General features: G+C 37.4%; 1 protein-coding gene across 1 annotated transcript; it reads left to right on the forward strand.

The window, feature by feature from the left end:
- Positions 1-12,652: 12,652 nt before the first annotated feature.
- Positions 12,653-38,518, forward strand: CSRNP3 (cysteine and serine rich nuclear protein 3). The gene is made up of 4 exons (XM_010169251.2): positions 12,653-12,815; positions 28,493-28,752; positions 35,661-35,957; positions 37,430-38,518. The coding sequence occupies exons 1-4, from the start codon at positions 12,668-12,670 to the stop codon at positions 38,471-38,473; spliced, it is 1,749 nt and encodes a 582-aa protein (XP_010167553.1). The 5' UTR covers positions 12,653-12,667; the 3' UTR covers positions 38,474-38,518.
- Positions 38,519-58,094: the final 19,576 nt, after the last annotated feature.

Raw genomic sequence — 58,094 nt, forward strand, 5'->3', positions numbered from 1 at the left:
GGGGGGGGGGAGGTGCCCCACGCTCGTTTAGATTCAGAGGTTTCGTGCGTCGTTAAATGCAAAATTTTCCAGTTCTACGTACTCCTGAAACCCAAGTGAAGGTGCTCTGCAATCACTGTATTAAAACATTTCTCCTATAAAAAGTAATTCTGTATAAAAAAACAGGCGTCTCTGGAAACAGACTTGTTTGTGGCTTAGACAACAGATTTGAAAGGATACGGTGAAGTATTTGCTTCATCATACTTCTCATAGGCAACTAGCAATTTGTTTAACAGAGAGCACTGGTAAAATTGTAGTAACACCTGCAGTAGTTACCATCAGCTTGGATGAGAAATACACTGAACGTGTCACTCCACGCTAATGTAAATGGAGAAAATAAAGCAGCATATAGTCGTGTAATTATCAAATAATTGCCCTGTTTGTCTAAAATGAGTACAGGGGATTTTAAGTTTAGATTTACAAGGCAGTTAGGTCCTTACAATAAATATGTACATAGGTAAAATTTGCATTATGCGCTAAAATAACAATAGAATCATCCCTATAGAACAGCATTCCCACTGTTGTAATGAAATCACAACATTGAAATACACCTGCCTGTCCCATATATGCACACAGGAAACCAGAACACAAATGTTTTTGTTGAGGATCAGGCACTTCATGTTCTAAAGTGCTCCCAGTATAAAATGAATTAAAGAACTTTAAAGAAAAAATATCAAATAATTCCTCAGGCAAACAGGTGTTTGGTGCTGCTGGCAAGTTATGGTAATTCTGAAATACACTTTTTTTCCCCATCTAAACTCAATTGAAACTATGGTTTATATAAATATTTTGTGCTGCATTTTGAATGCTGGATGTTAAGCTTCTTTAAGCATAATAAATGGAACTAAGTCTTTCTGCGTGCCTCAGACGTTTTGGAGACAGAGACATGATTCTGATCTGTATTTCTGAAGTTCAGTGTTCATCCTACTAGTCTTTAATTTACTTCTAGGTCTGAGAAGCCTGAGTGTAGCATGTAACGTTTTGGTTTGAGCATGCACAATGTTTATTGTGTATCTTAGATTTTTGATCTAATTTGTTTAATGGAAAGAGGAATTTACTTTTGCTGAAAAACACATTGATTTGGACAGATGCAGTAGTTGAATAATTAAGTTAATAATTAAGTTATGGTTTAGGGTGCATAACGGCAAATGTTTGGAAATTCATTCCAAAGCTTAAATATTTTACCCTAAGTATCAACAGATTATTCTGCCATCTAAAACTCTTACTTGCTCTTAAAAGATACTTCTAATAACTGAACCTTGAAGTTTAGGGTTTGTTTTTTTTTTTCCCTGAACAAGCAGATGGAAGGTCATGCTGAAGCGTGGCAGGTATAATCTATTACAAGAGAGGTAAAACTGTCTGACAGATAAATTTAAATAGTCTTTCAGTATGTGTTTTTGTCCTTCGTCTGAACCGGTTATGATGCTGAGAAAAACTGGATTATAAACATGCCATTTCCTCAGTAAAACATCACCAAACACCATCACATCTTTAAAACATTGATGCTATTTGAAGTTCTACCAGCGAGTTTTGATAACTGTTGCTTCATTGCTCTTTTGTAGGTTTTTTGACCCTGAAGAAGGGATTGAATTGTAGATAAAAGACAGATATGACTCATCTACAAATGCACACAAGCCAAAAATATTTACTAGGTTAAAACGGCTCTGGGCTAAATAGCATGGCTTTAATTTTTCCATCTGTCCGCAAATATGGATACAGTATTCTAATGAAACCTGTGATAAATGTGAGTTGTGAATAATTGTTAAAAAAAAAGAATCTGGAAAATTGTGGGCTTTTTCCTTTTTCAGATTTACTCCAAGAATTCCTTTTCCTCTAGTCTTATCCCCCACCCTCCAAAAAAATTTGCATTTCTAGGACTTCTGCTTCAGTTCTCCATCACTTCATATCTTTTTTTTTTCCCCCACAATGAAATAGAGAAAATAGGAAGAGGAACATAAATGTGTAGTGTCATAAAAATTCTGTGGAAAGTTCACTTAGTATGTAAATTGTCTAAAAGTGAAATTAGGGATAAAAGGAAGAGGAGCTACTTGAGTTTTTCAGTTTTTTGTATGTTTAGATGCAAAAATATAAGCAAGTATAATTCTTAAAACTTAACATCAAAATGTGTTGGACTACTTAGGCTGTCTGATGAAAAGGTAGATGGCTTTTGGTTACTATTTCATAAATAATTTAATGAAATATTTAACTTGATGTCCTGATTCAGTTTGGGGCTGGTTAGAATCCTGCTCTTTTATAAGCAATAGGAATTTGCATATTTACCTGTCTAGTGGGAAGTAGGAAATATGGGCTACATGGTATGGGGCCTGACCCTCATCAGTCTTTCTGAGGGATGTGGGCAGGAACTAGAACATCATTTACCAGCTGTAGCTTCACCATTCCCTGTAGTCCTTGGATTTTGATGGGGAACTGCGATCAAGTGATACAGTTATGCAGGGTAAGGCTGTAGAGTAAATAAGCCTCCGTGGTAATTGTAGCTTTCATTAGCCTGCTGCCGCTTCGAGGGTAGCGAGAGGACTTTGGGGCCGTGTTACGTTTATTTATTTCATACTGGTAAATAATTTCTGTGCGTGCCTATAAATAAGTCATATTTTCCATCTGTGCTGCAAATCAGGATAAATTGGTCTGTGCTGAGCTCTGTGCTGCTGCAGCTATTCTGGTGTCAGTACCTCAGCTCCCTGCTCCAGAACTGGCCCGGGGATCTGCAGCACCCTGCCATGGACGGGCTGTCTGCTGAAAGCAGCGGGAAGTGCTGTGGTGTCTCTGCAGCTGCTGTTGCACGACCAGGCGAGCTGTGGAAGGAAAGGCTGACAGACCAGCATCCGGGCTTACGATTCCCTCCTGGGGGTGGCAGCTGGGGGAAGGGGACTGCTTTTTGAAACCCATCTCCCTGGGCTGCCCGTGAGCAGGAGCCGGGGCTGCTCCAGTGCCTGTGGGCATCTCCCACCTGAGCAGCAGCTGCTGGCCCTCTTGGGAGGCTGAAGTAGGCTGGCGTTGCAGTCACTGCAGGAGCAGGCTAGGGTTTTTTGAATAGGGATCTGAATTTGATAATGAACTTCTTAGTGACGTAAAATCTGTTCTTTATTATAATTGAACAAGGTCTCATTTTAATGTAGCATGAATATGTTAAAAAAGGAAGCTGAGTTGCAGATGTTTTCAGTTGTGCTTCCTAAGCGATAGCAATCTGTAGTAAATGCCATTCCTGTGGGGATGAAAAAGTAAACAAAGAAAATGTTGAGAGCCACAAAACGTACTTACTCACTGTTTTCAGTGTGGACAAGAAATGATAGCACTGCTTGCTTCCAACATGAACTGTGACAGCTGAGCAGGCTATTCGCAAGCAAACATTTTTGTCTTCAAGTATTTTATTACAGTGGGGGAGGGAAACCCCATGACTCTGGGGGGACTTGGAGTGCTTGCAGAGCTGCCATTGTTTTGCTCTCTTGTAGTACCAGAGTCTTTATTGAACCATTCACTGTTAGAGTAGCTCAAGGTTCAACTTTGTAGCTTTCAGTTAGGTTGCTCAGTTGTTTACTATTATGCCTTCCTCATCCACTCGATTTCTAAACAAACATCTCTTAGCAAACGTAAAAGTGAAAGTTGCAGAGTATTAACCTTCTCATCTTGGCTCGCCTGGAAAAGACAGAATAATCAGAGATTTGATAAAGCAAAATATATAAAATTCAAAAAATACCTTGGATTGGAAATGGAAGCCACATACCTTCACAGCAGAGCTTTTCAGGAGAGCATAGAGCAGATAATTAATTTTGTCCCAGCAGAGTCTTTTGGCTGAGGTGTTGTTGAATGGTCATAAGGTGCTTACAAGTCAGGCGATGCTATGGGAATGGGCTAGCTGCTTAGTTTCTATTCATCGCTGTCTCGGTGACAAGAGTGCCTTGGGAATTGGATGGGTACATGCTTATTACTAGACCTGCAACTCTTCTGTCAGCCCTTCTGGAAGAGTTTACAGCTTTAAAATATGAAGTGAACTAAAAGGGAATTTTAGGCATGTTTATTGTGATGCCAAATCACTACAGCCATAAACTCTAGATTTTCTTTAGTATTACAAAAAAGAGAAGAGAGTCAATGTTCAATTTTAACACAGTCAGGTTCTGATTTTAGGTCAGTCTTATTGTGGTCTGTAGCTTTACGTATTTGTGTTGTGATAACACCATATACCTTTCCTTTGTGTGCCTTTGTGTCGAGTATACAGAGGTGCACATGCACAGGTTAGCAAGGTCCTATGTGTAATTTTTGCTGGCCAAAAGTATGAAATTGCTTTTAGAAAGATTGGCTGTAATTGAATATGCACTTTAAAAATCCTACCTTTTTGAGGTTGTCAGTTATTGAAATTATTGAGAAGGCTATTGGCTTACAGAGAAATATTTTCGTTTCCTGATTACATGTTTTGTCTCTCTTCATAAAAATCAACCATCTCATTCAGTGATGCTGTGGTCACTAAATTTGAGAATTAGAAATTTCAGTGTAGATGATCTTTTTGACTGGTTTCTTAAGAAAATTAGGTTTCTGCACTTACTCTTTTTCTATGCCTATCATTTTGGCTGGTATGTCTATCATATTTTCCTTACTAGTTTTTTTTTAGTCTGTTACCTCATTTCAGTTGAGCTTGAAAGAAAACTAGTAGATCTTCAACTATTGTGAACATGGGTGGTGAGATGGAAAAGAGAGAGACTGTTAGTTCACACTAGTGAAAAAAAAATTGCCTTATGGCTAGATCCCTGATTATCCGAGTAACCACATAGAGGAATGCTTAAACACCACAACCCTGGGGAGGAGCATCAGTGAACCAAATCCCCTACTGTGTCTCAAGTAATCCAGCCAGAAGAGGCGAATCCATAAAAAAAACAAGTTCTGTTGGTTTCTCAGATTTTTTTTTTTTTCGTAAACTTGAAATTAAATTCTATCTGTATTTTTTAGCTGATAACTGAGTAGCTTATTTTTACCTTGTGCTGTTCTTAGACAAGATGGTGAGTCATCAGTACTACATATGTGTCAGTGGTGGGAGGAATCTTATCAGTTGTCATATTTTATAAATTTAACTATTTCCTGCCTTCGGTAATTTGTTGTGCATATTACGGGATTTTTTTGGTGAATTTCCTACATCAATATTTATTGTTGAAGTAGTAGTATTGCTAAAATTTTCCAGGGTTTTTACAATAAACATATTGGCTTTCCTGGTTGAATAGACATACCAAGTATGGAAACAAATATTAATTTTACGTCTTCTACTTTTAAGCATAATTTTTTTTGCGGGTCTGGATGCCTACTTAGAACTATCTTGGGTGTGCATTAAACCTGCAGATTGTAACATTATATGTTGGTTATGCATTGTCCTTGATTTAGATAGAAAGCTTGAAGTATTATAGCCATAAAACTATTTTTGAAGACACTAATTTCAAAACATCACAGCCTTCCAGTAGATATTAATAATTTATATTTTCCAGTGTGAATAGTTTTATTGACTCTGTTCTCCAGGGAGAAAGATGCACTTAAATGTCTTTTTACTAATTTTGGCTTCACTTCAGGCCAAGCCTTGAATGAAGTCATGATTTTACTCTCACGCCATGGAGCTTTATTCATTTCATCGGTGGCGATTGAACGTTGGCTATTGCTGACCAAAATTGTTTTTGTTTACAGGAGCGTGTTTTCATACACTCTTCCTCAAATATTTCTGCTAAAGAAAATAATAGGTTTCATGGCATTTTTGAGCTGCTGTTTAGTTTCTAACATTTTCTTTCAGCTTCCCATTAGAAAAAAAGCCACAGAGTAACCTCTTCAAGAAGTATTTTGGGCTACCAGAGATGCCAGTTTATCACCAAGTTGCTGCTAATAGCTGTGCCAAATATTTATTTGGTGTCTTAAAAATGCACACAGCCCTGTGAAGATAGTAGAGAGTTAGGTTAATTATGTTCTTTCTAATTTTAACATTTATTATGAAGATAAAACAAGATGGGAGATTTTTACCATTTTGGTATTTAAGAAAAAAGAAAAAGGAAAAAATAAAAAGCCTGTCACACCAAATTGTTTTGATTGGTTGCTTGTAAGGTATCGGATGGAAAAAAAACCCTCATAGCATAGGTTTTAAATTACTTGTTACTGAATTTGGAAGAACATGATTTGACCATTGTAGTATCAGGGGCTCCACACCAATTTCCGTGTTCTCCCTCATGGAAAACCTGGAGGCTCCTGGAGCTCCTGGATCTGTGTCAGTGCTTGTATAGGCATAGGAGAAAGTATTCCTGCAGCTGTGCCTTTTCTTGGGTGGATGTGACAAGACAAAGGCATCGGGTTGGACAAAATCATCTGCGAAGCTGGAATTTGAATGCTGAATTAAGGAGAGGAAAGTTGAAACAGTCTCCATCAGGGGACGTGCCGAGCATGCCTATTGTATAACACTGCAACAGTCCTCAAATGCAAATGGCTGCTGGCTGTGCACAGGCAGTTCTTTAATATCTCAAGATTTGGTGCATATTAAGCTAAGACCATTTTTCGTGCTACCTATGCAGTGAATTCTTAATAACAGTATTTTTAAGGCATATTAAACATCTACATTGAATGCGTGTACATAATTAAATTTTACTAGTGTGTGACAAAAGAAAACCTATTTTAGAAGAACAACAAAATTTGCAGAGCTAAGCAATGAATAATTGGCAAATAGCATAACTTTTGCGATCATATGACCCTTTACTGTGTATTTATTTTGATATCCAAAGCAATGTATATTTACACTTTAGAGATGCCTGTTGAAGCTAAGAACACATTTCACAAGGGTACTGCAAATGTTCTACCTGTATTAGGGCAGCATTGTGCTTCACAAATTAGTTCTGCTGCAAAGCTGGATGTATTAGTATAACTGATCTGCTTCTGCTGATTGTGCTGGCTTGTTCAGAGTGCGCTGAGCTAATGCAAATCCTTAGCTGTATGTTCAGATACATAGTGTAGATAAATACCTTGTGCATGATAACACTCAACTTTGAGGACACCTGTATTTTTTAAATCCGCTTTGTTTACCTTCTCCTTTATAACTGGCCTTCAGTGATCATGACAATGCATAGCTTTGGTGTTTCATTTGTATTTCTCTTATACAGTGAAGGAAAGTTGAAACTCAAGTGATTTTGGATCAGAGTTCAACTTCTGTAGGAAAGAAGGTTTTTTCTAACCTTTTCCTTAAGCCTTCAGTCCCTTTTCATCTTTTTTTCTCTCCAGTTTTACCTCTTCCATTGTGCTGTTACTCAGTGAACCAGACTAATTTAGGCAAATTTTCATGTGTTTGGGCACATCTTTGACATTTGAGACATGTCTCCACTGAACATTTCAAGTCTTTTTCTTAAAGTTCTTGGGAGTGAGAGTGCTTTTCAACTGCTGCAGGTGCATGATGTTTTTAAATTGTTATTAACAGAAATGAAACAGTTTTTCTTTTTTCACTTTTAAAATATTTTTTGCCAAGTTTAAATGTATGTGAAGGTATGTATGAAACTTGAAAAGGAGGTGAGAGAAAATGGGCAAAAAGTGAGAGAATAAGAGCAAGCTCTTCATGTTCCCCTTTCCAGAAGAACATATTTAGAGGTCAGAATAGCCAGCATAATTGATTCCTGCCAGAGGCAGTATGAATTTATATCTTTACCCTTGACTTGACTTTTAGCCTGTATTTATTTAGCCATTTAAACTGTTGTAGCCGTTTCTTTTGACCGTCCCCTTGGCAGTCTCATTGTTGACACTTACACTTCACTTCCTCCGCATTTGAAGTCGCAATGGCTAGAAATATTTTTGAAAGAAAGCGTGTAGGCTACAACTAAATACTGTGTCACTCTAATTCCAACTGTTAATGCTTTCTCAGTTAAAGCAAGCATTGTATATATTTCCTCACAGGGAAGTTCTGAGTAAATATTTAAATTGTAATCTTGATATTACGTTAGCTGTGATATGCAAACTTAATGTTTTAAAGATGTAGTTAAGGGTGTTAAGAGAGCCGAGTTGATCTTAAGGTGGCCAGAAGATAAATTAAAGGAATCCAGTTGCCTTTTATTGAAGGGGAGGGGGATTAATGTTCAGAAAAAGAATTTTGAAAACAAGCGGGTCAAGCTATCATTCCCCCAGCGATCCTATTGTTTAATACATCTGCTTTTTTTTTTCCAAATATTTTCTTTTAAAGTGTTAGAATTGATCAGAATCCCATTGTGTTTGAAGACAAGGCAAAATTACAGTACCAGAAGAGCTTGTTTACTGATGCACAGGTCCAGTAACATACTGTAGGGAGGAGTGTGTGTTCCCTAGCAGTGTCAAGATGGCTGCAAAATATCCTGTCCTTCCAACAACTCTCTTAGAATGGAAATACTTTTTTTTTCTTTATCTAGTAAGGATAGGCTGTGGTCATTGAGGACCGCAGGTCTTTTACTTCTGAGTGAAGTTTCAGGATTAGTCCTGAAGTCACTTCCCCTTTAATGAAATCAGAAGCAAAGCAATTCGAGGTTACATGCTTGGGAGTTAGATGTTTCAATCCCCAGCTTCCAGGTGGTTACCCTTTAGTATGGAACCACAGCTCAGTTGTTTGCTACCAAAGTTGCCTGTGCTCCACAGTCACAGTCCAGTGACCTCTGCTGAAGACAGGCACATAAGCCTTCTCTTTCAAGAACGGAGCATAGGTCACTCTTCCTCTTAAAACATCTTTCTTGTAAAGATCTGCTGGTGAATGGGTTTCCTGTAATTTACACGGTAGTTTTAACAGCTAAGGAACTCAGCAAAGCGCTGGAGAGCTGATCTGTTGTTCCGTAGTTGCCGCCTCTACGCTATAGCTTAGTGGAGAGCACCCTAGTCCTCTGGTTAGGTGGAGACCGTTTCACTGTATAGAAAATACTGCCAAGATTCATAGTCTAAAGAGAGCGTGCAGAAGTAGCATGCCAAATGTTGTACTGTATTAACCACCCTTTGGGTACATAAACAGTCACTCAGGGGTCTGGGCCTGGCCCAATCTTCCTTCCCTTTTCCTTCTCAAGATGCTCTGCACTCATACTCCATTTTCCTTTTGTTCTTAGACATCTTGCTTGGAAGAACACCAAAGTTTCAGGCTCCCAGGGAGATGTGGACAAGAAGTTGTTCAGGCATCTCAAATCTCTGTAACTTCTGGGTATGTGCTGAACGAGCCTTTATGCTAGGGGAATTTCAATGTGAGAAAGTGAGATCCTGAAAAAGCTCTGATGCCTTTGAAGAAGATAGTTTGGTAACAGATGGGCAGAGCCTTCTAGGAAGGGGGTTTTGATTTGAGGACTGGTTAAAGACAAGGACATTGGAATAATTTAAAAGTTACTGGTTTCTCAATTGAAAGCATCTGTTTCTCAGTCAATAGACAGTAATGGATTATTTGTACACCCCTGTGCCCTTGCAGGGGGTAGACTGAGCAGGTGTAACTGTGACCAGTGGTGGTCGTGCTGTGTTGTGTGGCAACGAGTACCTGTTGAGATTGCACATCACACCTGCTGCTTTTGTTTCCTGGCCCTAGGGAATCTGGCACCAGTTCCCAGAGCAGACTCAAGATGGCTGTATCAGGGACCAGTGCTCCCTGGATGTTACTCTCAAGATTTGGATACCTTCTGATGGGAATCTGTCTCTTGGTCTGGGTATTAACTCAGAATTGGGAAGACTCTGTTCGATGAGTAACTGAACGCACGAGTGTTTTCAGACCTGCAGTTTTTTGCTCACTTTCTCTTCCTTGTTCTGGCTGATGAACGCTTTAGCTACCACGTTAGAAGTGGAATAGTGTCAGCAAGAGGCTGTGCTGCTTTGGGGAGTTCCCTGGAGGGGGGGCTGTGAAGGGTTGCACAGCTGTGAGATTGAGGGTGGGCAGTAACACGCTGGGTGCTTTCTGGCAGCTGCGGCAGTCGGACAGGCTGCTCAGCTTTGGGATGAGTAACTCGATGCTGCAGTTTCGTTTGCGTCTCCATTGCTATTCCCTCCCTGCACACCCACCCCCCCCCAGTGTAAAGCCATTTCCTAATTCCATACAGGATCAGCAGATGCACTGCACCTCCCTTGTAATAGAATTGCTATTGGTGATGGAAATGGAAATATCACTCTAAAACAGCAAGAAGACCTCAGTGACTTCTCTTCAGCTGTGATTTTCAAGGGTCTGTGGCTATAGTTTCAGGACATGTATTTTGTTGTGGGTTTTTTCCCCCAATAAACTAATATGAATCTTGTTGCCTCAGGAGGGAAAGTAGAATTTGTAAGAGGCTGTGCACAGTTATATAGCAACATTTCAGCCTTATGCTTCGGGGAAACTGACTGCAAGGATGAGGAAGTAGACCCATGTGTCTGCAGTGGTTGTGGCTGGATTTCTCATCCCCTTGCTTTCTGCTGAAGTGTTAAATACTGACTAGTGCTGGGGACAGGATATTAAAGTTGTTGCAATCACGTATGTGTTTCTCGGAGCTTTTGCTTCCTGAGAGGTGAATGAACTCCCTTATTATAAAACTTCTGTTCTAGCCCTTGTAATTAAATAATATCATAAAAATGTTGTATAATGTATCTGTAATTTCTAGTTTGGACTTACAAAGGCAAGTTTAAACCTGCTTGTAACTCCCTCCTGCTGTGCTTAGGAGGTGGCAGACAATGTAAGATGCTTTGTCAGCAAAGCAAACCAAGTAATTAGAAGTAACTTTCTGTTGCACTGGGATGAAACCATGATATTCTCGGCACCTGAGTCCCAGCATTTCCTATAGACAGACTTCAGTGTTTGTTGAATTATGATTTTGAATTAGTCCTACAGACTCTGTAACCTGGTAAGCCCATAATTTTTTATTATTTTTAATTTTTTATTTTTTTTTTAGCTCTCGGCTTTATATACCCACCCTTATCCAGTTGATTGCAAACCTCTTCACACTCTCACTTTGTTTTTTCCAAGAAGGAAACTGGTGTTAGGGCTTGAAGGGAGCTATAGGGTGGATAGGAGACATTGAAACTACTTGGTACTAGACCAAGTGTGAGTAAAGATACCAGCGGATATATTGAAGTGCTGTGCTTACAGGGTCAGAACATAGCAGCTACATCACTGAGACTGCCTCTATATTAATTAAAAAGATAAAAAACATGCAGGCTGAGGACAGCATTCTCTGGCTTCTGCTGCCAAGTGGCGGGGTACAGTTTTTGTCCACAGTGGCTGAACTGTCAGCCCTCTGCCAAAACCTGGCTGCCCTCATCCAGCTTTCCTGCTGGGAATGGTTCTGGCACCTGCTTCATCCTGCGTTATCCAAGAGAGTGTGAGGTGGCCCAGGCCAAAACTCTGATATGTGATAATTGTTAAGCAGTGCGGCCAGTACTGGAGTCTCTGCCTTACCCTTATCTTACTTACTGGTAGTCATTTAGCCCAGCATATGTTAGCTTCCTGACAGATTTACTTTTTTAAACATATAACCACAGAAATGTTGGTTGGAAGGGGGCTCTGGAAATTATCTAGTCCCGGTTCCTGGGTGGAGCAGAATGCAGCTGCTGCAGAATTAATGAGTCCTAAAGGTAGCTGCAGGGATTTAAAAAGTTTCAGTGAGGAATGCAATTTTTTTGTTGTTTTCTTGCTTTCAGTGGGATTTGGCATAACCCTATGGTAAGTCCATAGCGTTAGGTTGTGTCCCCTACTCGGTGAGTCTAGCATGTCATCAATCCTAGACAAACTTTTTGCCTGGATATCGGCACTGCTTGCCTTTGCAGTGCTGCGGGTGGCATGGTGGCAGCTGCGTGTCCTCTGAGCAAGCTCCAGCTGTCCTTGATCTCTCCTCACTTAGTTAAGGGTACACTTTCTCCTTAATTATGTGCAATTCATGTTATATTTCTACCTGTGCTGTTAAAATTCTTATTGAATACTTTGCTTTATAATCTTCCACTCAACCTCAGGAGTATATTGGGCATCTCATTTCTTTGTGTGGGAAGGAGAGAGTTTGGGAGGCAATTTGTGTCTCTGACTGGAACGGGGAATTTCTGAATTCCAGGCATTCATTGAGTACTAAATTGGTGTATGGTCTTTGTGACTTCATTGTCTTTTATCTGTCCATAATATTGGAATTATCAGATGGATTTCCTATAGGGGTGATGTGAACACTGGTTTGATCAAATATATTTGGCAATGGAAACTGCAGCGTTCAGGATGATTTCTTATTTAATTTCATCCTGATTGTGAATGTTCCTTCCTCCTGTGCTAGCCAAGGCAGGGACCAGGTGAGGGTGTTGAAGAGCAATACTCATTTTTTCCTTGTTTGCAGTTTCACAACACAGCCTAGAAATCAGGAATGCTGTTGACATCAAAATGCGAAAAATATTCCCTGAAAGCAATGTTACACATTATTCTAGTGAAATAACTGTCTCCATACGTGTCAAGTTAGAGTGTGATTTACAGTGGGTTTTTTCTTTCCTGTGGCTTCACTGTTTCCTAACTAATTATATCTAATTTCATACTAAATGGTTATTCAAGACTAGAAGTGACGACTTTTTGGTACTTCTAAGTAAAAATGACTTTGGAGGTTATGACTGCATATTCTGCAGTTGTGTGTTTCAGTGCTTCATTGCTTCTGTTCCTGTTACAGGTGCATGTGACAGCATTGCAGCAATGAGTGGAATTTTAAAGAGGAAGTTTGAAGAAGTTGATGGCTCCTCACCTTGTTCGTCTGTGCGGGAATCAGATGATGACATTTCTAGCAGTGAAAGTGCTGACAGTGGTGATAGTGTCAATCCATCCACTTCTAATCATTTTACCCGTAAGTACTAAAGTTGTGTATCTAAAGAATTTTTCCTGTTCCTCAAAATTAAATAAATGGTATGGTTAGACAAACCTTATGATTTTAAACTGAACAGATGACAAAATAGACTCTGGTGTTCAGTTTGTGACTTACTCAAAATGACTTGCACACTTTTGCCTTCCTGTTAACTAGATAAAACTATTTGTCTTTGTAAAAATTGGAAGTCACTTGGAAACACTTGCCTGTTTGCTTTTTTGAATTATGTAGCTGTTCATAGTTAATGCTGGGAGTTGTGCTTAAGGTATTTCAAACAGGTACTGTAGGGAAGGTGCTTTAGGTAAGTTTATTTTCCTTACATAAGTGTAGTGCAGCTGTCAGCTATGTGCAGTATCATATTGGTGAGAGTTCTTCTCCAAAGAAGATAATAAGCTTTCTTTTATTTGGAACTGAGGAACATTGTGTATTGGACACGATACTGCAATAGTTTCTATTCTTCATATAGGGGAGGGCATCTCTGTACTAGGCAATGGTTTTGTGTACAGATAAGAATTTGGTTTTAAGTTTCAAAGCTATGTGTGCACATATATAGGAAGAACGAATTTACGGTTTATATTTGTAGTTTATAATATTTGTTTTAGGTGGTTATACTGTTTAGATAGCAAATTGCTGTTTTAAAAAGCAGAGGTTTGCCTCCTTCAGCTCTGTTGCATATAGACGTCTCCACTGGAGTTGGTGGCTATAAAGCTGTTTTCTTAAGACTGTGGGCAAAGGAGGAGGTGAGGCTCCTCATCACTGCACATATACAATGTTGTCCTTGTAATTACGTGGTTTAGATTGTGCCTAGAAATCACGCTTGTAGCATGTGATATGAGTGTTCTTATAACTGATTTGTCTACCAAATGCTGCTGTGTGGTTTGAGCTAGGGTTTGGATGTGAAGGTCTGAATCCTCTTTCCTCTATTGTGGAGGAACCCTTCTGTGCAAAGTGTTACACAGGCACAGCTTTCTGTATGTTTACATGTAACAATCCTGGTGTGCTATATTATATTTAAGATGCGGTATTAGTAGAGGACCTATTTTACTGAAATGCTACAAAGGATTAAGTGACCCAGTAAACCTCTTTGGTAGTATTAAGAAGTAGCTTGGTGACAAGATTATCTGCATGCTGATCTTTTAACTTCTGCATCTGTTTAAGGACTTAGATGATTATTCATCATAGACTGAAAGCAGTCCTTTTCCATCAAACAGTCTTTACCACCTGCGTAGAAGACAGCAATTTTATTGTGAATACACAGATAATACAAAGAAGACTCGTAATTCAGGGGAGAAACTTGGAAGTTGTAATACATGCGTGTAACAAAAGCTTTGATGGTAGTTGACACAAAAAGTAATTTCGTTTTTGAATAAAATCTGTAAGGGAAACTATAGCATTTCAATGTTATGGTTAATGAACCATATAACTGAGATATTTGTGGCCAGAGTAATAAATGTCTGTCTGTGCTCACACTCACACACGCATATATGTAGAAATCATACATACTGCATTTTTTAAAATACACATATATATATATATATCAGCTGGCGATACAGAAATAGAGTAAATTGCATGTGCATTTGTCTTTAATAGGGATGCAGAGCCTAAATTCCAATAAATCCATAGAGAATAATCCCACTATTATATAAGGCTGGTTTGGGAAGTAAAGAATTGAACAGGTGGCCTTGGTGCTGCGTTTGAATAGGCAAATCTCAAGGTCCTTAAGGAAGAGACTTTGGAGACTAGTTTCTATGGCACTGGAATGTGGCATCTTCCAGTGTCTGACATTCTGCTTTGCTCTTACTGTAATGCAGTGTATTTTCAGGAGCTTGGTAAAGGTAGTAATTTTTTCCTGGTAAGAAAGGTGGAGTTGTTGATGCTCAGATGAAGTATAGTATGTAAAGGGGGTTTTATCCCTACCTAGTTGCTTGCATCCTGCATCCGGACTCTTCCAATGTGCATCATTGTTTTGTAACTTTACCAAGGACACTCCATGTTGCCCTTGATGGGGAAGTCAGAGTTTGTTAATTTATTGTTAAAATGCTGCAAGTGAGACTTTGAACCTTCTTCTTCTTTCTTAGTATTAAAGCATATCAATTATGTGTTTACACGATCAACATCTACCAGTTAAGCAGTGATAGAAAAATCAGTTAGCTAGCCTTAGGCACATCTGCTCTATAAAAGAGCAACTCTGCACTAAAAAGGTGAGTATCAGTGATGATGTATGATAGCTGAAGTTAATCTGTGTTTGCAATAAGAATTAACCATGTTTTTTTTTAAAATACATGTGAAAGAGTAAAGATACTTGACAAATGCTGAAAGATGTTTTTAACTTGATAACTGTCTATCCCTAAAAAAAAAAAAGCATTTTTTTTGTTGAGATTGGATTTTTATTTTGTTTTATTTTCTTGAGTCTTCATGTGCTTTGATTCTGGAAAGAATGTTTCAATTGGGCAATTGGTGAAATTTTCATATACATGGGTTTTGTTTCATTTTGGTTTGCATCAGTTGGATGACACCAGTTGTGGGTGTGATGTTGGATGCTCTTCAGGGCAGGAGCACTTTTCTGTGTATGTATTTAGATTTTTTTTTAACTTCTAGATTTTTTTAAACAATATTATTTGAAAAAGCATATTTTGAGTTCTAGGAAGTGAGAAAAAATGAACTGATCTTGCCGAGGTACTTGGCCATGTCTTGTCAAAGCAGAGTATGTGGAAATTTTGTCAGTGTTCAGATATCATGAATACAGGTGTCTTACAGAGCTACTAAGTGATGCTCACTTGAAAACTACATGCAGATGTACAATAACAAAACTGTTAACAGTCTACATTGAAAGGTGTCTTGTTCATTTTTTAAACACATTCATCTCTCAAAATAAAAGAGCTTTCCTGTGCTAAATATTTGAATCCATACCTTTAAGGGAATGGGGGAAGGAAGAGTTCTGTGAGACTTTTTCAGTAAACAGACTGAAAAGAGCCAGTGCAGAAGAAATGCTGGCCAGATTACTTGTGTCTGTTACATGCCTGAGTACCTCCTTGCTGTAGGTTATCTTTCTAAGCCATTTCCTCACACTTTGTACCATTTGCTTTTTTCTTCTGTGAGATATTATCAGACCTGGTGTACTGCTTTCCTTCCAGTCCATTTTCATATAACTAAATCTGAAGCTCAGTATAAACTGTCTTTTACTGGCTGGAAACGTGGGGTTGTGGGTGACCTGTAGTCAATGCTGGGATCTATATGTTAATTCTCTAACTGAGCTTCTAAAAAATGCCTAAGTCTTATTTTTCCTTTCTAATTGACCTGACAAAGAGGTAATTTTTTAATCACTTGTAGCTACAAGTCTTTCAGTGCTTCAGCAAGCAGGCAGTTTGCATATTAATCTATCTAGAATAGCTGATGCATCTCAGTATTTACACAACCCTTGAAACAATATGTGTTGGGTCAGATAAACAGGAATCTTTCAGGTATCCTGCTCCATTAGCCTTAAGGTCAGTTTGGCCTGACAGCTAAATGAGGCACACAGCTGCTGTGGATCATTCAGGTGGGGCAGAACCACCAGAAGATAGCTTTGATCTCAGCAATTAACCCTGTAGTGTGATGGCAGTAAATACATGACTGAGTTGTCCTTAACTGCTGTCTGTTGTGACTACTACACAGGGATGTTACAGAGTTTCTTTAACAATATATCCATTTAAATAAATCAACAGCAACAACAACAACAACAACTGAATCCCTCCCCTAAGTTACAAGCATCTTTTTCTGAGTCACAAAATGAATTTACAGTGCATAAAGCATAGACAACTGTTAGCAGGTTCATAACAATAAATAAATAAATGTAGTATTTTCTTGGTCAGGTATGTGTGTATATGTATCTGCATATATTTAAATCTTTTATCAAATGGTGATGGAGCACCTTCATTACCATGGCAGACATAATCCCTCCCATCTTTTTTGCCTACTTTCCTCAGTCTATTGAGGTAATTTCCGTTTGATTCAGCAGGCCACTAGTCACACCACAGATGTAACTTAATGGATGCCAAAGCATATTACTAACCAGTCCACGTACCTGTCTCATTTCATGCCACCCCTCCACCCCCATAACAGAAAGAGGGGTGTTTGACTTCAAGTAGCAGTCCAAGCATGCAGGACTAAGAATATTTTTTCCCTTTTTCTGTAGAGGTAAGTGGCATACGGGGCAGGAGCACACCCAGTGCCATTTCAGCTCCTTGAATTGCCGTGTTGAGCTATGGCACCCCGCTGCTGTGTTTTATCAACTACACAGCAAGTTGTCTTTGGAATTGCCATTGAGGGTGTCAGTGCAATGCCCTGACAGTTCCTGTGATTGTGTGTGCTGGGTTCCACGCTCCAGCTCAGGTGTCGGGGATTCTTCCTGCCTTGTGGAGGCACCTGCCCCTACATGCTTGATCTATTTTTTCTGATAAAGAAAAATACCCAAATTGAACTTGCATAATTGCATGCAATTGAAAGGCCTAGGAAGACCTCATCAAATTCTGTCTTTTGCACTTTGGTGCTGGTAAAAACTCCCCATACCATATTAATCACAGGCACATCTCTTAAGAAACGTACTTTGAGGAGCTGCTGCTTTCCTTTGCCATTTCAACTTCAGTGTAGTGTAGCTGAAACTTCAAGAGTCATGCCTTGTCTTCTTCGCCTTCAGAGGCAGGTAAAATCTCCAGCACCAGCTTATCTGACAAGTTGATCAACAGGGGCTAGAACCATTGCACAGTTGTAGTTGATATGCTCCATCAGTTATCTGTATCTTGCCATTAACATTATCACTGTCATTAGTGAGGTTATCCTGCAGCCAGCTGTAATCATAGGTCATGTCATTTTGCTAATTAGGGTACTGTCTTTAAGAGTATTGGATGCCTTAGGTTCATTATGAATGTGGCTGGTCAGTAAGGCTTCTGAGTAAACCCTTTGGTCTCTAAATGCTCTCACCATCTTTTGATTTTACCGTTAAAGATAACAAGGAATTTGAAAATACAGATACATCCTCATTGCCCTTCTTTCTGTATGCCCTTAAATGTACTGTTTTGAATACTCTAGAGTCACTAACATACTGAGGTTGCTTCATCTATGTGGCCATGCAGAACTTGGAAGAAGGTAACAAATCTTTTGAAAGGTCTAGCTTCTCTTAAATTATCTTTATGTGAAGGATAAAGTTTTATTTGGTGTGAGGTCAGTAGCACCAGGCATTACCTGAGCTTTGAGCTTAAGCTGTATGTTTAATTGCTGGTTAATGATAGAAATCTAAATGAGTTAAAAGTGGTAATGCTGGCTTATTACAGGAAAACACTTAGAAGGTTTAGCTAAATGTAGGCATTCTTTTTGCATGGCATCTTGCGATTATTTATATTGCCTGCAGCCAGGCTTGGAATTTCCGTGTTAATGAGGAATGTGTTCTTGTTATTTGTTGACTCACGTTATGAAATGTAAACTAGTTGAGAGATCCACGTTTTTGATTTTAAAATAAGTCAGCTCATCTGGGCAGTAAACACCAAGAAATGCAAAGAAATTTGGTGGAATGTATTGAAATGTCTTCACTTAAATACTCATATAGAATGACAGGGCAGGGTATGCCAGGACAGGATCTTGCCTGCTGTCTTTCATCTGGAATAATGACTATTGTAGAGGGAGTTTTTAAAAAATGTAAAGAGGGGTTAGGAGGCAGGCTCCCACTGGTTTTTAGAAGGATTTTTGCAACTAACTCAACTTCTATATTTTTGAAAAGTTTTCTCCTATAAATTAGTGCATTTCATGTACTTTACAAACAGAAGGATAGGTTTTGCCTTACATGATTTTTTTTTGGCTTAGATAACATAAACAATTTTTTTTTGTTGAAGATGTTCATGGCATATGCAAAATACTTTTGCAAATGCAAAGTCATCGACAGCTAAATGGATAGTTGTATTTGTATCAAATGGCTATTAACAAAAGTAGCCCATAAGATGGGACAAAGGATTACCTGTAACGTCTTAGGAGAGTTCAGCAAATACAGTTGTTATGCATGTGTGTTCCTGTGAGGATCTGTGGTAGTGGCTTTCCTCCTCACGCTGTTCAAAGCTGGGGCCAAGGTCAGAAATAATCATCTACGAAACAGCAGCTGGCATTTAGAGAAAATGGTGAGGCAGAGAGCAGTTAACCATCCCCACTTCTCCCCACAGGCCGATTATATTTGCAGAACGGAGAAACTGGACTAGTATGATGAATGTCACAGAAAAACATTCTGGAGATAGACGGTGCTGATGAAGTAAACTTAAAGCTTTCACTGAAATCTCAGCAGTAAAACTCCAGCTTTTAGCATGCATCCCAGGAATTTAACATTTCTGGGAGATTTTAGACAAAACTCTAGGCAGTAAGGTAAAATGTTTAACTAAAGTGTGAATAGAAAAGCTCTCCTATTCCTGTCCAGCTTGTCTGTAAGCTAGTATTTTTTTAAAACCTTTTCAAGTGTAACATAAATAAATGTAGCATTAGGCAAGCATTCCCATCAAGCCCCTCCTGTGAGGTAAATTTAGCTTTGGCTTTACCTGAGGAAGGTGCCAGAAGGATGGCGCAGTGAAATGCTGCTAGGGTAGGGGTTGCTGTGCTGCAGCATTGTCCCTGTCCTGTCTAATTTCCAGTACTCAATGTACACCTTTCTGAGTATGCAGTTCCCTTCAAGACTTCCAGGTTCTATTTATTTCAGAAAATACCTCCCTGCCTTCAAGCCCACCTGTTTCTTTGGGAGGGTATATTGTTATGTTATAGCATTTCATCTTAATGTGGATTTCCAGCACGTAGAAAAAGTGTTTCATCGTTAAGGGTTTAAAATTTGTAAATGTAATGTATGGAGACTCTTAGAAAAATATCTTTTGGGCGGCAGTGGGATAGAAGGAGAGGTAAGAGACAGAGGTAGACGCAGTTTCTGGAATATGACCTTTCCCCAAATTTCTGTTTCCTGAGAAGATTATGAAGCAAGCTGGCTTTTATAAGTGATGTTCTGACCTGGATTATCATGATGGATTAGGTTTTGCTGTTCTGTGGTGTGAGACTTGATGAAACACTACATGGGAAAGTCATGGAGCAGGTGGAGAATGGTGTCGATCCTTCTTGCCATAGTGGTTTATATGGCACAGAGTATGTAAAAAGCAGACAAATGGGTAGTAGAGCATAAGAAAAGCAGCATTTCCTCCACTCTAAGACAGCTTTAATCTAAAAGTTCTCTTCATACATGTTTTTTCCAGCCTTTTGAAATTTTCATGTGGCTAAGATATTTCTGCGCTGGTGACGATGAATTGCTTTGCCTTGGTTGATGCGAGTGCTGGTAATCTGCCGGGTAGCCATATGGTTCACATTTATTTTTATGTGTCTTTGACATCAGGAGAATAGCTGAGGCAGCAGAAGAAAGTGCTTATGTCTTGGAGTTCATCCAGAAGTGAGATTATTTATGCTTCATAATCAAATACTAAACAGTTTTCTCAGTAAGAAATGTTTGAAAAACATGATGGGTTTAAGATGTCATTCCTGTCAGGATTTTGTAAAACTAGGAAGCAGGCTTTGCTTAGAATAGACGGATACAGCTGCAGCAGGATCTCTTCCTGGATGGATGGATTTGGATTCTGTTTTGGCCACTAAACACGCAGAAGGAAACACTTTGTCTTTCACTGGTTTCACCCTGCTGTAGCTCCACTGCCCAGAGAGCAAAATGATGATGTTTAAAGGTGAATGAAAAGCGCAGATGTATAGTGCGTGATATGTATGTGAGAGCAGTTCAGGAAAACTTTGTTTAAGTGTGCCAGCACATTATTAACTGCTGCTTACCTATTCCATCAGTTATAATTTCTTCATATATAAATGGGACTTGGATGTTTCTCATAAAGATACACTGGACTGCTAGTGTAAATATTGTTTTTGCCCTTTGGAAAATTCCTTTTCTTGGGATTTGGGAGTTGGATGGGCCCATGATGACATCTGTTACAAAGTTATAAGAAATATATGATGAATAAATATGATAAAACCTGAATTTTTTAAATGCTGAAAGAGTTGGGGGGGTGTCTTTCATTTTTCACAAATTCACAAATAGATAAATAATGGTTGTTCTCAGGGGAGAGAGCAGAAAATAGAGCTTGAGGTGGAGAAGGAAGGGGCAGCAGAAGCAGGTGCAGCACTGTATACCAGCTGTGGGAGGAGGCAGAAGCTGGGGATGTTGGGTGCAGGTGGCCCCTGCCAGTGTCATCTCCCTACACCTCTCTGGGCTGGGGCTCGGTTGGAAGGGTTAGCAGCTGAACAGCTCACCACCACCTGCAAAGGAATCTCCTCTGCTTCTAGCTTTTCACTCTGTACTTTGAAAATACCTTGGTGTGGGGTAGGGAGAGAAGGGCGCACAATTTCAGAAGTTGGAGAGCTGCTGATATATGGCTTTGAATAACCTGTGGAAAATGAGCTAGTAATAAAATTCTTCAGTCTCCCAATAATACATAAAGTGAAAAAAAAAATCACAGAATGTTAGGGATTGGAAGGGACCTCGAAAGATTATCTAGTCCAATCCGCCTACCGGAGCAGGAACCTAAATGGTTTGCAATACAGAAAGTAAGTGCAAAAAATCTTATAATTATGAGCCTGTTGGTAGGAATAAGGTGATGGCGACCATTATTGGTGGTTTCTTCCATAGAACTATGACACTAGGGAGACAGTCTTTAACCATAGTGTTCTAGTTACATTAAAATGTATTACAAAAATATTGACACTGATTTGTTACAAATGTGTATTGCTACATCTTTCTTCACCCTTGTCTGTTCACACATTCTTCTAGACATATGCTTGAACTTTTCTACTGTATAAATTGCTTCATTCTCTTTTATTAACTGTTGATGAACAAAGGCCTTTCTTTATTTTCTAACCTAAAGTGACTTGAATGGCTCTCAGTTTTCTTACCTTCGTTGTTGAGGAGTCTTTTTCCAAACCCAGAAAGTATTTCCTCACTTGCTATGTTTGTTTGGCGACAGAATTTCAGCACAGATCAAAGCTCTGTACAACATGCTTCATCCAGGATGAATCTGACAGGGAGGTTTTATTGTCAAACTGCTATTCGTAGTATTTGCCCTTCTCCCATTAATTGTCATTGTAACAGAGATTTATGTGACACAACAGCCTAAGTGAGAAAGAACAGCAGCCACGGAAGCTATTTTGCAGAACAGTCTTATTTTTTAAGGCTGCTGTGATTTTCATGATAGCTGTATATTTTTTTTTTACTTTGATACTACCTCCAGTTTTGACTTTAAAGTTTTATTTTTAGAATATCTTTGAAAAATGAATTAGTGAGGCCTCCTGTTTCATACAGATATACAGGACACACTGTGTCTGGAAAATCCATTTAATGCACTTGATGAAATACCTGTAAGCTTAAAAAAAAAAATAAAAATCTAAGAAACACTTAGTCTTTCTGGAAAAGAAATAGACCATAGACCATCTTGTATGCCATTACTGTTGGTGACTGGGCAATAGAAATTGTACTTTCTGTTTTGATAAAAGAAAATGTTACAACTTTAAATTGCAACCATTTTAATAAAAATGATGGTTATGTCTTAGTGTCCCAATGTAGGAGACAGTCCTTAAGTATGTGTATAATTTACCACCTATGGGAACAACCATAATGATGTTTTTGTGTTTATTCTGTTTTTAATCTTTTGACAGTTGATCTCCCTGTGTCTAGTAAACCACAGGCTGGGTAAGACAGGCTTACTGAGTCAAGGCTTAACCTGTGTAATTTGAAGGGGTGGTGGTGTGGAGGGTGGCAGTGTGTAGAAAAAGCTTGTTTTGAATTATACAAAGCTTATTTCATGTCGGTGTGAGGCTTATGAATAAATCACTGAAATCTCAATGTCTTGAATGACTGCTGAACAATTATTTCTGTTCTGTACTACAGTCAATGACTGAAAAAGGACCTTACTAAAATACTGAAAACTGAAGGACCATAATAAAAAACCAAACTTGATATCTAGTGTGTAGGCATCGTGCCATTCCTCAGGTCTCTGGCTTGCCACAGGTGTTCTTAAATTTTGGAAACCTTAGCAATTCCCTGAATGTTCAGTAGCCAGAGAAGTGCACAAACCAGGTATTCTGCATAAAGAGAAATGGCAGAAACACCATATGTAACCACGAAATAAATTATAACTGCTGTGGATAAAGAGAATTGTTATGATGGAGAGAGGTTAATAACTGAGAAAAAGATGAATAAGCGCATCCTACTGTGGATGTGTGCAGGCACATTGTGAACAAAGATAGCAGAAGGATAAGCACAAAGAGCAAGTTGTGTTTCCAGGGTGGGTTAACCGTGCTTGGGTTAAACAATTGTTTGCTATTAAAAGTTTTCCTTTAATTCTTTTGGTCTCACCTTCAGGAATTTTGTTTACAGACAACTGCCAGTTTTGCCATAAATGTTCTATAGTGCAGATGACCCGTGCTGTGGCTGTTAGCCCGGGTCCAGTGCTGCACAGATGAGGCTGTGCTGTTTCCAGATACTGCCCTGAATCTGCAGTGGCTGCTTTTGCATGGCTGAGAGCTGATAATCCTGCAGGACCTGACTTGACTCCATGAGGAGGCAGGCCAGTTGCAAGCACATCATTAACTGCTCTGCTAAACCCAGAAACTGAGCCACTCAAATTTTCAAATGCCAAAAATCAAAATTTCAGCAGTTGATATCATTTCAGAGGAGGAATTCTGACAGTCCTGTTTGAAGATTTCTGTGTCCGAAGACCTTGTTCAGATACAGTGACCTTTTCCAAGAGATAGTTCTGTAGCGGTAATTATGTTCTTAACAGTACCAACTTTCTCTCTGATAATAGGTATATTTTATGGATTACAGTTCATATGTATCTGTCAAAAATATTTAATTCCATATAATCTTGAAACAAGGAACTGAAAATTATATTAATTGTTTTAATACATAGAATGGAGTATTTTTTTCCTTCTGTGGAATATATCAGACTTGTAGTATATAAAGGTGTTAAAGATCATGTGTGATCCATAGGACAGTTTTAGGTGATGATGAATATTCCTCTTTCCTCCAGCATCCTTGCTTGCCATGAAGTGCTAGACCCAGGATGGTGGCGTTCATTTTCAAAAGCACCTTCTTGTTCCTGTTGACAGCGTGTGTCCAGCAGATGCTAAAACAGCACCTCTCTGCCTAGCAGACTCTGCATGGAGCCTTTTTGCACAGAACAGATGACAGTGGCATCCACTGACATCACTTGTTGCACAGGCAGATGGCATGTAAATGTTTTTTTGAGACTGGCCAAGCAAGGAAGCTGTTACTAGATCTCTTCTGGAAAAGTGTAGTGTTTGCACTCTCTTTGGATAAATTTTTAGATTAGGAGCTTTTGCTTCTCAGCACATCCTTTGAAACTGACTCCAGAGAGGCATGCAGGCCTTGCACAATGTGTCTGTCATTCTGAAGGGAGCGTACTAATTGATTAATGTCAATAAATTTTGTCTGGGCATATGTTCATGCGTTCTGATATGTCAGAAAATATGTATTTTGTATGTCCTTCTGCTCTATCCTGAGTTAAGCAGTTTCCTTAGCAGTAATTACAACTGATTCAAACGTACTATTAAAGGTGCAGTGCCTGCAAAATAACATACGGCCCTGACTCTTGGTAAGATGATCTTCTGGTTGGCTTGAAGCAATCAAGGTCTGAATGAGTTATAGAGCACTTGGTCCCTGATGCTGGAAAATGGTCAACGTTTCCATTCAATAATAATAACTTTTTTTTGAGGTCATATTAAGGCAGCCTTCTGCTCAGAGATTTTAGTAAGTATAGTAGAGCAAGAATGTAGTGCCTTTGCGGTGCTGACTGCTTCTTTTTCTGTCCTTGCTTACTGAGGTGGTCACAATTCTCCAGTCCCCTTTCTGACATCTCTAATCTATGCTTTTAGGTAATCAAATAAAATCCTGTCATCTTTTACAGTTCCTGCCTGATCTGTTCTTGTGAACAACATTCTCATAAATATGAATATATTCTGACTACTTCCTAGCAGTAACATAAAAGAGATGACTATGGGTGTAGTTACTCACAGAGCCTTAGTTCTTCCCTTCAGTGAGCTCTTGGGTCAGAAAGAGGCACACCAAAAGATAGGATGTGTTTCAGAAAAAATCACATGTAATCTGAGGGCTCTGAATGTTTATATACTTGCTTACTTAAACAGATTATCATATAATTTGTCTGACTAGGAACTATAACGTTCATAAATAAAACTATGAATTTTAATGACATTTACCACAAATGCATGTCGGCTCTCATGCTGTCTTCAATACAGCTGTATAGTGCTGGATTTATAGTGCTGGTGGTGTTGCAATTACAGTGTGCCAGCATTTTCTTGAAATTCAGCTTAGTTCTATTTTAACACAGGTTTTGTCAGTGATACATTAAAAAACCCAAACAACTTTGATGGTGTGGCACTTATAATTTAATCACTAAAAGTGCTAAGAACTATAAAGAAGTTGAAGCAATGTATTAATAAGCTCTTTAAGACAGCTCATGATGACTACAGTCTATTCAGAGACTGCTGACCAAAATTTTAGGCATAAACATATGGCAATGTATGAAATTCAAGTTCTAAATTTTGATAGCACACCCATGGGCAACCCCACTCCTCCCCAAAAATCCACAAAGTGGAAAAGCTCATTCATGTAATCTAGTTTTTATCACAGATTCCATTATTCTTTTTCAGGTGGAAGTATTTAGAAGGCAGAGACTTCTGCCTAGCTTCATGTAACTATTAATATTAGCGTGTAGCATGTGAATAAAACTTAAGGTTGATTTCTTTATGTATAGAAAGTAGTATGATTCGTGTCAGAGATTGACAGACTTGAAAAAAATGGAAGCACATTATTGCAGCATGTGGTATTCCTGCCAGTAAGCAGCCATGTCAGGGGTTCCATAGCTAAGGCCTAAAATAAACCTTATGTGGCAGATACTGAAGTTTACAGATGAAGATGCAGAGGCATTCACTAGCTTTGGCAATGTAAAGGCACAATTACCTTCTATTTCCTCATGAAACATATATATATATGTGTGTGTGTGTGTGTGTCTACATATATAAGATTAACCTTCTATCTTTTTTCCTTTAATATTTTGCTATGAGAGAGACTATTTTATCTTTCATTCCATTTGTGTCTTGTTCTTTTACGTGATAAAAAAAAACTGCTTACCCTTCAGTAGCTGTTATTTCTTCCGAAATAGAGGCAAGATCCAGTTGAGATCCAAAATAACATCAATAGTGTTATGTCAGAAATTGGATGCATCCCAGAATGGTTTAGATACCTCCTTCAGTAGGAGCAGGATTTTTTATTATGTGCTTTCCTGTGTATAAGGGCATATGGGCAGTGAGGGTTCTGACTCAGAGTATTTGCTTTCATACTAAATTGAAGGAAGATGTCACAATATCAAAATTACCCCATCTTCCAAACTCTAAAAATTTGGTTTTATTAAAAATAGATTTGTTTTGAAACTGTGGCATATATGAAAAAGAACAGTACATTAAAACAATATTTAATATCATGCAAAATTGACACACCCTTATCAGTTAGGTGGTTCTAACAAAATAACCCTCTTCCCCCAGTAAACACATAGAATCATAGAATGGTTTGGGTTGGAAGGGACCTTAAATCTAGTTCCAGCCTCCCTGCCATCAGCAGGGACACCTTCCACTAGACCAGGTTGCTCAAAGCCTCATCCAGCCTGGCCTTAAACACTTCGAGGGAGGGTGCATCCACAACTTCCTTGGGCAACCTGTTCCAGTGTCTCACTACCCTTTCAAGTGGGAAAGTAAAACCTTTCTGTAAATATTTTTGTCAGGCTCTGTTGATATGAGATTTGCTTAAACTTGCATGTTAGTTTAAACATGCCTAAGGTAACAGAATTTGTCTTTTGATTCCTCTGTGTACATCCTGCACCTGTATTGGGACACCCTTCACTGAGACCATGTATGCGAACATAGGACCCGAGTTCTTTATCTGTTTTATGTTTATAATCTAGCATACCTGCAGCATACCTGAGGAAGGGCCTGTCTTTCCTTCTATCATCTGCTTATCAGTATTTAGGAAAAATAATACTATTTCGATGTTTTACTGAGCCCAAATAGTTTTACGATTATGTCAGTATGGCCTACTGGCTGTAATTGGGTTACAGGACTATATTTTCTAATATACATTTTTCATACAGTTAGGTAAAAGATGCTGGGTTTTGGACTGAATTACTTAATGTAAAAGTTTTTATGCACATGATTAACATTTCCCGACCTAATAATATTATAGAACTTAATAATATTATAGAATGACAATAAACCAGACCTGTTACAAAACCAAGGCTGAAGGCCAAGTGCTTCCAATCTCTAGAGATGGTGCAGTTTTAGATTAGCAGTGTACACCATGTTGCTCTTACTGCTTTTATAGAATGGTTCCAAGTCTTTCAAGAGTGCTCAGGCACCTTTTAAATAATTTTACTGCCTGAATTCTCAACATCCTATTGCCATTTTGCAATAAATCAAATAAATCCGTCTGCTCATCTTAAAAATCAAGGAATGTCTCTTATCTTTCTTTAACATTTGTGTCTCTTGTTTTTTTGTTTATCTGTTTGTTTTTCTCTAAAGGCTCACCAGTGTTACCAGTAAGAAACAATAGATCAGTATCATTGGAAGGAGTTACTAACTGTCTGTAGAAAAAAGAACAATATTTAACAGTTAAAATTTGTCATTTGTTTTTAATCAATTTCATATGATACTGCATATGTATATAAGAAAAACTGAGCATGAGTGTGAGTGGAATCAGAAAAGAATTAGAAAAGACTAGATTTAATTTTTTGTCAAAATTGTACACATTAGAATATATATATATATTCTACACACACACTCACGTGTATTCAGTGGATGGCAGCAGAAAGAAGGATGAAGGTAAAGAAAAAGGAAGTGGTTCTGATTATTAATCAGCATTATTCCTGTATTATTTTGTGATGATGATGATATGAATTTCTGAGACAGTCTGAAACACTAAACATATTGCCTCTATAGTTTTCTAACACTAATTTATCATTTGAGATTATAAGAGATGGGAATCTTTTCTGCCAATGTGATCCAGTGCTTTACAGATGTCGCTACAGATCTCTGCAGCTAAGCCTTGCTGACTCGCTGACAGAACAGTAACGGTGTGCATAGACCTGTGGGAGACACCAGTCTGCTCTTCTCCTCATTGCTGTCATATGCAATATCGTTGGGTTCGCAGGGTTTTGAAGTGGAGCGAGTCAGTGGATCACCGACTTTGTGAAAGGTGACACTGTGAAAGAATTCCTTTTGCTGGGAATTATTTGCTTCCTTGGTAAAAGGTTAAAACATTTTTATAATGCTATGGGAAAGCACAACTGTCCTGGCCAAGAATTTATCTTCTAAAGTAGACAATAGTGTTCATTATTGTAGCAGTTTGTAATGGCTTCTAGGTTTGCACACATGGTAAATGTTTCTAATGTTATCTCCTCATTTAGATTGCACACCTCTGAACTTTAGCGTGTATATGGGTATTGTTAAGGTAAATGGAACTACACAAGTGACAAATTTGCTAGATGACTGGAAGTTATCATTCATATTGTAATCTGCATCTGTTCTAGCTTCTTCAATCCTGAAGAGAGAGAAGCGGAAGAGAACAAAAAATGTCCATTTTAACTGTGTTACTGTGTATTACTTCACGAGAAGGCAAGGCTTCACCAGTGTTCCCAGCCAAGGGGGAAGCACACTGGGAATGTCTACTCGCCACAACAGTGTGCGCCAATACACACTTGGAGAGTTTGCGATGGAACAGGAGAGGCTTCACCGAGAGATGTTAAGAGAGCATCTAAGGGAAGAAAAACTCAATTCTCTAAAATTAAAGGTAAAATTTTTTCAAGACTTTGATCCCTGCCCTGTTTCTTTAAATGAGCAGTGTCAGATCTATATAGGTCCCGTGTGTGTTTTAAACAAAACCATTTCCTTTCTATCATCAACTCCATTTTCAATCAAAACAATGACATTTTTCATTCTTTTTATTTTACTGAAGACATTTTTCTTCAATATTACCAAGAGCTGCTGTAGCTCTTGTTGATGTGTACTTCAGAGTGCTTTACAGGGAGGTTGTTGTTTACTCCCTGTTATCTACACAGAGGAAAACAAAGGCAGAGAGTGGTGGAAGTTCACTTCGAACAGGGTGTCCAGCAGAAGTCTGGAAGTGCCAGGAAGAGAATGAGTCTCTGAGCCCTTGCACAGTGCCCTATCAGGCAAGGGAATGGTAACATCCCAACTACAGAAAGTGAAACAACTTATTTGCTTGGCCAACTTGAGCGAATTTGGCAAAAAGTAAGAAACAGTAATATTAAAAATGCTTTCTTTTTTCAGTGTACTAATTTATAGGATCATGCATCTTTAATATTTCACCATAGAATCATAGAATGGTTTGGGTTGGAAGGGACCTTAAAGATCATCTAGTTCCAACCCCCCCTGCCATCAGCAGGGACACCTTCCACTATACCACGTTGCTCAAAGCCTCATCCAACCTGGCCTTGGACACTTCCAGGGATAGGGCAGCCACAACTTCTCTGGGCAACCTGTTGATGTGTCTGACCACCCTCACAGTGAAGAATTTCTTCCTAATATCTAAACTAAACCTACCCTCTTTCAGCTTAAAGCCATTACCTCTTGTTCTATCATTAGTTGCCCTTTTGAAAAGTCACTCCCCAGCTTTCTTGTAGCCCCTTCAGGTACTGGAAGGCCATTATAAGATCTCCCCGGAGCCTTCTCTTTCCAGGCTGAACAGCCCCAACTCTCTCAGCCTGTGCTCATAGGAGAGGTGCTCCAGCCCTTGGATCATCCTTGTGGCCTCCTCTGGACTCGTTCTAACAGGTCCATGTCTTTCTTGTGTTGGGGGCTCCAGAACTGGACGCAGCACTGCAGGTGGGGCCTTATGAGAGTGGAGTAGAGGGGGAGAATCACCTCCCTTGATCAGCTGGCCACACTTCTCTTGATGCAGCCCAGGATATGGTTGGCCTTCTGGGCTGCAGGTGCACATTGCCAGCTCCTGTTGAGCTTCATGTTCTTCTCTTCGGAGCTGGCCTCAAGCCACTTATCGCCCAGCCTGCATTTGTGCTTAGGAAAAGCTCCAGCCCAAAAAGATGTCTGTATTAAAGAAGAAATATGTCAGACAAATGAACTGGCTGTGTCAGTTCAGCTAGTTAGAACAAATATTGGCTACAGCTTTGAAGCTGTCTTTTTAAATATAGCATAGGAGAGGAAAGAAATTGTGTATTTGAGTAGAGGAGAACAGAGAAGGGGATTGTGTTCTTGGAAGTGTTCCTTCTGCCTCTTTAAAACTGGTGGCAAAACTTCTGGTTTTGTTGTTTTTGTAGTGGATGAAACGCTTCCTGTGTAATGGCTTGTTATATGGATTTTAGGCTCTTTTTCAGTTAAATACTGTAATTAAAAGTGAACAATATTTAGAATTTCCTACAAACTGCTGTGCTCCATAGCCTCTTCTTTTGTGATATTATATCTCTATTCCAGATACTACTACGGTTGTCCAGAGCAAAATGGCACCCTCCAAGTTTAAGAAATGCCTTTCAGCATTTGTCCCATAGGATGAACTATGTTCATGAGTTCTATGTCTGAACTCCTGAAGAAGTGTATGTGACCCTTACTACTGTAATTATGTTTTTTAGTCTCCTAATTGTTTTTTATTTGAATAACTAAATAGATTCTTAAATAGTTCATAAAATTTGAACTGTCAAAATGAAAGCAAACAAACTTAAAATCACTCAGGGCAAAGGTAAATTAAAGATGGATATTTAGATGGGTTAGAAACCAAAGGCTACAGGGTTAGTAACTTATCACTAGATATAGATTATAACTCTAAACATCTGGCATCACAGGATCTTGAGAGCATCAAGTTTGAATTGAGCTGTGTCAGTGTAACCAATGACTGTGTAGATCCCTTGCCTGACTTCCAGGAATGAGCTCAAAGAGAGGAATCCTCAGTGGAGTGAGTGAAAAATAGTAAGGCATGCAAATATTTCACTTTTCTTTTTATAGCAGAAAGTTAGTAAAGAAAAATTACAGATCCTATTTAGCTCTAAAGATTGGATGAGGCCTTTTAGCCTTGGTCTGTATGGAGTAGAGTTTGGTCTTTGTGCTTTCATAATTCTCCTCTTAGCTGGGATGGATCTCCTTTCTTCATTAACTAACTTATTTCACTCCAGCTCACTGTTTTTTGGGGACATGGACTCTACTTTCTGCTCCTCTTTCAAATACGTGTTCTTCCATCTTCCTAGTCATTTGCTTGAGGGGATGGTAATCTTTACTGTGACTGTTAAGCTCCTGCAAAATCTCTTCATAAGTAATCAGTGAATAAGGAAAGCCTGATTTGCATTCCTCCCTATGTCCTAATTCCATCTCCTTTTCCTAAATAGAAAAGTCCCTTCCCCTACACTTAATTCAGCAGTGGTGGGATTCTTTCTTCATTGATCCTCTGCAGTTGATGTGGGAATAATTTGCTATCATGTTCTGAGACTACCAAGCTGACTCCAAAGTTTCAATTCAAATATTAAGAAACTGTGGTTAGGTCTTCAGAGTCTTGCAAGTAGCTTAAAGAATGGTAACATCTTACTAGTGTTAAATCTTTTACTAAACTAAAGTATTTCTCTTCAGTCTAGAGCATGTAAAAAACATAGGGAATAGAAAACTTCCTTTTTGAACTAGTCCACTAAACTCAGCTTAGTCACATCCCTGATTATACACTTAGGGTAAAACAAACCAAACCAAAACAAAACTACTTTCCCTTCTAAAAGCAAATCCAGGCCTCAATGAATTAGTAAAGAATCGCTGCAAAGCACTGAGCATGTTTTATTTGCTTAAGACAACTGGGCCTTGCTGATTTCCCATTCTGGAGATGGAAGAGCTGCTTGGTCATTCACGTGGATTCTAAACAAACACAAAAAGGAAACGCTATAGGTGTCAATTACGCTAAGGTGTCAATTGCGATCTTTAATGAAAATGCATTAATCAAGATTTGGATCAAACTTACTGTACATTGGTACAGAAAAATGAAGAAAATTAAGTAGGGCTAAGTTTGCTCAAAAAGGTTTTTATGTTTAAAAATCATTATGCAAACAGAAAGTAACATTTTCCATGTGGTTTTTAATTTCAGTTTCCCTGGTTTTTAATTTTTTGTATTGCATTAAAATATACAAACCTGTAGGTAGAGGTGTTCTCTTGTAGAGAATGCTTTCTTCTCTTTGCTACAGAAAAAAGAGAAATACAGGAATATATTGGAACTGAGTTTTCATAATATTAGGTAATGTTTATTATTTTACTTGCTAAAAGTGAAGAACCAAATAAGAAACTTTTCTTAATTAAAAGCAGCTAAAGACTGTAAAATAATCTTCAAAGTCACTTCTTTAGCCATTTAGCACCAGCGCTTTGGTGTAAACACTGCTGACAGCGGCATAAACGCTTGTTAGCAGCAGTCTGAAAATCCTAATGGCAAGGTGGACATAAAAGCCATCTTGTCAAGATGAAAGGGTACAAAGTAGGCTTCACCATTTGAGAAAACATTATGAGTAAGCACAGTAAATTAGCTGATATGGTCCTTATTGCTTATTTGTAATGCCTTCTCAAATTAAGATCTATTAAAATGATTAGTATGACCCTAGTAATGTTAAGGCTCCTGGGTCTGTGGACACAGTTGGTTTCCTTTTCGGAAATTGTAATTTCCAGCTAGGGCATGAAAAGGTGTCTAACCTAAATTTTTCATGTTTTACAGAGTTGAAGTGAATTTCACCCAAAGGTTTCACATATTAATTGGCCCTTGCGTTGTTCTGTTGTCATGACATTAACCTTGAGCCTTATGAGAGAAATATTGCCTGTCTACAGGTTTTATTCAGATGGACAATATTATGAAAATCAAGAGAACTTAATGTTTCCCTGAAGTTCTGTATTGGAAAATGTGTTTGATGGTTCTTGATAATCTTCCTCCTTCTGTAGTTACCTGACTATTTGTTTGAGAAACATTCAGATCTTTCATATCATTAATTCATTTGTTCTTTGTATGATAAAATTGAGAAAAAAAAAAAAAAAATCAGAGGCGACAAGAAGTTAGTCATCCAGCAAAGGAGTCAGGGGCTAAGCTGCTTTGAAATGGCAGCCGGCAATCTAATGCCACCTGATGCCCAGGCATTGGACTTTACAGCCTGCTGGGTGCATATGGTATTCAACATATGACTGGAGTCATTCCTTGATGCTCTACCACAGTGTAGCAAAGCAGTTAAGATTTGCAGGAAGAGGAGGAGGAGGAGGAGGAATACATGGTTCTATAGGTGCCTTTGTAAACTGAGCAGTTACAGCATTCACTTAATGGGTAAGAGCCCTGAAACTTATTTTTTATTAAATAGTAACTAAATAAAACACTATTTTAGTGTTTTATTTTTATTATTTATTACAGAAGCAGGGATTAGAATTCCTCCCCTTCCCCACTTTCAAACTTAAATTCTGATAGGCACTTAAATAGCAGTGATCTGCTTAAGGACTAGTTCAGAATTTGTAAGTAGGTCATTCTCCTATTATACAAAAAAAGGAAAGCAAAGAAACATAAATAAACTGTACTTATTTGTACCTAGCTGTCAAAAAAATGAAAAATATACAAAAAATTAAGGATCCCATTCTGGATTTGAACATTCAGGCTGAGTTGCATGTACAGTGGAGTATTCCCTCCCACTAGCTTCAGACAGCTAATTCAAGATGCATTTAATTGCAATGTAAATTTACCTGTAGATTATACAGAAAAAGGATGACTTCTAATGTTGCCTTTCCACCCTTACTGAACTAATACATTGAAATACCTCATGTAAATAATCTCTCCACAGTCCCAGGGCCAGGCAGAACTGATTAGGGAGCTGTTACCCCCTCTTTTCCTAGCCACTGTAAAGTGAACTGAATAATGGAAAACAGAGTAAGAAAACAACTTAAAGGAAGTTTGAGAGGACGTTTTGAAAATGCCTGTATTTAAGATGAAGAAAGAGCTAGAAGTATATGCACATAAAGAGATTTTAATGTTACAGGGATAACAGGCACGGTAAGTAAACTGAAACTTAAAATAAAATGAAGGCACTAAACTCCGAAGGCTGCAGTTACAGAAAAAGATTGAGAATACATTGAAAAGAGAAGGAAACAATAATGCCTATAAAGTGGAATCGTAAAAGTGGCAGAATACCTCTGCATGAACTTAAGTACAGTGCTGAATTGTTAAGGGATGATTACTGATCTCAGGAGAGTTTTTCTTTGTGCAGTGTGATGTGTACATGTTCACTGTGTGTAAGGACTACCAGTCATGACACTGAGACTCTTCTCCTTCAAAGGGAAGAGTATTCCTTTTAAGCTGACTTTACAAGTCAGGAATAATTAGGGTTTTTTGTTTTTTTTTCTGTGATTGTATTACACACTTGTTATAAACACAGAATTGCAGCTACAAAAGAGAGTAAGCAGTCTGCAGGAGCTCACCATCAAGTAATTCAGTAATACCATAAATGACAGTTACAATCAAAAAGATGGTGGAAAGGACAAACTTCAGTGCAGTATGGTTTTTTTTTAATTTTCCTTAGGAATATATGCACCCCTTTCTATACGAGATGAGTTACAGGAGTATGGTACAGAGGTGTGCTATCTTATGAAAGTAGCACTGGATGTTTGTACTTGATGCTCATGGCCATTTAAGTTTGAAACAATTTTTGAAAGGCTTGAGAGCTAGACTCTTGTACATAATAATAATAATCATAATAATAATAATAATAATAATATAGTGTCAGGATATTTACATCTACAAGGGCTCAAAAATTCATATCCTTAGGAAAGGAACAGCAATCTGAAAACTTTTCTCAAGATACTCCATAAAAGGTTAAGAACTTAGTTCCTTTTTTCTAAGTTTATTCATTCATTAACTTCCTAAGACTGATCTGGATGATTAGTGAAATACTAAAATCCATGACAACACCAAACTAAACAGGTTATTTTCAGGACCAAAGTGGACTAGAAAGAACTTCAGAAGAGCTATATGCATCAGCGCTGTGAAATACATCACAAAGAAACATGAAGTAATGTAGGTAGAAAGGGGCAAAATAAAGTGACTTCCAGGCTTAAAATTGTAAACTGAAGAAGCAAATATAGGAATCTGCCCAAATGATTAAGTGGAAATACTGCTTTGTGACCTCTGCTGTACAAACATCAAACAACTTGTCAGGCTAAAGAGGAACAGGATACCAAATCATACATAAAATACACCATTTTACAAATCTGTGATGCATTGTAATTTAAAATAACGTTGGTAGTATAATTACTATCTCAAAAGGAATATTGAAGTACTTCAAAGAGTGCAGAGACAGGAACTAGAATCAATTAAGGGCTCAAAAATTATCTTATGAAACAATATAGAAAAGACTAGAATTTTAGAAAGGCAAGAGATCTGGCAAACAATGACAAACGATGAAGGACATAAAGAACAGATAAGAAATTAGAAACTTAGAAATAAAACCCACTAGCTTCATGACAAACATGAAACTAAAATGTGTATTTCATTCATACATTTAAATGTGAAAGAACTGCCTTTTCCACCCTATCTGTAATCATATTCTGGAGCTTACTGGCAGTCATGCAGCATTTTTACATATGACTTTCCGCATTCCTAATGCATATATTCACATCTATGACATCTATATATGTATGCAAGTATAATTTAAGGACTTTCTTAATTGTTCTGTGCAACAGATGACAAAGAACGGTACAGTGGAATCTGAAGAAGCTAATACCCTGACACTGGATGACATTTCTGATGATGATATTGATCTAGACAACACGGAAGTAGATGAGTACTTCTTTCTACAGCCCCTGCCGACAAAAAAGCGAAGGGCATTGCTGCGAGCTTCTGGAGTGAAGAAGATTGATGTGGAAGAAAAACACGAGCTGCGGGCCATCCGCCTGTCCAGAGAGGATTGTGGCTGTGACTGCCGCATGTTCTGTGATCCAGAAACTTGTACTTGCAGTCTTGCAGGCATAAAATGTCAGGTAAATGTCTATATTATTTTCGTTATTTAACTATCAAGGGGAGAGGGAAGGTTCTGTGTGCATGCACATGCGTGTACTTTTTCTTCTTAAAGTTATAACTACTGTAAATTAATTAATTATTAAATGATAGCATTTGTGGATCTCAAAACAGTTTTTTAAAGCCCAGATTTAAGAGTATAAAGTGTGGACTACAATCAACTCCTTAATGTCTGTCTGTATTTTATGATTGGTTTAGGCACTTACATTGTTTAGGTGTTTTTGTTTTTTTGTTCTTATAAAAATACTCTGCTCCTCATGTTCCTTTTCAGTCTTTATCAAAATATGCAGATGGAGACAACAAAAGAATTCATAGCCTGCAGATTTGAGACAGGATATTACCTTTTATTTTCATATACTATCCAAATGTGAATTATAGTCCAAACTCAATGAGAAACAACGAATTAAACTCTATGGTACCATCCTTTATTTAACATGCATGATACTTAAAATACATGCATGATAAATTTGCATGTAGGCAATAAAAAATACATCTGCTACTATAGCAGGTAGTTTTTCCTCTGCAGACTGAAAATGTACACTTACATAGTGTCCTATGTACAGCTCTAAATGTCCCAAAATGTTCCCTAAAAGATGTTACCATGAGTTGCTGTTACACAGCTGAGTTGATTTCTTCCTGAATGCATTTTTCATAATTTCTTAAATCCAAGCTAAAATTTATCTACGGATTTAAATAATATACTCTCTTTGCTTTTCCTGTTTTCATCTTCATGTGTGGGGAAGATGTTGTGTTACATGGTTCTCCTCTGCATCATATTTGATGTTTAGGTAAAATCGTAGACTTTAAGCTATCTGATTGAACTATCTGACTTGTGGATTCAGTCACGTTTTTAGAAATTTAAGATGGCTATTACTAGATATAGTTCTGCCCATAGTCTGTTGAGCTTACAATACTGAATCTACAACTGACTGTAGTATCTTTTAAAATGTACTTGAGTTTTTATTCCTGCTTTCTGTGGTCAGGTGTCCCCACTGTCAACTCTGTAAAAGTTTTTATGTATGTCATTCATTTTGTTTCAATAGGTTTCTAGTTTCCCTGATTTTTACAAAATTTTAAGACTCTCTCTGATTAATGCTTTTGCCTGATTGGAGCACACGTGAAGTAAAGCTGTAGCAGATCCATAAATAGAAAAGTACATGTTTTTTGTTGTACCTTGTAATGCTTTCACATATGGAACAGAAAGGTATTTTTCCTACTCTGCAACACCATTGCAGGTATGAGTCCCTTACTGCTCCTGTCAGTAGTGCTAAATTCCAGGGCTAACTCTCTCAATTATTGTTAGCTTCAAATGCTCTTACAAGTACTTCTCAAAGTTACTCCCACTTCACTATTGTATTTCTCTAGGCTGTTTAGGTTCTGTCGTAGCACCAGGTTTATGCCATGTATTGTTAATCTGTTTTCTTTTTTTTAAAAGGTGGATCGTATGTCTTTTCCGTGCGGTTGCACTAAAGAAGGGTGTAGCAATACAGCAGGTAGAATTGAATTTAATCCTATCCGTGTACGGACTCACTTTTTGCACACAATCATGAAACTTGAATTGGAGAAAAACAGAGAGCAGCAAGTTCCAGCACTGAATGGCTGCCACAGTGAGATAAGTGCACACACTAGTTCTATGAGTCCACAACCCCATCCGGTTGAATATTCAATTGCAGAAAATTTTGAGATTGAAACTGAACCTCCGGCTGCAGTTTTGCATTCTCAGGCAGCCGAGGACTTGGACTGCGCAGGGGAAGAGGAGGAAGAGGAAGATGGGAGTAGCTTTTGTAGTGGAGTTACAGATTCTAGCACGCAGAGTTTAGCCCCTAGTGAATCAGATGATGATGAAGAGGAAGAGGAAGATGAAGAGGAAGATGAGGAGGAAGAAAAAGCAGATGATTTTGTAGAAAGCATGGGCTCTCATGCTGATATGGTGCCTCTTCCTTCTGTCCTTTGCTACTCTGATGGAACTGCTGTGCATGAAAACCACTCTAAAAATGCCTCATACTATACTAACTCTTCAAATCTGTATTACCAAATAGAGAACCATGTTGCTGGCACTGTTAACCAGATCAGTGAGACTTATTCAGAAAGGGATGCTGTCAAGAATGGTAGTCTTTCTCTGGTGCCTTACAACATGACTTCAGAACAGTTTGTTGACTACACACGGCAATCAGAGGAAACTTTTAGCAGCCCTCATTACCCTTCTGCAAACCCCTCAGTGATTGTTTGCTGCTCATCTTCTGAAGGTGATAGCAGTGCTCCATGTAACAGTTTATACACTGAACACAGGCCAAGTCACCCGCAAGTGGAATTTCACTCATACTTGAAAGCTCCTTCTCAAGATGGCTTTGTTTCAGCTTTGAATGGCGACAGTCGTGTACCAGAGCATCCTGCTGAGAATTCACTAAACCTCCCAGAAAAGAGCAGACTGCACGAAGAGTGCATCAAATCGCCAGTGGTAGAAACAGTACCTGTTTAATATTAAAATTATTCTAGGACTGACTTCCTGTATTAAAATGCACTCACGTTGGATTTCCTAGAACCTTACTTTTTTAATAAGTAGACAACACTTGGACTACAGTCAATGTTCCAGACACGTTTTGTTTTCTCAAGCTACACTGGCAGTGGTATTGCACAAAAATAGTTCATGTAAAGATTTAAATAAAAATAATTAAACTGTCTTCTGATAAAAATAAAACACGTAAGTAACTCAACACATAAAGTAGCCTACCTGTTAAAGTATGTGAAACCTGCCAAGCTATCTGAATCAAGGCTTCATGTTTTTTGATTGTTGGGCCTGTGCAAGATTGTTAAAAACGATACTTTTAAATAATCATGTTTAGAGTCTTGATTTTCAACATATCTACAAAGATGGTAAGTTTAATGTAAAAGTAACTGCTGTACAAAAAAGTTTTAATTGTTCTGTACTGTATGTATTTTATTTATGGTAGTTGAATACTCACGTTTTGATAAAAATGAACAGCATGTTCATTTGAGCAGAAGATCCATAGCTAGTTACAAAGAGCATGACCATTCTTCAGCTGGAGTACCATATATTTTATTTTTATTTTTATTTTTTTAAATACCATTTCTGGTGAATTATCTTGAAATGCATTTTTAGGGTGTAGTCTTTTCTCTTTTACTGTTCTTGACAAACAGAGGAGTCAGAAAGGGGGCATTTACATCTTCTAGAAAGGTGAAAGGTAGACAATCCTCCATTAAAATTAAAATCAGTGGTATTCCAGAACTAGTACCCCCTCCCCAAAGAAAAATGATGTTGTATATAAAGGCAAAGCAGTAGCTTAAGCTTGCACAGCACCTTTTTAGCCCAACAAACATTCAGAAACTTAAGCACTTTAGTGCCATTTTGCAGTACTGTATTAACTGCGGGAACTGTGAATTATTTTGGAGAAATGCCATAGCTCCAGACTCTGAGGTGTATGTAAGATCTTAAAAGTCATTGTAACAAAACCTGTACATTTTTCCCAAGCCAGTTTATGAATATGTCAGTAGGTAATTTATAAAAGCAGGGTCTTGCTGATCGAAGTTTAACTGAAGCAGGGAAAAAAAATGGGGAATTGTCTAGATTTCCTACGTATTGAGCAGTTTTTATGAAATATGAGACTGGCTTTTGTGGACTTCTGATCGTGTCTCAAATTTACAGAATCATTTGATCTAATTAGGAACCAGTAGATGCAGTGAGGAAGCATAGCCTCAGAAATTTTATATCTGCTGAAGTTTGCAAGCAAAATAGCACGTGCATCACAGGGATATCTGTTACTTTGTACTCCATTTGTTTTAAAATTAAATGGGACTTAAAATACCTGCTGTATCTCCACCTTTAATTTATTAACCAACTTTGCTTTCTTCTAGAAGAGGAGGTATAGGAATCTTCTTTTCTGTATACTGCTAATTCTGCACTGCCTTATTTTGATTTCAAAATCTATTTTAAGGTTTTTGTTCTTCTAATGCTGAAATTTTTTTTATAGATCAAGTGGGTTGAAATGTAGGCCTGTCTTGTTTGTCAAAGGATCAGCATCTTAGTTTTTAATCTGTGTCAAATCTAGATGGTTAACAGTATGCATGTAAACACAGTGTAAATTTTAGCTCTGTAACAGTGACTCTTCTGGTTAGAAGCTCTTTAAAACGTCATGTACAGTACTCCAGTAGAAAAACTGCCAGGTTTAAAAATATGCTTTTTAAAAAAAGAAGCTGACTTAATTGTTTTTATATGAAATCTGGGCAAAGTGATTTCCCATTTTATGCTAAATTAGCAAAATATTTTTACTTCATGTAGTAGCTGGAAAGGTTTTTTTATTTACTTATATCCACAAGAAGTCCTACATGGTTTATATGAACTGCATTGAGAAGTCCTAGTTCTCTAGGGACTGGATTCCACACCTGCAATGTATTCTGTCTATCTCCTAGGAGAGTGCAGTTATGTTGGTTATCTGGCTCAGCAGTTCCTTAGCCTCTGTTCCTCTTAGTTGACTAACAGCTCACTCCAGTGTTTCTCTAAAGGCCGAGTAGCCAGGTAAGCACATGTACTCTCTCCAGTTCCATATAGCAAATACCACCCATCTTTATTTTTAAAGAGAAACATGTTAGTTCATAAAAAAACTTCTGCATCTAAGAATATTTGGTTCAAGATATTCTACGGGCAAATGTAACAACTGTCTGTGTATATAGGCATCTTGCATTAACAGCAGGCTTAAATCTGGCACTCTGACTCAACACCAGTACCAAAAGCACAAATCCCTTCTACTTGAGCTGGGACAGTAGCTGTGAATCAGTAGCAGCTTTTTAACCTCAGAATGTGTTGGCTACTGGAGGATCATGCACACTTTACCAGGGTGTTTCTCTCAGGGGAAAGTGAAATTAAATATTTTTTGTTATTCATCCCCTTACTGAGCAATAAGAAATTATTTTCTCAGCCCCTGTGCTTTCATATGAAAAATATCTTTTATTAGCAAGCATAGTAAGTGATTAACTTTATAACATACATCTCACTAGCTTTAAAATTCTGAGATTATGATTATTCGATGTTTCCTTTGGCACAGGCTTCAGACCCCAGGCCTCCTTGATATTAGCATCTCCATAAATTAGAGTACTTAGATATGTATGTTTGTGCCATTGGGGCTAAATTCTCTAAAGCTTGCAGCAGCTTGTAATAGATAGAGAAAGCAAGTGACTATATAAAGAACACATGCTACACTATTTTCCCCCGCTTAATGTGGCTAATTCCTGGCAGTCACAAAGTAAAATGTGCAGAATAAAGATTTATGTTGAAAAAAATATTCCTAACTACCTGGTGATAATGTAGATAGTAATACCTTTCTTTTGATCCAATCTGATGTTTTGTGATCAAGATTTGATCTTGGGATACAAAGGAAACAAATACAAAGTTTAATTCTCACAACAAGTTACAAAGTCAAGTCTGTTTATAATTCATAGAGATTTTCTGGTACCTATACTAATAATATCAACAAGCCTTCAAACAGATAAACTCATACTGAGAAAAAAAAAAAAAAAAAGAAACCTCTTTTTTCAATATAGGCTAAACCTGTTCACCAAACAATTCCATACCAGCAAATAACAACATTACGGCCTTTTCTAGCATGTATGAGTAAATTGCCTGTGGGGGGGCGTGGGGGGTGGGGAAGAATTCACAGCCCTGACCAAAACACACTGGCTAATTTAACTGTGAAATCTAGAGTAGGCTGTAGAAATTAGGTGAGAGTCAAGATTCCCACCCTTTGATTAGACTTTCTTGTTATGTTTAGACGAAAAAAGTACTCTTTGTATAAGGAAAACCAAACTCAAATCACGGGATGGAAGATGTTTTAATGTTACTTTCTGGGCTAGTATATGATATTGGTTAATATTCATGTTGATAATGAGTGCTTTAATTTTGGGTAAGCTTATTTCTGCGTGCTAGAAGTATTGTGTTACTAAATGACAAATAGCAGTATTTGCTTCTGTATTGACACAGTGTATGCCATTTGTGGAAATGTTTACTTTACTGATAGCTGTATCAGCTTTATTTCCCAAGATATCTGGCTACTGATAAACACTCCTAAGAAGCCAGGTAATAAATTGGCATATAGTTTACAATTACACTACATAGTTCAGAAAAATGAGACATAACAAAAGCATTTCCCTCTGTTGAAATAAAACAGAATTTTCACACAGCAGATCACTGGAACAGCACCTGCAACTGGATGCCTTTTTGCCTATAATGTGAATTTTGCCTCTCTTGGAAAAAATGCATTGTTAAAGTTTTATATATATACACTTTAACTCACATTAGACATAAAATTAGAACTTTTTCTAGCAAAATTGCAGCAATTGCAATTGTTTTGTAAGAGCTATAACTCATCCCAATGGAACATCCTTTAAGAAGTTAAAAGCTGGTCAGTAGAAGTTTCTAATATTTCTTTTATTAAAAAAAAATCTTTGATGAGCTGTATGCCACTTAGATCAGAAAGGTCTAGATTTGTAAAGTTTACTATTTTTCATTTCATAAGTTCTGGCTAGTGAATCATAATTTGAGTTGATATTGATGTTTTTTAAGGCTATTTATTACATTATCATAGTAATCATCACTTGCTATAAATATGGTTCAGCCTGCTCACTGATCTGTTAACAGTCAGTTAACAATGTGATCCCGCCTTTTGTCTAAGTTCTGCGGAAACTGCATGTAGGGTTCATGGTGTTGTTACTCACTGGATTGCTGACTGATCCAGATCCAGTTTCTAATCTTATCTGGGTGTTTGTTGTATTTCAGTAAACGTGCTAACAAACTGATCATGTAGTATTCCCTGCCTCACAATCAAGAGGATATCTTCACAAAACACAGCTAGTTTGTTAAAGATTGTATATGTACATTTGTATGCAAAACAACATGTATTATGTTTTTTAATATTTGAGATGTTCCTGACTCTTTGATAGAAATATGATATACTGTATAGAGAGTATTGGGACACCAGGGTTCTGTTCAATTTGCCTCTGTCCTGCTGTGTCACTTCTATCCTCTATGCTCTGGTTTATAACGTACTTGGAGATGCTGTGATAAAAAAATAATTCTGTAGAACAGGCAAAATACTGGGGTTTTTTCCTCTTTTTTTTTTTTTTGGCATGATAACTAAATTTTTGTACTGTAAACTAAGTCACTTTTCCAATAAAGCCCAATCCAGCTCAGAAGTTAATAGAAATTTTATCACTAACATGAAAGACAGCAAAAGCAAGTTTGCCTTTCCATGCACCAGATTAATGAGGAAAAATTTAATGATAAATTTTGCATAAAAATTTTGCAAAAACCTTTGAATAAAAGCTGTGTTGAATATACAACATTTACCTGTTGAATTGTTAACATTTTAGTGGCAAGATTGTAGTTTGTCTACAGCACCATACCTGGCAGCAATGGGTAGTCTTATTCCCCTGCATGTCGTCTTCTTTTGCCAGCTGAATTCTCAGTTGAAACTCCTTATGTAGACTGCTCCTGTAGTAAAGCAGGTACCCTTACTCAGAGCTAAAGCAAGAGAGACCCATAATACTGTTTTAAAAGGTATTTGCTAAATAAGAAACTCTCATGTTGTAGCTCATGAGCTGTATAAACTCATGTTCATTGTGCCAATTGTTAAATTTCCTAAAGCAGTCAGGAAGAGGACGATATGGGAAATCCTTAAGTGTTTAGGTGTGTTACACTTTCCCACTGGGGCTAAAGAGTAATTCTATCATCTACTTTATTATTGTTGCAGAACATTTGATGTAAAATACTTAGAAAAACTAGAGTTAACTCAGAGAATATATTCTATAAAATTTATTTCTAAAATACTAAATCTAATTACTATTTTTTTAAAATGGTAGAAAGCTACTGTTATTTTCAAAAGAGTCTAGTTCATTAACACGTTCCTTTATATGAGAAATCTCAATATTTGCCTTTTAATGTTTCCAATTTAAAAAAAAAAATTCCTTAATTTTGCTGTTCTATGTTATCACTGTCCATGTGCAAATTATTAATTCTCCACTTACTCCAAGAAGTGTGAAATCCAAAGCACAAACATTGTGAAGTGATGAACAAGTTGTAAAGATGCCTGGGTGAACACACGCTTCAGTTCATCATAAGTGCTTCCCATTCACTGTCTCTTCCTACTCCTAAATCAGAGGCAGCTTTTAATTTTGATGCTAATAAATGTGCCATAGTATTGTTTTCACTTAAGGAGGAAAGTTGTAACATCCTTGAGAACTTTCTGCTACCCTGGTGGCTGATACCAAGAAATTTACTTTTTATAAGAACATCCAATTCATGAAACATCTGTTTGGCAGCCTTAGTCTTTTCTCTTTTCTTCCTTCCTCCCTTCATCTTAGTGTCTGGGAAAGGTCTGTTGTACAGGAGGGCTTTTCATTGGCTCTGAATATGAGAGTCACAAGGAAGCAGTCCTGGGCGGGGTCCTACAGAATCTCCCTTTCCACCATATACACAAACAAACAGGAAGGAAACCTACCCCACAGGCCACAGAGATGTGGTAGGGGATCTTTGTTGTCTCCAGAGGCATCTAGATCCAGGTGAAGAGTGTCATTCTTGATACAGCAGGATGAAAATCGAAGATTAGGGAAAGCAGAAAACCATCACCTAGGGGGAAAAAAAGTTTCCTTCAAGCTGCTGATATATTTTTTTCTTTTTTTTTTCTAATATAAGTAATAAATTAAAAACACCCTTTTATAAAATAGAACACTTAAAAAGTTAAAATTTGTATTGCTCTACTGTTGCATAGTCTTTCTGGTTAGGAGGACACTCACTACACATAATGTCCCACCATATTCATGATGCTCTGTATTGCTACTTCTCAATTGAGAAGATATAGTCCTTGATCCAGAGCTGGGAGGCGGGGAGGGAGGTACAAAAAAGATAAAAAGTCAGAAGGCAAACGTTATTTATTTAGTCAATTATTTTAATTTGGATCTTAGCAATGACACTTTTGTTTTACTTAAGTATTTTATGAATGAATGTCGAATAGAACCAGGTCAAAAGAAGTTTGCCTCTCATGTATATTCTTCTCTAACTGTGCACTTTGTCTTGAGGCATGGGTGGATATACCCTGGAGTGAGCGAGTGAGTGAGGGAAGGACAAAAAGGGCAATTTAGAGGAAAAGAAGGATGAAGGCTAGAGGTAGATTGATGAGGGCGATTTTTTCTTCTAAAGGGCAAAAGAAAGCATTATATATGAAGAGGAAGAAGGAAAAAATAAAATTAAGATGTCCCCAGAGCAAGGATGCAGAAGTATATGTGTGTTCACTACAAGCTTGGCTGTGTTAGACCATAATATTAATTCTGTTATATTTCAAAACAAACTCAAACTCAGTGCAAACAGGAAATGTCTTTTTTCCATACCAGTTGTATACAGGCAGACATTAAATAAAGGATTTATCCAAAACCATGGGGTAAAAACTACAAAGCAAAGCAACACCCTAGAAGCATTGCTACCATGCCTTTTCTTTACCTATGTCAACTGCAAAGTCATGTTCAATACCATTTTAGTTAACTCTGCTCCCAGGCACGTGCTGTAATATAACAATCTGTTTCTGAGATAACAAGAGACACTAAAAGGAAAAAAGAAATATGTGTCCTTTTTATTAGCATTTTAGCTTGTGATTTTCAAATGAGACTTAGTACATTATGGCAGCTAATTCTACGTTTCTCCATCTTAAACTTTTTGAAGACATTCTTAAGAATGAACTTTTGGGTTGGATTATGGGTGAAGATCAGCCTTGCTGGGGTACTGGCAGATCACTGTAAAGAACTAGCCACCCATTTGTGAGTCTCTGATAATACAGATTGAGCACGAATTTTCAGCTTCTTAAAATACTGCATTATTTTGTGCACTGGCAGCTGGTTCTCTTAAAACAAAACCAGAAGCAGGCATGCTGTTTTTTCAAACCATTTCACACAAATACCACCACTTCAAGTTCTCACATAACAATGCCCATGTAAACAACACTTAACAACTGGGCCCTTCTTTTAATCCACTGATTGTAGGCACTTCTATGGAAATACGTCTGAAGCGTAGTTTGTGAAACGTTAAAAAAGTGTTTGATGTAAAATAAGTGCGAGACATTTAACAATGCAAAAAATAGTCAAAATCTGTAGATTACAAATCCATTCCTAAGAGCCTCAGTCTGTAATATTGTCTTAGTAAAGTTGATCTTTTAAGTTAAATTGCATTCTGGTGTAATGACATTTTACAAATAAAATCATTGATACAAATGCACTGATGAATACCTGTTAACATAAAACATGGCAATTGTTTATTTTGATTTGTTTCCATCTACAGCTAATGGATAGCAATTTTGTAAAAAAAATCAAACAAAATGAACAACTTAACACATTCTTTATGTTTAAAGTGTTTTCATTGTTTAACAAATACGAACTACTTAACATTTACACTGTCTAGTCCAGCCCTGTCTTTTAGAAGGTTCATCTCTCTGTGTGTGTATATATATATATATTTCCCGATGAGAATATAAAATTGCTTTTGAAATTTTTGTTGGCCAGTGGTAAATAGTACACCACGTCATGGATTCAGAAGCATTTAAGTTGATGGTCTTTCAGAAATGTAATCCATTCAAATGGGACTAGTAAAACTGTAGTGTAATTGCAGCCATTTGTTTTAAATTTGTACATTACTTCTGACTTTACTAATTTTTGAGAAAAATAATTATGTTAAGTATTTAACATTTTCCATTACAGATGATCCTGCATACTAAAAATATGGAAATCTCAACAGTAAAGCAACATATTTAATTGGATTGCTGCTTTTAAACTGCTTGAAGAAGCAAAGGGAAAGAATGTTCATCTTAAAATCTGTACATGAAATAATTTTAAGCTTCACAAACTACACATTTCCTTAATTTCTTTTTTGTTTGTTTTTTAAACAAGTTGTAACATCAAAGATGCCAAAGGGTAATATAAGCTACAATAATATTCAACAGAAGTTAACCTAGACCTTATGTTGTAATAATTTATTCAAATTATTCAAACTGTATTCTTCTGTATTTATATTTTTGGTATTTATTATGAATGATATGAAATTTGATGTATTTATTGTGGCTTATTACTGCAGTGTATATATTACAAAAATGAGCATTTTTAAGTATTAACTTTAGGTTTTTTGTTAATTAGTGGCACTTGTATTGGCTGTATTTTTATTATATATTGTACAATATATATTGTCCATTTGTTTGCAATGAAGTAAAACAGGTTTCTACGTTACATCGTGGCTGCCAGTGCATTGTGCATCTTATTTCTACTATGCAGTTACTAAACATTCCACTGTTGTCTAACAGCCAGAATTAGTGTGGCACCTACTCTCCCAGACCTGTAGAGCCTTTAAAGATGCTCTGTGAAATTTCAAACATTTCTCCCATTCCTCATAGTCTGATAGCATAAGGAGAAACAATTTCAGTTTGGGTTGTGTGATTTGTTTTTGTTTTGGTGGTGTTGTGGGGTTTTTTTGCTTGGTTTGTTTTTTTTTTAAATTTAATCAGCGTATAAATATTTAAGAAATTATCAGAAATGCCTTGTAAGGTATATCCGTTTATCTTTTAATGATACTACTGCCTACACTTATCTTTGGCCAATGAAGAAACTGCCAGATTCATCTGCACCTACCATGGTGAATTTTAATAATTTTGGTTATAAGTTAATGAAAGAATGGTTCTCAACAGCTTTTGTTAGAAACCTTTGGAACAGCTCTCTCTGGTGGACAATTTGCAGTAATTTTATACAAGAAATCATTTCAATGGCTACAAAGGCCTATAAAGCATACTGTTAAATTTCAGGACAACTGCTTAATTATTTTTTTGCTGATCAACATTGCTTCATTATGAAAATAATTAACAATCACAGGTCTCTGCCATCTTTTTAGTCTCATACTTACCACAATTGAGCTGTACATTTGTAAAATGTAAGTTGTCCTTAAGTGTGCATTAATGATAAATTACATATGGTTAAATTATTTGTATTTAGAAAACCTAATGAGGCTCAGATGTTGTTCTCTACATTATTAAAAAAACCAACAAAACTTACCACAAGATTTAAGGTAGCATTTGTTTGTAATTTGTTAGGAGTTACACAGAATGGAATAGATTAACAGCTGCTATCAGACTGCTTTTTACATTGCCATGAAATATGGTTAACACTGCTGCTGCAGGGCTTGCTAAGCCATACTGACACAAAATGTTTTGTAAAACAACTTTCAACACTAGTATTACAGAATCACAGAATGATGGGGATTGGAAGGGACCTCGAAAGATCATCTAGTCCAATCCCCCTGCCGGAGCAGGAAACTAAACGAAATTACACAGGAAGGCATCCAGGCGGGTCTTGAATGTCTCCAGAGAAGGAGACTCCACAACATCCCTAGGCAGCCTAATTTAATTTATTTTATTCTAATTTAAAGTACCAGGATGCCAGTTCAGAAGTAAGAAGACTTAACACTAAAGTTCAGTTTGAAGTTAATCTGTTGTACTCACCTAATTCTATACTCACGCTAGTTAAATCAGCAATTAGTCCTGAGGGTGATGAAACAAAATCCTCAGGTATGGTTTGCTGGCGAAGTCTCACTGAAGTTCATGGTGTCATAACTAGGTAGAGCCACGATGGACCAGTGGAGCCTCTTGTTCGTGGGTGGGAGCTATCCAGGCCCTGAAGTCTTAGAACATTTCAGACTTCCTTTTCTTGTTGGGAGTAAGGCTGAGCTTTCCTTGCCTGAAATCAAGCCTTCTTCAGTACTTGTGATTACTTCCCAGGATGTGTTAGAGAGCAGTGGTGAGATGGAGGTTAGCACTGATGCGAGCTTTTCTGTAAACCTTTAGTAGTTTACATAGCTGTCTGACTGATGCACAAATTTTTACATGCTGTATGTGTAATACTATTTCTTCCTTTTCCCTTCCATCAGGGAAGAGACGAGCATACCATTGCTGAAAGTGCTTCATTAAAAAAAAAAAGGGCAGTAAAAGAGCCAGAGAACCCCCTGTGACAAACTGATTTTCAGCACGCCACTTACAAGAATGTTAATGATATCCATAAGAGCTGAAGACAATGTGAAGCATTTGAAGCTGTTTTAGTTGATTTTTAGACATATAAATTCAGCATTAAAAAAAAAATCTTCAGTTTAATTTATTAGCTTAGAGGGGACTAAAGGCTTATGATTTACTTGTTTCAGTGTGTACTATGACCATGATGTCTGCAGGACACATTAAGGTATTTGCTAAAGGAACAAAGCTAAATATTTTCAGTAGACATTTCAGTAGAAATTTTCTGGTAATGAGAAAGGAGTTCTGGCAAGAGAGTGACATGATACAAAGTGAAGTGTAGCCCAAGGGAAAATTCAACTGATTTTAAGCTGGTTAAAGTATGGTGATACAGCACCATAAATGAATTATTTCTCTCTTATGTCATTACTAAAGAGTGTTTTGGATTATAAAACAATTACTTATTGGTTTCCGATACTAAAATGGGACTTAGCTTGAATGAGCTTTTGTTTGTATGCCTTAGTTTTATATACACACCACAAAATGCACGATGTAGGCAGACTGCAGAAACCATTATTTTGACATCTGTGTTTAACTGGTTTGAATGCTACAAGCTGTGGATAATGGCAAACCAGCCTTTGTGGAAGGAATCTTCCATTTATACATGGAAATCACCATGCAAAAAGCATTTTTAGATCTATTTCTTCTAGCATTTCCCTTGAGCTTTTTACTCCATACTCCAATCCCGAGCAAGTATTTGAAATGCATACTGGAGCCACACATTAGCTTTTTGGCCACACCTCTGTCTCTTCCTTCCCTTTCACAGCAAAGGAGCAGGCTGCCCCTCTTCTTGCTTGGCCTTTGCGTGGCTCCATTTCTCTGCAAACCCTATCTTCCTTGCTCCAAGTTGCTGCCGGCAGTTAGGGCTGCTTCTGCTTTAGCTCATAGCAGAGCTAAAGCAGAAGCCCAGCATTTAGTCAGGCCCAGCCAACCCACAGAAACCGATTTTTGTTCCAGAGCCAGCAAAAACATTGCAAGTCTACACTTTTAACCACAGGCCTTGAATAAGTCAATAGGTGGCCTTCAGCTAAATAACTTCCAGTTATCTAGACGAGGTAGTAGCCATGAGCTCACTAGTTTCTCTTAAAAAACCTTAGTCCTTTTTCCTCTCGTTACACATTCCAGTCCCTTTTGAAAATATACCCAAGAGCTTTTGGACTAACAGGCAGGTATATTCAGCGAATATTTCCTGATCCTAGAGTAGCACAGTTCAACATTTAAGTAAGTGTGCTGTGTCATTGTGAACTGCTGTCTCCTATTAAATTACAAATCTTATTATTTCATAGACATAATTTAATTTCAAAGCAAATGTTAATACTAAAGCAAAGATTTTTATTTAGATGCAAGGTGATCTATGTAAACAAATGTTATTTTACTGAACAGCCTTTAGAAGCAATTATACCAACAATAAGAGTCAAAACCATATATAATTGTTTTCCTTAGCAACACACTCAGTAGTTAGCAGCCTTTCAACTGACCAGTTGTCAGTCACAAGGCATGTGATGATTTCTCTGATGGCATAACCATTGTCAACCACTTATCTTTTTCCTGACAGCACTGCATGTTTGAAGTATAGAAGGTTTAGCCTAATGGAGAAGAAAGCATCTAGACTTCTCAGACCTATATAATCCAGGATGCACTGAGGCACCTGAAAAGAACCGCTAATTCGGTGAACTTTGGTGAAAGTAATCATTAAAGAAACCTCAGCAGCGCATTCTTATTCTAACCTCAGAGCTCTTCTTTAAAGTGCCCACAGATACTTCCTGTGTGAATGCCACTTCTGAGAATACTGTTCCCACCACAGATTCCAGATTCCTTGCTACTTCACTTTTCCATCTTTTCCTCAAACTCTCACTGCCCTTCAGTGGCACTGCTGTTGCACACTCACTCCTGGAGGAACCTATCCCCTACTTCCTTGCTTTTCCCACATCTCTTCTTTCTCCCTAGCATTTTCCATAGCCACTTTTCCAAGTCCACTCAGTCTTTGACTTAACCACCCAGCTTTCTGCCTTTGTCACTGCTTTTCAATGTTGTTCCCGTCCTTCAGACTCCATCAGTTTTTCCTTCCATCAGATGGGCAGAAGGCACCTTTTCTTGATATCTGAATGTGCCAGAAAATAATTTTCTCTTCCTTATACACCAGATAACACCTGCTAGGTATAACCTACCTTTCTTCTGCAGCTGTCCTCACCAGCTATTTGCACACAGCACAGACGTTTATATTCCATCATGCGAGTTACAATGTTATTTTCACCTTAGTCAAAATGTTTCTCCATCTCCTACACGTTCTCCAGGACTTAACTGCTAGTTGTACTGATTTCAGGTCTTAGTCATACTGACTGAACCTGGGTGGAAATTTGACTGCATATAGCTGTAGCACTGCTAAGTTCCACAAACCACAAATTCACCTAATTAGATCATTCTTTCTGCAATGGCATTGCCAAGATATTACCAACCATACTATTGGTTGATACTGGACTATTACACATTGGGCTGTACGTCTCTCATACTGCATTTTGCACTGCTAGAGACTTCTACCTTTATGCTTATTTTGAGCCAAAAAAGAGCTAAGAAAAGAAGGGAAACAAAATTGGTGATGACAGAAGACTAGGAGGACAGCCTCCCAAGTTCTCACTTTAGGACCTGAGTTTTCTTCCACCTAACTTCTCTCATCTCCTTAAGCATCTTTCCTGGACAAATTCTGTTCTTTGCTGTTATCCTTTCAGTCACCAAATTCTTCCTACTACTGCAGGCATTCCCTTCTTATACCACACACTACCATATGCATTTCTCCTTCATGAACCCAAGCATCAAATATGCCTTCATGGAAGTTCAACACCTACTAACTTTATCCACAATATTTAAGACATTACTGGCAAGACAGGGTTTTTCTTTGGCTGTTTTTAGAGTCTAGTAATACTAGGTACAAGATTATAACTTAGTACATAAAGTTTGAAAAAAAAATATACAATAATCACAATTGATTAAGAAGCTGTGAAAATATTTCTTATCTTGACACAATAGCTAGAGTTGGTCAAGAATAATGAGACAAAAAGAAAAATAATTTGTTAAAACCAAAGCATTTTTACAAAAATTGTACTAGTTTCAGAGAGCATTCAGTGAAACATCAGTAGAAAGAACCACTGTTTCTTGCTAATTCACTATATGTTTATTAGAGAACTGAGATTTTTAAGATCTGCAGAGCAATGCCATTAACTATGTTAAGTAGGGATAGAGGTCTTGGTATATTTCACAACTTCAGTGGGTGGTCTTAAAGGATCCAGATCCCCTATAAATGCAAAAATCAGGTTAAGGAGTTCTGGGGAACCAGAAACAGAGCAGATGCTTGATTGATTGATTCCAGTTAAGAAAAAAAAAATGTTTCAAAAATAAAAATGGGCATGAGAAAGTAAATTTTAACAAGGCAAAATTACCTCAGTGTCGCATATGGATTAACCTATGACTGTTGAGTCCCCCAAACTCTGTCTGGCTGTCTTACCTTCCATAGGCTCCTGTTTTTTCCAGGAAAATGCACTTAAGCCTTTGAAATTATGCTACTGCATATGTCCAGTGGTGCCAACATTCTGGCTTACTTCCTAAACAGAGTTAAGGATAAAACAGATATTGAGATTCTAAAAATCAGGTTATCTTTGCATTTAAACTGACATAAGCCAGCATGAAAACCATCCTGGTTATAGCAGTATCTTCCTTTTGCCCCCAAACAGGTTGCTGATTAAGATTGCTCAAGGTGAAGAGAAGGAGGCAGAGACAGTGATGTTCAATGAAAAGTTGGGAGGTTAAAGGGACTGTCAGGAAGGAGGAAGAAAAAGCTAATGGGATAGTCACATTCAAAAGAGAAACTACTTGATTCTCATCCCTCTCTACATACTTTGGAGCAGTCTAACAGTAATGACATACTACTAGCCGCAGTTTGTATTGCTGCTTTTGAGTTGTGCTGAGTCAACTTATCACAGTCCAGAATTCAGTCGTTTAATGAAGGGAGACAGTTCTCCAGTCACCCTGTTAGTTCGACATGATAACCAGTTCTACCTGAAAGGCTGAGAGGATCCTTTTGAAACCCATCAAATCAGAATGGATTTCATATTCCCAAGATGCCTAACCTGCCTCAATCAGATAGGCCACACCATGGTGCCTCAGCCATCAGCTGATACCTTCAACAATTAGTCAGTCTTATCTTAGGACAAGCCAGTCCAACTGAACTGAGAATAAAATTTCACATACAGTACCTGGGAACATATAATCTTAGGGTAGCATATTAGTTTTGAGGTCATTATCCCTTGGAAATTCTCCACTCTAAGCAAAAGGTAAGAATTTCCTCATGCTTTGTGCACCCTAGCACAAAGCAGCATGAGAAATACACCAGGGAGAAAGCACAAGATTTTTTTAAAAAATAAACTGTAACAACTAGCCATTTTAATGTGTGTCATTTAAGTATAACACAATGAAGTATTATATAAAAATTATTATTAAGTGTGTGAAAAGCAGACCAAATACATATCTAAAAAGGGAAGCCAAGACACACAGTTTTAATAACAAAGTGACAAAAGTTGATGTGTCGCATCAGCCATCTTCTAGTTCAGTTGCAGACAGAAATACCAAATGAGAATAAAGGTATTTCATACTAAAAAAACCCCAAACAAACAAACAAACAAACCAACCACAACCAATTTGAAGTTTTAATTCCAGTTGATGATACCCCTTCAAAATTTGGTTTTGGTATTGCCCTGAGTCCTGAGAGAAGAAAAATAGTAATTTTACATGCTGGCCATAGATCAAAATAAGAAAAGAGGAAACTAAATTAGAAACAGAAAAAAACAACATGCAAAATTAAAATATAAAGTGAACAAGGGTACTATCTGAAATGCTTATCTTTGAGATTAGCGTTTTGTATGGTTGCTTGCTTTAGCTGTATATGCAACTTTCACAACATAAACATTATTCATTAAACAATTCTTACTCCTTACCCACAAGCTTTTTATTCCTAAAACTTCTCTATCCTCTGTAACAGATGTCGTACCTGTCAGAAAATACAGCATTTCTATTTTTTTAGTTTGCACGACGAGCTGAATTGTCATTTCCTAGCTTTGCAGTGTGTGAATATAATGTTTATCTGATTCTAAACAACATTAACATGCAATTTCCCATCATAAAACCAATCAACCAGAACCTCTATCATGTAAAATTATTTCATGAGGAACAGGGATGGGCAGAAATATTATATTCACTTTTAAGAGGATTTTACTTTTGTTTGCTGAGCCTGGGAACACCAGTGTGTAATTTTAGTCTGGGTGGAGAATGCTGTACAGTTTTAAATTATTGTATCCATTCTCCTCAAAAAATGAAGGGCACCCAGATTAGAAAGTGATACTTCCAATAAAGCTTTTTCCCAGTCCATCTAGCTTCTTCCTATTCTGGTTTTCTTTTCCTCTTCTGGTTTCCAACCCTTTGGTAATACTTTACTTTTGAAAGTTTTTATCTTCCTTTAAAAAATTGCAATCTTGTATTAATTTCTCCCTCAGACTGAGGTGAAACTAAACAAGATATGCTAAAGTTATTATTGCTGCCCCTTAAAAAATATAAAGTCAAGATAACATTTACATTTTAAACAACAGAACCAGATATTGTAGATTTAACTTTTAAAATATACTCTCAAAAACTGCTAGAAAATCACAAATAAGATGCACTAATACTTGAACTCCTTGCAATTTGTCTTTACTGTTCCTTTATTACTTTTGAAAAAGGAATTTAAAAAAATGTAATGAATTTAAAAAAATATTTTCTAGTTCTCCAATTATATTTACAGATCTCCTATTTATCTTCTAAAATTGTATGATACCTATATTTATATACATGCATATATGTGCATATTAGGAAGTACAACACTCAATGTAGACACAGAAGTTAATTTCAGATCTTTGACCAGAATAGAGAAAAAAAAAAAAAAAAAAAAAAAAAAAAATCACTTAATGTCTTCCTCTGTTTATAGACCTGCTTCCCTCTTTTCTGGCAGGTAGTAGGGAGTCCAAGCAAGACTGAATTGCTGTTGTACTAACTACTGCAAAATTATAGACTAAAATGTCATTCATAGTTTAAAGAACAGATAGTAAAGATATTTAAAAAATAGAGTGTTTGCAATAGTAGCAATGGTTAAAAAGCCTACATTCAAGTGTCTTATGAATTTTATACTATTGATCTATGTTAGGCCAGAAAAGAAGTCTCAACAAATGAAAGGAAAATATTAAAGACAATTTAAAATGACAGAATAAATTTTGTCCTTCCATAGCTTGAACTGAATGCAGAATATAATAATTAGGTGACCTGCTATATTTAATCTTTGTAGAAAACAGTAACAAGCACATATATTGCTATATCTGCTATACCATGGTCTTAGATTGCCGACTACAAAAACAAAAAAAAGAGTAGAGCTTCTCTAGCACAGAAATCCTGCTCATTAAGAGATTCCTACCTCCAAGCGCTACAGAACCCTTGTTTCCTTGCAATTTAAATTCTATACAAGTTTTGAATGTTACCTCTGAAAAGAAAAACTGGTAATGAGTAGCTAAATGATGCTTCATATATGCAAATTCCAATCTGACAAGTTTGTAAGAGAAACAAGTTGCATGAAGAAATTACCCCTTAGTGGTATTAAAAATAATGTAATGCATTTGCTGTACAACACAAACTAGGAACTAAAAGAACTCAAGTCCTTCTAAACGGTTATGCTAAATACCTTGCTTCTAGAACAGGTTCCTTGAACACTCGGTTTCCATTTCATACATGGGGGTCAAAATGGCACAGCTACTACCTATGCAATCTCCCATCCTCTATTCATGTTGAACAATTTTCTCATTGACCTATCCTATTTTTCCTCAACTCCTCCAGTTTTTCAAGAGCATTTGTTGCCTTTCCAATATTTGTTTGAACTGCAAAAGTAATAAGAATACTTTGTATTCCATTACCGAATTACAGAAATATTTATCAGAGGGTAGAGGCACACCTTGGTGCAATGCCATTCCATACAGCCTTACAGCTTCACAGTGGCATTAATAGCCTTTCCCAGTACAGTCTTTTCAACAATTTCTGTCCACACTGTAGCAAGTTATATTTTAAGTTATACAGGTTTAACTTCATAGAATATTCTCACAAGTGTCACCAAAAGCCTTACAGAAGGCATGATTCAAAGGTATGATTATCAAGCCAGAAAAAGAAATTAGCTTAAATTAATGCTTATGACAAATTCTTGCTGCTCTTGCTTATTCATTTGTTGTCTTTTAGACAACTTAGAATTACTGAAAGGATTTCTTCTTACTTTTCTTCACAAGTTGAATTTATTAGTCAGATGCTGTTAAATTAATCAAAGATAGGGTCTCTCCCCCCATTAGAAATGAAAAAAACCCAACAACATCCAGCCATCCACCAGACTCCATAATTAGCATTTATCTGTAATGATATTAGTTATTTACCAGAACAAATTTAATAAGTGTATTTTGTCCTAACCAACATTTAATACCCACCTCTCCAAATTTATTCTTAGCTTTATATTTTATTACACAGCCAAATATTTTTCTTTCTCTTCACTTTAAAAATTTGAATTTTCTTTCCTTTTGTCGGCCATGACTTTTTACTTCATCTCCCTCCTCTTACAAGTACAGAACTTAAAGGAAATATTAAGCATTTCCTAAAACACTAAGTGTTACTAGCTGCATCTAACTAGGCCTTATCTTATTGCTCAACTTTCCAGTTATGTGCACCTTTCTTGAGATTCAGATCATTAAAGTGTACATTATTAATCTGGTTGCTATTCCACCTCCTATTTTCTTCCACTTGAATAGATACTATAGATGTTCAACACAATTCTTTCAACAAGCTGCAAAGACAAGAACCTTTTTACCTTTGACATTCCCCATCCCTACTTAATAACAACACCGGCAGTTCTAGACAACAGTAAGTATTTTCCTTGTCTTTATTCTGCTGTTTCCTTCCCTTCCTAGAAGTTTGTTGTTTTAGTTTCATAGTCATTTTCCTCCCATATCATGACACATGCAAATTTAAGATTATTTTGATACCTCCATAATTTGAATGAACTAATTAAGTCTTCTCCAAATCAGAATATAAAATTTCACTATGAAATAGAGTTTAGTTTCTTAAAGTGCAACTTTGTGTGACCTTAGATGCCTTAAGAATGAGATAGTCATTAATCTCACATTCATACCCTAAAGTAGACATTTTCAAGTAAACGTGCATCTCCGCTTCTATAGAGGACATTTATTGTGCAGAAGAATTATCTTCGTTAAAGAAGGCCTGAAATAATCAGTCAGAAAATGGTCACGATTGGTGACTGCAATGGTAGACTAATTGGAGGGTGTTTAACAACTTTGCATCCAGTAAAATATCCAAAGAAAAAGCCAAATGGATCCTGGGCTGCATCAAAAGAAGTGTGGCCAGCAGGTCAAAGGAGGTGATTCTGCCCCTCTACTCCGCTCTGGTGAGACCCCACCTGGAGTACTGTGTTCAGCGCTGGAGTCCTCAGCACAAGACATAGAACTGTTGGAACAGGTCCAGAGGAGAGCCCCAAAAATCAGAGGGATGGAACACCTCTCCTATGAGGACAGGCTGAGAGAGTTTGGGTTGTTCAGCCTGGAGAAGAGAAAGCTCTGGGGAGACCTTATTGCAGCCTTTCAATACTCAAAGGGGACTTATAAGAAAGATGGGGACAAACTTTTTCATAGAGCCTGTTGCAATAGGACAAGAGGTCATGGTTTTAAACTAAAGAGGGTAGATTTAGACTAGATATAAGGATGAAATTTTTTACAATGAGGGTGGTGAAACATCAGAACAGGTTGTCAAGAGAGGTGGTAGAAGCCCCATCCCTGGAAACATGCAAAGTTAGGTTGGACCGGGCTCTGAACAACCTGATCTAATTGAAGATATCCCAGCTCATTGCAGGGGGGATAGGACTAGATGACCTTTAAAGGTCCCTTCCCA

This window comes from Antrostomus carolinensis, unplaced genomic scaffold (assembly GCF_000700745.2).
Source record: "Antrostomus carolinensis isolate BGI_N321 unplaced genomic scaffold, ASM70074v2 scaffold676, whole genome shotgun sequence".
Classification (NCBI taxonomy): Eukaryota; Metazoa; Chordata; class Aves; order Caprimulgiformes; family Caprimulgidae; genus Antrostomus; species Antrostomus carolinensis.

Coding starts and splice junctions, on each gene's coding strand:
- CSRNP3 (XM_010169251.2), top strand. CDS start 12,668: ATGAGTGGAATTTTAAAGAGGAAGTTTGAAGAAGTTGATGGCTCCTCA. Junction 12,816..28,492: donor CACTTCTAATCATTTTACCC/GTAAGTACTAAA, acceptor CATCTGTTCTAG/CTTCTTCAATCCTGAAGAGA. Junction 28,753..35,660: donor TCAATTCTCTAAAATTAAAG/GTAAAATTTTTT, acceptor TCTGTGCAACAG/ATGACAAAGAACGGTACAGT.